The sequence below is a fragment of the Capricornis sumatraensis genome, chromosome 8, assembly GCF_032405125.1.
Source record: "Capricornis sumatraensis isolate serow.1 chromosome 8, serow.2, whole genome shotgun sequence".
Lineage (NCBI taxonomy): Eukaryota > Metazoa > Chordata > Mammalia > Artiodactyla > Bovidae > Capricornis > Capricornis sumatraensis.
The window spans coordinates 106,030,076-106,083,049 of record NC_091076.1 but is presented as its reverse complement, the minus strand read 5'-3'; the positions used below and the strand labels follow the sequence as shown (position 1 = coordinate 106,083,049).

At 57.1% G+C, this 52,974-nt stretch overlaps 3 protein-coding genes across 6 annotated transcripts; all 3 read right to left on the bottom strand.

Annotated features, from left to right (window-relative positions):
* Positions 1-728: 728 nt before the first annotated feature.
* GRIN2C (glutamate ionotropic receptor NMDA type subunit 2C) lies at positions 729-16,813 on the bottom strand. Its single transcript, XM_068978290.1, has 13 exons — positions 16,792-16,813; positions 10,978-11,391; positions 8,302-8,900; positions 7,853-7,967; positions 6,664-6,875; positions 6,351-6,516; positions 5,924-6,077; positions 5,493-5,618; positions 4,907-5,136; positions 4,377-4,537; positions 3,702-3,889; positions 2,410-2,642; positions 729-1,829 (listed from the first exon to the last, which is right to left on the bottom strand). Exons 2-13 carry the CDS (start codon positions 11,374-11,376, stop codon positions 729-731), a joined length of 3,684 nt encoding a protein of 1,227 aa, XP_068834391.1. The 5' UTR covers positions 11,377-11,391; positions 16,792-16,813.
* Positions 16,814-17,857: 1,044 nt separating this feature from the next.
* FDXR (ferredoxin reductase) lies at positions 17,858-28,884 on the bottom strand. 4 transcript variants are annotated; one of them, XM_068977027.1, is made up of 12 exons: positions 28,762-28,884; positions 27,878-27,975; positions 23,458-23,553; positions 23,137-23,259; positions 22,887-23,000; positions 22,478-22,579; positions 20,331-20,456; positions 20,020-20,104; positions 19,688-19,887; positions 19,433-19,604; positions 18,449-18,619; positions 17,858-18,314 (listed from the first exon to the last, which is right to left on the bottom strand). In XM_068977027.1, the coding sequence occupies exons 1-12, from the start codon at positions 28,838-28,840 to the stop codon at positions 18,184-18,186; spliced, it is 1,497 nt and encodes a 498-aa protein (XP_068833128.1). In that variant the 5' UTR covers positions 28,841-28,884; the 3' UTR covers positions 17,858-18,183. The 4 variants fall into 4 exon arrangements, with proteins under 4 accessions (XP_068833128.1, XP_068833127.1, XP_068833129.1 ...); XM_068977026.1 differs by having other exon boundaries at positions 20,331-20,438; XM_068977028.1 differs by having other exon boundaries at positions 20,331-20,438; positions 23,137-23,235.
* A 6,318-nt stretch (positions 28,885-35,202) lies between these two features.
* On the bottom strand, positions 35,203-50,427 carry FADS6 (fatty acid desaturase 6). The gene is made up of 6 exons (XM_068978548.1): positions 50,263-50,427; positions 49,447-49,613; positions 38,752-38,932; positions 37,811-37,998; positions 36,402-36,581; positions 35,203-35,613 (listed from the first exon to the last, which is right to left on the bottom strand). The coding sequence occupies exons 1-6, from the start codon at positions 50,423-50,425 to the stop codon at positions 35,464-35,466; spliced, it is 1,029 nt and encodes a 342-aa protein (XP_068834649.1). The 5' UTR covers positions 50,426-50,427; the 3' UTR covers positions 35,203-35,463.
* Positions 50,428-52,974: the final 2,547 nt, after the last annotated feature.

The following is a 52,974-nucleotide window of genomic DNA, read 5'->3' as shown; positions in this document are numbered from 1 at the left end:
ACCCACAGCCCCCTGGCGTGAGCCCTTGTTTTCAAGGACACTGAAGGATGAAGCCATCCCTCAACCACCAGAGCCCCCTGCTGAGCACATTTGTCACTTCTGGCACCAGGGTGGGAGGGAGCTGACACTGAAAACCAAGTGGCTTCTGCCCAGAGTCTTCGGCTCAGCCTCACTTCCTGGGTACTCCCTCCAAGGGAGCTGCCCACCTGCTGTAGGCAGGCATCTCACCTGGGATACTCCCATGATACTTCTGTCACCTAAAGGCTGCCGTGTGCCCCACTCCAGGGATGCAGAATGAGGCAGTCAGGGCCAGTGGGTTGTAAAAGGTTGGTTTAATGTCCCAGCACTTGGAGAAAAGAAACTCCAGCCAGATGGAACAAGAAACACGAAAGCCCTCCCCCAACCCCAAGTTCCAGCTTACACGCCTCCCACAGCAAGCCCCCAGCAGCAAGGACCAGGGACCGGCTCACAGCAGGGGAGGGAGACCCCACTGCTCTTCCGCGTGACTCCAGGCCAGGTGGGAAGGGATTTGCATAAGAAGATAGCAGAAGCCCAACCCACAACAGGACTGCAGCCGCTGAGGTCACCGAGCTGACCATGAAGATATCATCTGTCACTCGGTTGGATTTCAAGACAGAAGCCAAGAAAGCCGGAGACCACCTGCCCGCTAACTGCTGGCAGCGCCAGGCAGAGGATCCAGCTGAACAGGAACCAGAGGAGCTGAGCCCTCACACTTCTGACTCCAAGCTGGAGATCCGCCTCCAGGTGCAAGGCCGTGGAAAGCCGTGGGTCCCACAGGCCGCCCTGCTGACTCCTTCCAGTTCCCCACTGTCGCTGTATTCTGGGCTCCGCCCCAGGGTCCTGTCCCTGTGCCCCGGAGGCCCCCAGGCCCCAGGGAGCCAGGCGCCGTGGGCGGCACAGGGTGGGAGGTGAGAGCAGACAAGCCCCCAGCAGAGCGGCAGGTGGGCGTGGGTGTGGAGGCAGGCGTGCTGTCTGTGCGGCCAGGCTGGAGGCCCGGCCCACAGCCCCTCCTGGCAGGCCTCGCGGTAAGAGGGCAGCCGCATGGACTGTGCCGGTATCAAGCGCCCGCAGGCCGGGCGGGCACACCGGGCGGGCCCGGAACTGGGCCGAGTGAAGGCTTCGGCCACCGAGCTGGGCAGAGACGCGTGGCGCGAGCGTGATCCCCGGGCCCAGGCCGCGCGCAGGAGGGCCTCCCGCCGAGCCAGCTGCTCCGGCCCGAGCAGCGGCAGGTCCTCGGGCTCTGGGGGCTCCGGGAAAAGCGGCAGGAAGGGGCGTCCGGACCGGTCGGCGCGAGGGAAGGAGCTGCAGTGGCCGCGCTCGGGCGACAGGGGACGCTCCGGGCGCGCACGCCGCTCGGAGGCCGAGAAGCGCCGTCCGCGGGGCCCGGGCCGCAGCGGCCACCGCGCCTCCCAGGCCCGCCGGCCCAACGGCCGGGAGACGTCGGGGAGGGCGGGCCGGGGCGTCGGGGGGCGGCCCGAGGGCTGTGCAGCCCTGCGCCCCAGCGCAGCGTGCCCCCCGCCCGGCGGCCTCCAGCCGGTGGGGCTCGGCTCGCGGGGAGGACCCGGGGTGGGCGGCCGCGGGCCGGGGCAGGCGGGCGGCGGGGGCGCCGGGCGGCCGCCGCCCCAGCTCTCGATGGTGCGCGTGGCGCGGTCCAGGGAGCTGCTCACCCCTGCCGTGGTCACCATGTCGCGCGCCGCCTGCAGCATCTTGAGCACGCTGGCCTGGGCCGAGCCGGCGGTGAGGTCGGGGCTGGGCGGGCGCGCGGGGCTGGCCAGGCTCTGCACGCCGCTGAAGCAGCTGTAGATGCCCTGGGCGGAGGGAGGGGACAGACTCGCCGTGAGCCGGGCCCTGCCCTCCCGGACCACCCCCACCCCGTGCGCCCCTCGCCCAGGCGGGATCCATCAACTCAGGCATCTCTCAGTCCCAAGAAGAAGCTAACATTTGTTGCAGCTGCTGCTGTTAAGTCCCTTCAGTCATGTCCTACTCTGTGCGACCCCACAGACGGCAGGCCACCAGGCTCCCCCGACCCTGGGATTCTCCAGGCAAGAACACTGGAGTGGGGTGCCACTGCCTTCTCCCTAACATTTGTTAGGCGCCTCTTATGTCCCACTGGGAGCATTTACAGAGGAGCTCTGAGGCGCCAAGTGATAAACTCCTTCTCCTAAACTCACACAGCGTGTAAATGGCAGTGAGGACTCGGACCCCGGTCAGCCTGGCTCCAGAGTCCTGCCCTGCCTGTTGAAGAAGGGCTCTGCTTCTCATCTGCTGCGCGATGCTGGCGGGCCATGCCACCTTCCAGACCTCAGTTTTTACATCTGTAAACAGGGCCAGGGGCCAGCTAGGTTGGTGCCCCTACAGCTGGGGCCTGGCTAGGGCGTGGGCACCCACCCTGCTGAAGGCCAGCAGGAAGTCCAGCCGGGACGTGTTGGGCACGGAGTGGCGCAGCTTCCAGTAGACCAGGTGCTCCCAGGCGAAGACCAGCAGGGCCAGCCCCATGGCCACAAGCAGCATGTAGAAGACCCCTGCCATGTTGTCAATGTCCAGCTTGCTGCTCATCACCTCGTTCTTCTCATTCTGGCAGATCCCCGAGAGCCACACGGTCTCCAGCTTCTGGGTCTCCCCTGGGGGCGGGGGGGTGCACACCTGGCTCAGGGAGGACCCTTCCAGCGCTCACCTATGCCTGCAGTGAGGAGGGGCCTGGGGCCAGGGTACCACCCACCTGTAGGACTACACAGGGATCCAGCCTTATGGGGAGGATGGGGGGAGGGGAGCAGAGTGGGAGCTAGGAGGGGCAATGACAGCCTCTGACACGCTCACCTCCCACATGCCCAGTAAAGGCTTGTTGACTGGGTAAATGTTATCAATCATTTATTCATCAAAGACTTATTGATCACCTGCATGCCAGGCATGGCACTGGGCACACAGAGACAGAAGACCTAGGCCCCCGGGGAGGCTGCAACCACCTTCACTGGTATCACTCACATTACTCTGCAGCACTGATGGAAAGCCAGTTTATCTAACAGGGACTCGAAATTCAAAGCTCTCTCTGGGTCTCGGAGCAACCCAGCTGGGCCACTCACGGGTGTGAGGTCTCGGTGCCAAGGCCAGCCTGGGCTGGGGCTCTGGGATTAGGCTGGCTCTTGGCACTACCCCCAGGTCCTCTCAAGATGGAAAAGGAGAGAATTCCCTGACTGTCCAGTGCTTAGGACTCCATGCTTCCACTGCAGGGGGCACAGGTTCAGTCCCTGGTCAGGGAACTAAGATCTCACATGTCCCAAGGTGCAGCCAAAATAAATTAATAAATAAAAGATAGCTGTTGTTAAAAAAAAAAAAAAGATGGAAATGGAGGGGAGAGGTCTTGGGAAAAAGTAAAGGAGTTCAGACACCCCACCCCACCCCCCGCTGTGTGGCCTGAGCTCCCTCCTTCAAGGACTCCCCAACTATTTCCTGCTCCCTCCTGGCCAACTCATCCCTCCCCAGTCTCCCTCCAGTGTTCCTAATGCCCCCACCCAACTATTGTGCCAACCTCCCACCCCCAGAGCCTCTCTCCCTGCCCACAGGCGCTGGGCACTCAGAGAACCGCAGTGGAGATGCTAACCAGCCACCAGGCAGCTGTCCCAGCCACGGGCTTTCTCACCCACGTGGGACCCACCCTGGCCCCCACCAGAGGCTGCACCCACCATCTCCCAGGAACTGTAGGAGCGCCAGGTCTATGGCCCGCTTCCAGTGGGAGTCCTTCTGCATGGCGATGCCATAGCCGGTGGTGGCAAAGACCTTGCCAGAGCCGATGGTGACCAGCTTGCAGCCCTCGTCCTTGCCCGCCATGTAGTTGAGGACAGCGGCGTCATAGATGAAAGCGTCCAGCTTCCTGGGGGACAGGCTGAGCCCTCAGGCCGGCAATCAAGCAAGATGCAGGGCACCGAAACGGGGGCCTGATGGGGATCTGGGCCATGAGAGCCCACAGGCCACCACCCAGGGGGGAGGGGATGGGCAGAGCCTTCTCCTCCCTGGGGTCCTGGATGCAAAGAAGCCCCCTCCCTGGGGCTTGGGAACCCCACCTCCCTCCTCTTCAGAGAGGCCAGGGGGGCTCTCTGCCCCCGGAGGACACGCCCTCTCTGCCCTCCGGGCCCCTAAAGACCCTAAGAAGGTCATAACCAACACTTGGGGGCAAGGCTGAACCCTGGTCAGTACCATAGCTGCACCCCTGGGCTCTGGTGGGTGTCCATTTTTGACTCACTCTGCCCCTCCCCAGGAGTCCTACCAGGCAACCCAGCCTCATCGTCCCCACCTTGGGTCTCTCAGGGAGACACATGGGTAGAGACAGTCAGAGGGTGGGTGCAGGACTGCAGACCCACCCCATCTTGAGGCTGGTCAGCGCGTCCTCCACCGAGCGCTGGTTGAACTTGACCATGTGGGTGTGCATGTCGCGGTAGTTGCTGCGGATGTTCCGCTCCGTGCTGCCGTTGGGCACTGTGCCAAAGCGGAAGGGCGGGTACTGATCCTGTGGCCGCTGGAACTGCAGGCAGAGGGCGGCTGTCGGCATTCCTAACCCTTCCTCTGACCTTCCAGGCGCCAACACCCCCAAACCAATCCCCGCAGCCTGGACTCGCACAGGAACGGCAGAACTGTCTTAAGAGACTGATTGCACCAGGCCTGTGTCTTACAAACGAGGACACAGAGGCCAGGACAAGGAAAGATGCACTCAAGACATACTACGTGGGCTTAAGCCATTTCACCCCTCCCCAGGCTCCCCGGCTTCTTCCTGCTCCCGCCTCCAGTTCAGATTCCACTGACTCCATCTGTCCTGTGTCCCACCCAAGGCCTGCCCCTGCCTGCCCACGGCATCCTCCACCCCGCCACCCTCCAACAGCAGGGACTCCAGAACCTTCTTATCGCTGAGTCCAGACACGGTGTCGATGTACTGCTCCTGGATCATGAAGGCGGCCAGGTTGGCGGTGTAGCTGGCGAGGAAGATGACGGCAAAGAAGGCCCACACCAGCACCATGATCTTGCTGGTGGTGCCCCGGGGGTTCTCAATGGGCACCGAGTTGTTGAAGACCAGAGCCCAGAGCAGCCACACGGACTTGCCGATGGTGAAGGACGGGCCCCCAGACCCTGGGGGCGAGAGGGCAGATGCTGGGGTTCCTCTTGCCTGGCACAGAGGGCATCAGGTCCAGCCCACCTGAGTCCACGGCTCCTGTCTCCACTAACCCCATCCCTGGCATTCCCCACCCCAGAGCACATCAACTCACTTTGCTTCTCCCTCTCATGGATCTGATGGGTCCCCTGCATGTTGTCTGAAGGCCATGAACCCCCACTAGGGGATATTCTCTGAAAGGCTCCCCCCCCACCTCACTGCCCCATCCTCTCACTCTCTAGCCTCCCCCACCCCCTCCACCCGAAGCCCTGAGCCCACCTCTCCGGGAAGCTCCAAGCCTGCTCCCTCCTCCCAGGCCCGAGTGGGAGCTTACTCTTGCCGCTGGTGAGGTTCTGGTTGTAGCTGACGGGGCTGAAGTACTCGAACACGAAGACAGTGATGGCCACGACCGTGAGGCACATGACGAACATCATAACCCACACGGCAGGGCTGTAGGGCTCTGGGAACAGAGGGAGGCAGCTCAAAGGAGGCCTGGGTGCAGGCAGGTGGGTCCACGTGGTCACCAGCCCCTTGGACGGAGCAGAGGGGTCTCTGACTCTCAGAGCAGTGGAGCCCCAGGGGAGACACCCCTCCTAGGGAGACCAGGCTCCCCAGCAAGCCTTGGTCTCCCCTCTCCATCTGCTCTGGGACAGGGTCCTATCACCCAGTGCTTGCCCTCCAAGGGCCCACCCGAGGCTCCACACATCCACTTGGGGGTCCCTCTGCACCATCCTCGCCGCCCCCCGCCCCGGCCCTGAGCCGCACCGAGGAAGGCCGATGGGGAGACAGTGCCGTTGCTACGGGCCACCATCACGCTGATGCCCGTCTCCACGAAGGGCACAGAGAAGTCCACAATCTCGGAGCGCTCCTCGTTGATGGTGAGGGAGCCGATGGCCATGTCCGCCCGCTTGTAGTACACCTGAGGGTCAGGCCCAGATGGGAGGAGGGGCTCCAGCTTCCCTCCTGGCCCCTCCACCCGAGTCTTCAGAGCTCCACCCCCGGAGTCATCACTGGTGTCAATGCGGTCCCTGTGGCAGCTCGGACACCCGTGGGAGCTGGGCCTGGGTCTCACCCCTGCGGAGCCCCAGCCAGGAGGAAACACCTAAGGGACCATCTGGGGGGGGCCGACGGATGTCAGGGCGGTGGGGGGGAGGCAGGCAGGTGGGCTCGGGCGGCCTGGGGGCGGGCCTACCTCCCCAATCATGCCGTTCCACACACCGCGCACCCTCTTGCCATGCTTGCCGTTGGTCACCAGGTACAGGTCGTAGGAGAACTTGACCACCTTGGCCAGCTTCTTGAGGATGTCGATGCAGAAACCCTTACAGCAAAGCTTAGTGTAGGGGGCCGCGTCACCGCCGCTGCCGCCAAGAAGACCACTGCGGTCAGAGCCAGCGGCTCTCTCAGCCTGGCGTGCAGACCCCGCCCCCACTCCCGAGCATAAGACACACACTCGCCCGCCGTCACTCAGCGCACATCGCCCCGCCCACCCCCGTGTTCTGGCGGACCTGAAGGTGTGGTTGCTCTGCCGGCGGCAGGGCACAGTGTTGGGCACGCAGCCGCCTGTGCCAGGGTCGGGGCTCTCCACGATGACAAAGGGTCGCTCCTCCAGCGTGGCCACTGTCAGGTGCCGGCTGTCCACCACGGGCTGCAGGGAGGCGCTGTAGCGAGGCCACACGGGGTACTTCATGTGCAGGACGCCGTGGTCCCAGCGCCCCACCTGCAGAGGGTGACCGGCCTCAGCCTGGGACCTTCAGCCTTACTACGCCCATCCTGTAGGTACGGCTTCTGTGGGGCGGGGGGGGGCATGCCAGGACCAAGAATCCCACCACCACTCCTAGGATCACATGGGACAGGCCAGAGCAGGGCCTGGGGCAAGAGAGTTTGGAGAACAGGAGAGTCAGGGCAAAGGGCTGGGCATGCCCAGAAGGGAAGACCTCCCTGCAGCCTCCGCGGCCTCTGTTCCCCACACTCTCCAATCCAGCTTCCACACTGCTGCTGGCCCAGGGAGTCTTCCTAAAGCCCAGACCTGAGCCTGTCTCTCCACACTCATTCCCAGGACCCTCACACAAAGTCCTTAGCCCAGCACTCAATACCCTTCACACTTAGGTTCAACTTCTCTCCATCACCCCAACCTTCTCCCCCAGTCTCCACACCCCTGAACACATCAATTAAAAATGCTCCACATCCTTCTTCCCCTTGGTCTATACAAGACTAGCATCCCTTCTGGGTGGGCTCCTACTCAACCGTCTATAGCCCAGACCAAATGTCCCAACTTCTGAGAAGACTTCTCCAATTTCCTCCTTTGAAGGCAGAATCAATATCTGCCCCTCCTCTCTACTCCCATAATGCTTTGCAAACCTTCTTTCATAAGCAAAGATCTCCCCAAAGTCTATTTGTTTCCATCCATTTAGCCAACACAGCTGTAAGTTACTCCTCCAAGGGCAGGACTGTGCAATAAGAGTGCTTAATAAGTTTTATAGTGGCGGGAGGCCGGGGTGGTGTGGGAGCCCAGAGCAGAGGTGCCTCACCCACCCTGGGGGACCTGGAAGGCTTCTCAGTGGAGATGTTTCAGCTGAGACCTGAAGGATGAGGGGCCGGATAAGGGGCAGATGGGACTCTCTGCTCAGCTGTGGGGCAAGGAGGGGGGACACAATGAAAGGATACCGAGGGCCCCTGGGCTCACCCCCTTCTCACCATCTCCCAAAGGCGGTGCCGGTTGAGGGCAATCACCACCATGGTGGGCTGGACCAGGTACCCACCAGGGCTGAAGGAAAAGTCCCGGCCCTCCCAGGTGACATTCAGTAGGTGCCTGCGAGGAGGGGAGAAGCCAGTGTCCCCTGAGCCCTGCCTGCAGCCCAGCCCAGACCCGGATGCACCCTCCCCCGACTCCTGCCTCGACACCACCCCCAGCAGGCAGCATTTGTGTATTTCCTGCTCTGTCTCCTTACGCTGACCCCTGAGGTCCTCACCACACTCTCACACCCCGCTCTTTGCTCAGATGAAGAAACTAAGGCCCAGGGAGGTAAGGTCACTCGGCCCCAGGTCACGCAGCTAGTGGGAGGTGTCACAGGCAAGCCCAAACTCCCTGCCACCACGGGCCTTCAAGCACCCACCTCACCCCCATGCCCTGGGCAGATGCCTACCTGTAGAAGGCCTCCCGGGCAGGGCTGAGGGGCCCGGGGTGGGCGCGGCAGTCGGCAGCCGGGGCGGGCAGGGCACCGTGCTGGCGCCGGTAGCCATGGGCGCCCAGGGCCAGGATAGCCACGCCGTCTCGGACCTTCTGCCGCAGGCTGAGGCGCCAGCTCTCGGTGACGACGCTGATGAGGCCCACGGGGAAGGCGGCAGGGGGCGTGTCGGTGCTGCCCAGGGCCAGGCTGGGCACCAGCCACACGTGCCCGGGCCCCACCAGGCCAGCCTGCGCCGCCTCGGCGAAGAGCACCTCGGCCTCCTCGCGCGAGCAGTAGGCCACCAGCACCGGGGCGTCGAGCTGGCGCAGCAGGCGCTGGGTGTGCTGGCGCGCCCCGCCGGGGCCCAGCTCCAGCGTGAGCACCTCCAGCAGCCGCCAGCTCAGGTAGCTGGCGTCGGTGACGGCGCGCACGCCCTCAAGGAAGAGAGCGTGGCCGGGGTGCAGGCTGGTGATCACGGCGAAGGCGCTCCAATCATACTCCTCCAGCACCTTGAACAGCACCTGCAGCTGCTGCTCCAGGGACACGCCCAGCTGCAGGAAGGCGGAGCCCGACTCCTGCGGGGCGGGGGCGGGGGCCTGAGCGGGGGCGTGGCCGGCCTGCCCCGCCCCTTGGTTAACACCACCCCGCGTCTCGGCACCGGAAGATGCTGGGCGTCCCGGGGGCCTCTGTTCCTGCTATGCCCTTCATCCCTCCCCCCGGTCCCGCGCGTGGTTCCCAGCCCCTGCTGCCCATGAAAATCCCCTGGAGATCATTTTTTAAACCTTGCTGCCTGATCAAGTCTGGACCGCAGACTGGCAGCAGCAGCGTCACCTGGGCGCTTGTAGGAAATGTAAATTCTCTGGGGCAATGCACATCTGCTAGGTCAAATTCTCCAAGGATGGCGCCCAGGGATCTGTATTTCAACAAACGCTTCAATGACTCTTGAGCCCACCAGTCCCGGCCAGCTGAATGGGCCTCTCAGAAACGGTACACTGGGCGTCTGTATTTTTCTACAGCACTGTGCGAGTGGAGAGTCATCCGTGCTGAGAGATAACGTCAAGCCCAGAGGCAACTGGGAAAGCGCCATCCTCTACGGAGCCCTGGCGATGAGAAAGCTCCTCCTCTCCCCTGAGTCGGCCACCACAAAGCACCCAGGACCTGCCAAATCTAGCCTGGACTAGGGCAGTCCTCTCCAAGCTGTGAGCTCCCTGCTGCCACTCCACCCCACCACGACTTCACCACACTGCGACTGTCCCAGTCTTTTAAAAAAGCAACTCCATGAAAACCCTATAAGACAAGCAAACCAGTTCCTTCAACAAACAAATTTACAAGGAAAAGAGAGAGAGATGGGAGAGAAGACTTGAGTGGAGACGCGAAAGTGGCACCAACCAATCGCCACGCAGGACCCTAGTTTGGCTCCTGCTTCAAGTCAACAGATTTTACCATACACGTTTATGAGACAATGAGGGAAGATTTGAACACTGCCTGGATGTGTTTTGCTGTTAAGGGATTTTTATTGTTTTTTAGATGGGATGATGTATGGTGGTTTTATTTTTTCGTAAAGTCCTATCGTCTAGAGTTGTGTACTGAGGTATTTATGGATGAGATAAATATTGCATCTGGGTTTTGCTTCAAAATAATACAGAAGAAGGGAAAGTGAGTGGGGGAAAGGATAAGGCATGGTCGGCCTGGGTGGGACAGGGGTTACCTGGGATCATTAAACTCTTCTATGTTTATGTATGCTCAAAACTCCCCATAATAAAAACATAAGCATAAAAGACGGCAAATAGATCAGTCTCTCCCCTCAACACCTTCAGCTCCTCGCTTTCTTAGGGTGAAACCCAAATGTCTTCCCATGTGGTCGGGACCTCACCTCCCTCCCCAGGCTTCTCTCGTTCCTTAAACACTCTGCTCCTTCTCACCTCTGAGCAGCTGCACTACTGTGAACTGCCTGGAACTGTTCCCTTGGCCTAGGACTCTCACTCCCACTCCACCCCCCCCTCCACACACACTACTTGTCAACCCTCCTCATCCTCCAGGGCTCAGTTTAGGTGTCACTTCTTAAGAGACCTTCTTCTCTGACCAGCCCCAGACTCAGAAGGGGCCCTATTGAACTCCCATGTGGCATCCCGTGTTTGTTCTTCCAGACGCTGATCCCAGCTGCGACTGCAGGTGAATGTGTGTTTAGAACTCTCTCCCCCCAAGACAGACAGCGAGGGCTTGCCTCCCCCAGGTCTCAGACAGTGAGACCCCACAAGTTCTAGCCTGCAGGCCAGCTACTTCAGATCCCATCCCCAGCCTGGTACTTCAAGCTGGGGTCTGGAGCCTGACCAAGGAAGGTCAGAAAAACAGGCAGAAGGCGAGCCAGGGCTGTCTCAGAACCAGAGGTGGGTTTTCCACCTGCCTACCCCTCATCTAGTCACAAATGTGAAAGCAGCTCAGAAAGTTTATCTTCCAGAACATAGAATCATCATTCCCACAGCCTTTCCCTCCCTCACCCATGTCTCTCTCAGTCCCAACATCCTTGCTGGGCCCACCCAATCCCACCTTCCCAGGACCCAAGCATCTCCCTGGCCCAGACTCAGCCCACACTCCCAGCCCCAGCCTGGCTCCAAGCTCAAAGGATGGGAAGACATGACTTTGAACGGGCACCTTGGGAGTGAGGACCACAGCAGAGCCCCCACTGATGCTGAGGATTGGCACATGGGTCTGGGAGGAGATGAAGTCCAGGATTTGGGCCACGGCCTCAGTGCCCACGTTGTCCTCAAAGACGATGCCATGGACCCGGGCAGCCCCCAGGAGCCCGCAGATCTGGGTGAAGAGACTGCTGGGGTTGGTGTTGTTGACACCCACGGTCAGCGGCTGGATCTCCAGGGGTAAGTCCAGGAAGCTCTGGGGGGTGAGGCGGGTACGGGCCTGGGCCTGCGGGGACCCCGAGCTGCCAAACACCACGGCCACCGTCACAGTCTGCTCTCCCTGCCCAGGGCCCAGCCCTGCCCAGGCCCCGAGGAGTGAGGTAAGCAGCAGGGCCGGGCCCAGGGCCACCCCCATGTCCACTGGAGAGTCCTGCGGAGAGAGCAGGGTAGGCACAGGCAGGGAGACGGAGGCGTGGAGAAAAAAACAAGAAGGACAGAGAGGAGGCGAAAGCCAGAGTCAGAGGGACAGACATCCAGAGGACGAAAGAGAAGAGGGAGGAGCCTCCCTCCACATAGAGAGGCGGACAGACACAGACAGACACAGAGAAAAAGGCAGAGAGGTTAGCTGAGGGTTCACGTGCAGCCTGGAGACGGGTCTGGGCAGAATGTGGCCTGGAGAGGTATTCATGACTTCCCTTCTGCTGTTGAACAGCATCCTTGGCTAGAAAGGCCAGACCTTTGAAACTTATCTATCTGGGGTCTGCCCCAGGGAGGTACACATCAAATGCTAATCTGGTACCAAGTGCATGGGTTTGAGTCAAGGAGACCTGAGTTCAAGTCCCAGTTCTGCCACTCACTGACTGTGTGATCTTGGGGAAGTTGCTTGGCCTCTCTGAGCCATGATTTCTTGCCAGCAATAATCACAGGACTACTTCACAGCAGTGAGAGGGCTACCCACTGTTATCAGCATCCTTATTTTCTAGGTGACAGCTCCATAGCCAGGTGACGGAAGGCAGCTCTTGAAACACACACACACACATTCTGCATCCTAAGTTGAATCTAACATCCCTGAGGACCCTGCTCTGTGTAACCCTGCCTGACACAAAACCCCCTCCTCCTGGGCTCTAGACATCCCTACCCTTCCTTCCGTGGCCTCAATTAGTAGCAGCTCTTCCGCAGCAGGAGTGTGACCCCACTCAGTTTTTCAGGGCTTGGGGTCACCTGCAATCCCAATGGTATCCCACATGTGAGTTGCCTCCCTGGGCCGTCGCTGGTGTGAGGGGTTTTTTAAACCTACCCCAAGGGCCTGATGTATATCCTCATGAAACAAGCATCACTGATTTGGGTTGGGACCAACAGCCACACTGGTGAGTGGTGCCCAGCGAGGCAGCTCTCCCTCCCAGCTGGCTGTCAGCCACAGCTTTGCCACCCTTTCCATTTCCATCACTTCCCCGATGAAACTTCTGAACGGGAGAGGGCCAAAGGGTGACCGGGCTGGGCCAGGCTTCATTTCAGAATGAGAAGACAGGATTTTTGGCAGGGGAGGGAATACTGTACTTGCTTTTGTGCCCTTGAAATCTCCCCCTGTGTACGGTTTCCCAGTACACTGAGAATGTCAGCCCAGAGGGACTTCCCTTGTGGTCCAGTAGCTAAGATTCCACGCTCCCAACGTAGGGGCCCCGCGTTCGATCCCTGGTCGGGGAACTAGATCCCACATGCCACGACTAGGAGTTCGCATGCAGCAACTAAAGATCCTGAATGCTGCAACAAAGATCAAAGACCCCAAGTGTCACAACTAAGACCCAGCACAGCCGAATAAATAAATAAAATGAATGTCAGTGTGATTCTAGGGTAGGGACATAAGCCCACCGTGTTCACTGCTACCTTCAATCAGAGGTTTCTAACCACACCAGCAAAGGACACTGTCACGCTCCTTTCTTCTCCTGCAAGCTCTCTGTGCTCAGCTGCCCATCCCTGGGAAGCCTGAAGCCTCCCCTACTTCTGCCTCCCAGCTCTGAGTTCCGGGCCTGTGCTGTCAAATATAGCAGGCACCAGTCATGTGCAATTATCAGGCCCTTAAATGAGGCTCATCCCCACGGAGGTATGCCGTAGGTGTAAAATACACACGGGATAACAAAAACTCCTTATTATAAAAAGAAAATATCTCGTTAATATCTTTATATTGATCACACGTTGAAGGAATATTTTAGATACATTGATTCAGACACAATATAGTGTTAGAATTCATTTCATTTCTTTTTCCTTTTTTCTAATGTGCCTACATGTGGCTCTCATTTTGGTTCCTTCCAGCCACGTGACTGTAGATGAAGGACCCAGGTCCTCCGTCTGCTCCGAGGGGGTACCGCCCCCAGAGACTCTCTCAGATGGGAAGGTGTCCTCCAGGGCTGGAACTGGCGAGGAGAGGAAGCTGGGGCAGGTCTTGCCTCTCCCCAGGAGTGACCACACAATGCCTGTGCATGGAGGGACCGCAGTCAAGGCAGTCCCCAAGCTTCAAAGAGCAATGGGAAAGGCTTCCCAGTTGGCACAGTGGTCAAGAATGTGCCTGCCAGTGCAGGAGACACGAGAGACATGGGTTTGATCTCTGGGTCAGGAAGATCCCCTGGAGGAGGAAATGACAACTCACTCCAGTATTCTTGCCTAGAGAATCCCATGGCCAGAGGAGCCCGGTGGGCTACAGTCCATGGGGTCGCAAAGAGCCAGACACAACTGAGCAACTGAGCTCACATGCATGGCTGATTCCCTTCGGAGTACAGCAGAAACTAACACAACATGGTAAAGCAATTTTCTCCTAATTAAAAATAAATTTAAGAAACATTTTTTTTAAAAAGAGCAATGGGCAGATTCCAAGAGTCTCAGGCTCCACAGTCTCACCACCACAGAGCATCCAGCCTCCCCAGCAAGTCAGGAAGGTCAGACCTGAGCCCCAGCCTGACCCCATCTCCCACGTGTCTCCCCCTGGCCTCCCACCTCTCTACCTCCCATCCAGCCACACCCTACGGCCCCCCTGGCCAAAAAAGTCCTCTGGCCGCTGCACCCCTCCTCAGACAGCACAGCTGCTCCCTGGTGCCGACACATGAAGCCCGGACACCCTGGTCCCACGGACAGAGCCCAACACACCCTGACCAGCCTCCCCTCCGTGGGCCTCCTCCTCCCTTCAGTCTGGGCGCCAGACGGCCCCCAGTGCCCTCACTTCCAGGCTTGCTCCCTCCGGCTGCAAAGGCCTCTTCCCTTTGCCTCTCTTGTCTACACGACCAACTCCAGAACTTTCAGAGCCCCAGGTAAATTTCTCTTCCACAGAGCCCCTGCCTCAGTACCTCGCAGCTGCGGACGCACAGGTGGGGACACAGAGAGTCTGGGTCTGGTCCCAAGCCAGCTGCCCTTCCTCACCACCACCTCCGGTTGGGGAGCTCCGGCTATGATTCTGGGACGGCTCCTGTCACTACACCCTGTGGCAGCAACGTGCCCACTTCAGGATGCCCCCACCTCGGGCGCTGGACTGTTGCCTTCCAGACCTCTGCCCACGCACTTGCGGGTCCACACCTTTTCGCAAAGGGGCTGTTAATATTTAATGAACACTCGGACCCCACAAAAAAGCCCGGGGGAGGGAGGCAATGGTCGGTCTTCTGAGACTCTCAGCATCACCTTGAACGGCGGGAACACCTCCGCCTGCTTAGAGCTCTTCTCTCTCTTCCTCTGCTCCCCCAGTCCCAGGCAGGCTCCCCGCACACAGACGTGCACACACTCTGCCACGCCAGACAGCTGAGGGCCGTCCCCACCCCAGGCCGGGAGCCTGGGTCCCCGGAGTCAGCCCCACCCACCAACCGCGCCGCTTCCCGGAGGAGCCTAGGGACCCCAGCTGCGCGGCGTCTGGATTCGCGCCCACCGGGTGAGCGACCTCGGCTTTGCCGTCGGGTTTCCCTGCCTCCCTTCTGCCGAGTGCCAGAGGAGAACCCGGACGCCAGGGGAGAAGACCACCCCTCCCCCTTGCCCCCACTGTCGCGGACACCGAGGTCTCCCTCCGGCAAGACTAACTCCCCCCACCCCCTACCCTCGCCGCTGATTCCACTCGGACCCCCAGGGGAATCTCTTACACTCGGGCTGTGAAGTTCGGGGTATTTTTAGGCCAGCGATAAATAATTCATAGGGAACGTGGCATCAGGCTCCCCTCGCGGGAGAAGGGGGCGCGAGCGGCGAGAGCCACCGTCACCCGCGGCTCAAGGACACTTGCGATGCGGCGGCGGCGGCTCCGGACGCCGGGACCCGCGCCACGCCTCCTGGCGGCCAAACTGGGCACCACGCACCCCGCGCCCCCCGCCTCGCCGCTGCCCTCTGCGGACCTCCCCGGCTCCTAGGTCCTCATCCCCGCTGGCCCCAAGCTGGATCGTGCCCCAAGCCCCGCGGGTGGGGAGCGCCGAGCTCACCTGGCAAGTGGGGCCAGGCGAGCAGGTGTGGGCGCCGCCGTACCAGCTCAATCCTGCCCTAGGGCAGATTCGAGAGTCAGGTTCCATGTCTACTCGGCCCCTTTCACGTTAGTACTCGAATTCCTCGTACCGCGTTTAGGAACAGCTTGGAAGCTGACTGGCGCAGCCAGAAACTAGACGGGCTCTGAGACACAGCAGGCCATCCCCACCCCGCAAATTCCCTTCCTCAGTTTCGGGGATGAAGTCAGGGCGGTGCGCTTTGGAGGGCTGGGGACCAAGCCCGAAGTCCCTCTGGGGGAGCAGGGCTAGGACCAGTAGGGTGAGCGTCAGGGCCAGGCGGGAATTCCCCCTTCGCTCACCCGGCAGGACCTTTCCATAGCTCGTGGGATGCACCCTTGGGGATGGTCTGGCCGCTGGGTGACTTTACGTTCTCATGGCCCTGGCCCTGCCCGCCTAGGCCTAGGCGTGAACCACTTTCTGCAGCAGGAGGCTTGCGGCTCCCCTTCCCCGCCGTCGGGGATCCTGGTCGAAGCCGGGCGAAACCAGAGTAATGCGCTCGTGCGGCCGCCAAGGCCTAGCGGCACGGGGGCGCACGTGAGGTGGAGGGCTCTCGCCTCTCCCAGGTCTTCTTAGCCCAGCCTTCGTCTCCCAGCCTCGAGCCTGACTGGGTCCGCCAGGTGCGGGGCCAGCGTTTGGGGAGATCCCACCACCCCGTAAAGCCCACGCTGGTTCCCTGAGGTCAGAGGAGGGAGGCTGCACCGAAGGAAAAGCTGGAAGGGGAGGACCTGGCGGGGGGGCGGGGGTGGTGACGGGGCGGGACTGCGAGGGCAGATCCTCGGCCGACCTCCCGGGAGCAGGCGGCCGGCTGCTGGAGCCACCGACAGCCCCTTTGGTCCTCTCTGCTCCACGCCCTCTCCAGCCCCCTTCGCTCTGGCTCAGCTCAGCCACAGCTCCAGCTCCCCAAGCCCCGCCCGGCTTCCCGCAGCAACAGTTGCGGGGCTCCTAGCCCCGACTCCTGCGTCCCCGCAACGCCCCCCCCCCCCCCAGCGGTGCCGCGGCGCCTGGCGAAAACGGGGGCCGGAGTGCTCGGTGACCCGGGAGACGAACGTCTTGGGCGCCTCGCCCGCGTCCTTCCCTCGCGTCCGCCGCGCGCGCCTGGCCCCTCGGCCTCTCTCCCACACCTCGTCCCCGCCCGCCTGAGTCTGAACCCCCAGGCCGGGTGCCCCAGGTCCCGGACCCCCAGCTCCACCCCCCTCGGGCTCCGAACGCCCGCCAGACTCTCCCCGGTGCCCCGCGTCTGTCCCCGCCGTCCTTCCCCGCGAGGCGCCGGAGCCCAGCCCCGAGTTGGCGGCGAAGTTGGCGCCCCCCGCTCGCCGCCCACCACTCACCGGGGGGAAGGGGCGCTGCGCCCGCGCCGGCCGCCTCCCGCGCGGTGCGAGTCCCGGCGACTCCGCTCCGCGCGCTGGCGCGCTCTGTCCTAGCTTGGCGGGCGCCTGGGCAGGGGCGCCTGCGGGGCCGGTGCCCGTGGCGCGGCCTGCCGGGCTGGGGCCGGGCCCGCCCCCGCGCCCCTCCGGTGGCCCACTCGGCGCCGGGTTCCGTCCCGGGCTGGGCGGCGCGCCGCGCCTCCGGCTCCCAGGGCTCGCCAGCCGGCTGTGTCGGAGCACTGGCCGCCGCCGCCGCCGCCGCCACCCGCGCGGGCCCGCCCCACCGGGGCCCGCCGCCTCCGCCCCGCCCCGGCCGGCCCACCCCGCCGGCGTGTCCCTTCTCCCCGTGTCACCAGACCCCACGGACTCGGAGAAAACAGGCTGCCCGCAGCCCTGGGTTCGAGCCCCAGGCTCACTAGGTGTGTGACCTTGGGCTGGTTAATTTCGAGGATTCACCCCCAGTCTGTAAAGTGAGGCCGGCAGCTTGGGGGGCTGGTAAAAAGATGATGAACACGCTAGGGACACCGGGGTGCTATTTTTCAAAGACCTGTCTGTCTATCCAGCTGGAAAGCAACAAGGCGGGGAGGCGTTGGGAATGAGAGAGCGGGGGACCCGGGCCAGTCCGAGGGGCCACAGGGACACGCAGGCCAAGCGGCCCCCCGGCGCCCTGGCTCCCACTTTTTGTCTTGCACTTGGTTGTGCTGGAGACAAACCAGGGACGGGGACCCGACAGGAGGGCGAGCAGAGCAGGCAGGCTGGGGTCACAGAGTGCCTGCAGGGCGGGCAGAAGGCAGGCCGGCCACAGCAGAAGGGCCAAGCTGGGAAGACTGGTGGGCGCCAGGCGGGGCTGCCAAAACCCCCCACCGGCCCCCCTGGGGGCAGGGAGCTGGCTCTGCAGCGCCACCTGGCGACTGGAGAGGAGCTGCGGCCGGAAGGTGACCCTGGGCCTGGAAAGAAGTCGCGCACACGAACCAGTGACCCTAGGTGGCAGGTGCTTTATTTCCAGCATATTCCTGACCTGGGGACCTTCCACAGTCCAGCAGGAGAGAGACAGGAGGGAGGGAGGTCAGCTGTACCTGCCTCCATCCTTAACTAAGGTTATCTCCTTGCTGAAAGGTACCCACACTGGCAGGAGCGACCTTCTGGCTCAATAAAGTGCTCCCACACCCCTGGAGAAGAGGCAGCCAGGGCCGTATGCCAGGACAGGCAGACAACGCAGCTGGGGTGCAGAGTGCCACTCAAGCTGACCCCGATGCCTCTCTGCTGCCCAGCGCGCCTCCTCTTTTCTCCAAGCAGGGCTAGGGTCTGGGGTCACCCTCCTCTTCTCTCTGCACCAGGCTGGGCTGGGATCTGGGCTCAGTGCCCCAGCAGCCGCAGCATCTCCTGAGGATCCAGCAGCTTCTCTCTGGGCTTCCCCAAGGCCTGGCCCCGGGACACCTCCTCAGCATCCAGTTTCTCCCAGTCCGAGAAAGACACAGGCCAGACCCCTGCGGCAGAGGGAAGATGGCTCAGGGCTTCTACTTGCTCCCTTGCCCCAGTGGGGAGCAGCCCCCTTCCGGCCCAGGGACCTCCCCCAGACGCCCGTGCCCCCAACTCCTGGGAGCTCACACAGGGCCCAGACCTCGGCTGTCCAGCAGGGCCTTGATGGCTGCAGAGCCCGGCCTGGGGCCAGACGGCAGGTGCCCGGCCCTCAGGTCCTGCAGCAGAATCTGGCCGGTGAGGAAGCTGTCAGTCATGGTGGTGGTGATGACACCCGTGGGTCCCCGCTTCACCCAGCCGCTGCAGTAGAGGCCTGGGGGTGTGGGGTTGACAGAGGGCGAAGGAATGGGGAGTGGCCTGGGCACCCTGGCAAGCCTGAGCCCCAGAACACACATGCCGGGAGGATGGCCCCCAGCACCCGTCAGCGGGGCCCACTCATCTGCCGCCACTGCCCTCAGTTCCTCCCCAAACACACCCAGGTGTTCTCACCATGCACCGCCCCCCATCTTACACCTTAGGGTCCCTGCATCTTGGCGCTCCCTGTAGGAGCTGGGTCCTGTCACCTTGCTTCAGCAGGCTCTCAGTAAACACTGACTGAATGAATTAATAACTAGATAGGTATGTGATTTTTTGGGCTTCCCTGGTGGCTCAGACATTAAAGAATCCACCTGCAATGCAGGAGACCTGGGTTTGATCCCTGGGTTAAGACGATCCCCTGGAGGAGGGCATGGTAACCCACTCCAGCATTCTTGCCCAGAGAATCCCCGTGGACAGAGGAGCCTGGTGGGCTACAGTCCATGGGGTCACAAAGGGTGGGACAGGACTGAGCAACTGAGCATAGCACACATACTCAACCAGGCTGGTAACTTGCAGAGGACAAGGATTAAGCTGCTGCTTAATCTCTAGTCTCAGCCCTGGCCTAGCCCAGAGCCCGATTTAATAACCAGACATACGAGTGGGCATCTCAGCTACACTGGGGACTTCTCGCAGGGCCAGGAGGTGGGTGGGGCTGAGTCACAGGCCTGACTCAGAACAGTTTCTCAATGCATATCACCTGATGAAGGAATGAATGTGAAACAGCCCTGAGAGACACCAGCCTCCCGGTGCCCCCGCCATGCCCTCTCACCTGGCACATCCACAACCCGGCCCTCCATATTGGGAATGACCCCAAGCTTGGGGTCAAAGGGCACACTGGGGTCGATGGGGCGGCTCTTATACCCAACGCTGCTCAGCACCAGCCCACAGGGGAGGTCCTCCACGTCCCCAGTGGGCACTGCCCGGGTGGCCTCTCCAATGCCCTGTGGGGAAAGTGTGGGAAACACCAGGCTGGGGGGTAGGGAGACTTGAGAACGGGGGTGTCTTTGGGGAACAGGAGACTCACCTCCAGTCTGGTGACTGCCAGGCGGATGCCTGCCACCCGCCACCCATCTGGCGAGGGCAGGACCTGCTGCGGGCTTCGGAAGAAGCGGAGGCCCCAGGCGCGGGAGGCTGATGCCCGGCGGGCAGCCTCTTCCACTCCTGGCTTCTCCGTGGCTGTTCGAAGCAGCAGTTCCATCAGCCGCTTCCTTGGGCGAGCAGCCTCTGTCAGCAACGCAGGACATCTCAGGGCAGTGTCTGGGTTCCAGCCCTCTCCCCACATGCCCTCCCCCTAGCCCTCTCTGACCTAGACCATCCCCTCCTAGGGAGCTGGAGAGCCAGGAAAGGGCCCCTCACCCTTGATTCTGTCCTGGAGACACAAGAAATCCACAGGATCCAACATGGGCCGAGTTCCTGGTAACTGAATCATCTCCCGAAGCTCCTTGGGGGTGGGGGTGGGGAGCGGGCGAGAGGGTAAGGTCCAGAGAGATGTCCACTCCTGAGCCCACCCCAGAACCCAGCCCAGGGGAAACACCACCGCCGCCCACCACCACGGAAGGCACTGGGCCCCAGGGGGCCCTGCCTGGCTCCCCCTCGTCCACCCCAGGCAGCTCTGCCCTGCCACGCCTCCCAAGGGACCCTGGCCCCTGGCCCTCAGACCCCAGCACCTTTATGGTGAAGGCCACTTGTAGGGGTCCACGTCGGCCCACGATCCACACCGTCTTCACCCGACTCTGTCTCAGGGCTCCCAGGGCAGCCTCAGTGATGTCCGTTTTCTGGCACAAAAGGAGGACCTTAAAGTCACTGGAAACTGACAGCGGAAGCGGACTCTCCGTTTGCTGGTGTCCAGAGCCTGGGCAATGAGAAGGCTGGCAGCCTGAAATGGCAACACTGTGCCCTCTGGTGGCCAGACAGAGCACTGCCGCCAATTCTGCAAATGGTTCCAACTGGCAGCAAACCCATCCCATCCCTTCATGGCAAACAGATGGGGAAACAACGGAAACAGTGACAGGCTTTATCTTCTTGGGCTCCAAAATCACTGCAGATGGTGACTGCAGTCATGAAATTAAAAGATGCTTGCTCCTTGGAAGAAAAGCTACGATAAACCTAGACAGCATATTAAAAAGCAGAGACATTACTTTGCCAACAAAGGTCGGTTTAGTCAAAGCTATGGTTTTTCCAGTAGTCATATATGGATGTGAGAGTTAGACTATAAAGAAAGCTGAGCGTGGAAGAATTGATGCTTTTGAACTGTGGTGTAGGAGAAGACTCTTGAGAGTCCTTGGACTACAAGGAGATCGAACCAGTCTGTCCTAAAGGAAATCAGTCCTGAATAGTCACTGGAAGGACTGATGCTGAAGCTGAAACTCCAATACTTTGGCCACCTGATGTGAAGAACTGACTCCTTGGAAAAGACCCTGATGCAGGGAAAGATTGAAGGCAGGAGGAGAAGGGGACGACAGAGGATGAGATGGTTGGATGGCATCATCAGCTAGATGGACAAGAGTTTGAGCAAGCTCTGGGAGCTGGTGATGGACAGGGAAGCCTGGCGTGCTGCAGTCCATGAGGTCGCAAAGAGTTGGACACAACTGAGTAACTGAACTGAACTGAGTAGCAAACCAGGCTGACTATCTTCATTCAACAAGTGTTTACCAAGTGTGCAAGGGGCTAGCAGGCAGTGTCAATGGTGAACAAAAGAGATGTGGTGCCGGCCGCACAGAGCTTCTGACCTGGGCGGGGAGAGGCTTATCAAATATTCATTAATAGTGTAACACTGCAGTGGTGACATACTTTGAAACAAAAAGTAGCCGAATCCCCCGAAGGAGGGGAGGTAGACCTACTCAGGATGGTCCTGGAAGGTTTCCTGGAGGAAGGAACAACTGAACCAGGAACTAAAGGATGAATACAGGTGAGTTTCCCTGGTGGTTCGGCAATAAAGAATCCGCCTGCTGATGCAGGAGATATGGGCTCAATTCCTGATCCGGGAAGATCCCACGTGCTCTGGAGCAACTAAGCCCGTGCACCACAACTACTGAGCCTGCGCCCTAGAGCCCGGGAGCTGCGACCTCTGAAGCCCACGCGCCCTACAGCCTGTGCTCTGAGACAAGAGAAGCCGCCGTGATGAGACCCTCGCACCACGACCAGAGAGCAGCCCCTGCTCAGTGCAGCTGGAGAAACGCCTGCACAGCAACAAAGACCCAACACAGCCAAAAATAAACTAACTGAAATTATTTTTAAAAATTAACTAAAGATGAATCCACCTGCAATGTGCGAGGCCTGGGTTTGATCCCTGGGTCTGGAAGATCCCCTGGAGAAGGGAAAGGCTACCCACTCCAGTGTTCTAGCCTAGGAGAATTCCATGGACTATCCAACCGCAATGAGTCAGACATGACTGAGCAACTTTCACTTCCCCTGGAGGAGGGCATGGCAACCCACTCCAGTTATTCTTGCCTGGAGAATCCCATGGACAGAGCTGCCTAGTGGGCTACAGTCGTTGGGTCGCAAAGGGTTGGACACAATTTAGCGATGTAGCATGCATGCGCACACATAGGAGGTGTGTTGAGAGGGTTGTGAGCAGGGGCAGTGGTGTGTGTACACTGAAAACTTTTCCTTTTAAAAAGCCTACGTAGCTACAGAAAGTGATGAGGAAATAGCATGAGATAAAGCTGCTGTTTAGAAGGCCTCTGCCCGGCATGTGGGGAAGCAGGCGCTGAGTTCAGCCTGGAGGGACGAGGCCCAAACCCTGAAGGCAGGGGCCTCCTCTCCTTGGTGTAACCCCCCACTCCCACCCCTGCAGCCCGACCTACCCACTCACCTCCAGGTGGTCGGGTGGGGTCAGCAGGATCCGGGCCACGTCCAGAGCCACGTTCCCCTGCCCCAGAATCACGGCGGTGTCACAGCTCAGGTCTGGGGCCAGCTGAGGGGCAGAGGTCGGGATGAGGCTCACCCAGCCTGGGCCTCAGTCAGGCTGACCTCAGCCTCATGCCCCATCCCCAGTCATAGTCTCAGGCTCCTCCGTGCTCAGAGCTTCAACCCAGGTCCCGCCCCCACCACCCATCACCCCCTCTTCCCAGAAGCCTCCCTCCTTGGCCAGCCTGATGCCTCACGTCTCATCTCACCGGCCACCTCCCAGGCCTGTGGCTGCCCCTTCCCCCAGCTATGGGAGCCAAGAGCTGGCTGAGGAGTGGGCAGGAAGAGGCCGGGGGAGGGCTCCCAAAACTCACCTCCCGGTTCTCAGGAAGCCCATTGTACCAGCCCACGAAGGCCCGGGCCGAGAACACGCCAGGCAGCTCCTCACCAGGGATATCCAGGGCCTGATGGTCCTCTGCCCCATAGCTCTGAGGACAGACCCAGAGGCCTCAGTGGCAGCTAAGGGACTGGGCAGCCCAGCGCCCAGGCTCCCACTGGCCTCCTTCCAGCTCCTTCTCCATAGCATTCCCCCAGCCACCACCCCCGCCACCCGCCTGCACTCACCAGCACCACAGCGTGGTAGGCGTCCCGCAGTTCCTGCACGGTCACATCCCTGCCCACCTCCACGTTGCCGTAGAAGGCACAGCGGTCAGAGCGGGCCGTCTGGGTAAAGGTGTTGATGACATTCTGCCAGGCCCAGCGGGGGAGGGGTTAGAGGGTGGGGCAGCGCCAGGGTCCACGGCAATGCCACCCTCACCCCACAGTGTCTGGGGTGTCACTCCCTCCAGAGAGCCTGGGGTCATCCCATGAAGTCCGGGAGCCTCCCTCCTCCCCACATCTTGACCAAAGTCTCTCAACCCTCGCTCTGAGCTCAGAGATACCCACCTTGACCTCGGGGTGGTCGGGCGCCACGCCAAAGCGCACCAGGCCAAAGGGCACCAGCTGTTTCTCGTAGATATCCACGTGGGCCCGGGAGTGGTGCTGGGGGAGAGGGCAGCGGCTGGTGGGGCCAAGTGTCTTGCGTGCTAAGTCACTTTAGCCGTGGCTGACTCTGCAACCCTGTGGACCGTAGCCCACCAGGCTCCTCTGTCCATGGGATTCTTCAGGCAAGAATACTGGAGTGGGTTGCCGTTTCCTCCTCCAGGGGATCTTCCCGACCCAAGGATGGAACCCACATCGCCTGCATTTCCTGCATGGGTAGGCCTCCTGGGAAGCCCTGGTGGGGTTGAAGCAGAGGCTAAGTCTGCCCTTCCCAAAGCAAAGCAGGACAGCCCCGCTCAGTGGGCTGAGGACACAGGAGAGAGAAAGGCCCATCTGTCCTCACCTGCCTAGAGAGCCAGACTAGAGGGTTGGGCAGACCAGAGCCAGGGCAGCCAAGGCCTGACTTCAAGGACCACCAGCCCACTGAGACGGCGAGACCACTAGCCAGCTGAGAAAGGCGGCAGCTTTCCCTCCACCGGAGCTGTATCAGGAGAGCTTCTCCATCTACTTGGGTCAGGTGTGACACACAGCCCTGTCCTAGAACCCTTTGACGCTTCTAGAAATGCCCAGCCTGTGGATGACCTGAGACCCACCCTTGGAAACTTATACCTGTGTGTGTGCTGAGTTGCTCAGTCGTGTCCAACTCTTTGCGACCCCATGGACTGTAGCCCACCAGGCTCTTCTGTCCATGGGAATTTTCCAGGCAAGAATACTGGAGTGGGTTGCCATTTCCTCCTCCAGGGGATCTTCCCGACCCAGGGATCGAACCGGTGTTCTCTTATGTCTCCTGCTGTGGCAGGCGGGTTCTTGACCACCAGCACCACCTGGGAAGCTCACTGCCTGTGTCCAAGTCCAGGCCCCCCCACTGCCCATCGTGCCTGCTGACTCTCCCCATCAGTGCCATCCACAGGTGGCACAAGAACCACCTCCCTCCTCGCCACTGACCTCACTGTGCCCTTGAAGAGCTGAAGTTTTGGAGTCAACAGCCACGGGAGCTGACCCAGCGCCACCACTATCTGACTCTGTGCCGCTGGAATGATTCTTAACTTCTCTGGACCAAGGAACATTCCTTCTGGCGTGATGCTCCAGATGCAATGAGCAAGGCCTGCACCCTCAGCCCCAGGCGAGACCCACTGCAAGTGTTCAATCAAAAGCTGGCATTACCATCACTGCAGTTGTGGTGGCTGTGTCTCACCGCCTGGCTCCCGAACCTTCCCTGGCTGCCCGGCCACAGGACAAAGTCCAAACTGCTTAGCCTGGAGGTCAATATCATACACTATGTGCCTTTCCATCTTATCTTTCCTTCTTTCCAGTTTGGAGCCTTCCCTCCAGGTCACAGGGCCCTCTCCAAGGCCACCTCCACAAGACTAAACCCGCTGGACCTGTTCACTCAGGTTCTCTCAGGACCGGACTCCTCTTCCAGGAAGCCCCTCCTTCCTAGCTCTCACATGAGCGCTAAGTCACTTCAGTCGACTCTTTGGGACCCCACCTGTAGCCCACCAGGCTCCTCTGTTCATGGGATTCTCCAGGCAAGAATACTGGAGTGGGTTGCCATTTCCTCCTCTAGGGGATCTTCCCGACCCGGGGATCAAACCCTCATCTCGTGTCTCCTGCACTGGCAGGCGGATTCTTTACCACTGGTGCCTTCTAGCTCTCCCCCATCCCTCCAATCCCTCTAGCTGTTCTTTCCCAGGTCCTCTTTGCTCTATTCCTTCTCTAACAAGAATATTCTCAGAGCTTCTTCCAATCTGAGGTCCCCTCCCCTTGCCCAGGACACTCCCTGGAGAGGTGTCATCATTCCCTCCTATGACCTCAAATTCCCGTGGATTTACTGATGACATTCTACTCTCCTCTGCCCAGCCCTCCTACCAAGCCTGAGATCCCTGGACAGCTCACCGGAGACACCTCACACGGATCCGGACAGAAGCCAGTCCCCTTCCCCCAAACCTCTCTCCCTCTGCTCCCGGGCTCCCTTCCACCCTGAGCCAGAAGCTGGGGCTCCTCTCTGACTCCCCTCGTCCGTGTCCAATCAGACCTCCATCCTCCCCACTGCCACCCCAGCGGCTCCTGCTGCTCTCCCGGCCACCAGCCCTGCCTCCCGCCCTGCAGGCAGAGAGCTCCAGATCAAAATCACGGTGCTTTCAACCCCCGCCCCCTCCCCTCCCAGCCTAAAACCCTTTGGTGAAGCCAACCACCTGTGGCAACTGCGCCCCCAGGACAAAGGGAGGCATGCTGTTTTCAAATGTTGATTCCTGGGCCCCAGTCAAGGCTTGATTAGGTGGAAAGGAGGCCCAGAAATGTGCCTTTTCACCAGTCCGCCAGGGGACTCTGATGGAGGGAGGGGGATGGACAGCACTGAGAGAAACTGCCGGAGTCCAGCCTGCTCAGGGGCTTCCAGGCCCCCAGCACCCGGGCCCACGCAAATCCTCCAGCCTCTGCTCTCGCCCTCCCACCTCCTGAACTCACCCACCCCCAAACCTGCATTCCCTTCCCCTGGGTGTCTGTCAGGTAGTTATCTGTGCCCCGGCCTCTCTGGGCTCCCCCCCCCAAACCCCTCCTTCTGTCCTTTAGACATCGATCAAGGACATCACCCCCTCTGGCTGGGCTAGGTGTCCCTCCTGCACACAGCGCCCCCTCGCCCATCGGAATCCTAGACTATCATGTAAACCCTCTTCTCCTCTACTCCACAACCCCCCACGTAAGCTGTCAGGTCCTTGAGCGTGGCAACCGTGTCTGTCCTGCTCATGCCCATGTTCCCAGGGCCAAGCCGTGCCTGGATCATGTTAGCGTCCAGTGCTTGATAACTGAACGGCCCAGCGTGGACCTTAAGGGCAGGCTCTGCCATCATACAGTCCACGCTCAGACCCCAGGCCTTCGCTGCTCAGTGGTGGGGCCTTGGGCAGCCTCGTTCGGCCTCAGCATTCTCACCTCTGAAGCAAGAGTCATGCCACCTGCTTCACAAGTTGTCTTGAGGCTGTGAGGACATGCTGTGTAGACAGTGCCTGACTCAGCTTAGTGTCACTGTCCCAAACATGCCTCGTGTTCCTGTCGCAGGACCATAGCTGGTAGTCTGAAGCTCCCAGTGGGCAGGGACCAGCTTGTAACTGGCCCCGGTGCCCACCCCCAGTACCTCCCATGGGGAAAGCAGGCACAGGGCAGAGCCTTTTTTCACACTAGGGGCACTGAGGATCCTGCCTGGAAGGCCCCCTCTCCCCAGATTTCAGGCTCTGCTCACACAGCTCCCCTTACACAAGCTGTGGAAGATCCCTGGTCTCCCTCCCAGTGCCCAGGTCTGTCATAACACATGGAAACTGACCTGTAATGAAGCCCCACATGTGGGAGACCCTCTCCAGAGCCTGGGAGCCTCCTTCAGTGCAACTCAGACACACCTTCTCCAGGAAGCACTTTCCTACTGACCCCCACCTAACCAGGCTCTTACTGGTCACTTCACTGCAATTAGCTCTTCTATCTGTGCTGCTTGGAAGGTGAGCTTAGGTCACTTTCTAGCAGGGGGACCAACTCATCCTGGCCTCCCCAAGACCCTCCCAGCTTTAAGATTGAAAGCTTCACACCCTAGACAAACTGGGAAGGTTGATCACCCTACTTTTTGAGTAGAGTGTGTAATTAATATAGTCATCCTTTCTCTCGTCTCTCCACAGCAAGGTCATTGTCCTATGTCTCAGTCAGCTGAACTCGCACGCACCCCTCTCCCATTCCCGACTTCCGCCCCACCAAGGCCTGCCGATGTTTCAAGGGTAACCAGCAACCTTGGGGCCCTGCCCGCCAAGGCTAGTACTATAAACCTTGAGACTCTGGCCATGGGGTGAGGGGAAGGGGTGGGATGGGGAGTGGAGAGCAGGCTAAAAAAACAGCATGGCATGGGGAGGGCTGGAACTATTGGCAAGGAGAGTGCAATGAGGCGCCTAAAGTTACAAAGGGCCTTGAGAAGAGGGGGTGGCCTCAAGAGGCAGGACATTGGGAACAGAGAGGAGAGAGAGGAGAAAGAAGGGAAGATGAGGGGCAGGAAAAAGATATCCTGCAGGTCTCGAGTAAGCTCCTTGGAGTACTTGGCCAGGAAAGCATAGCCAACTGTCTGCCACGAATCACCACCCAGGAGGCAAACACACTCTCTCCGAGCTGAGGACCTAGAATGGGGAGTCCCAGGTGACAAAGCATGTATGAAGTGTCCTGTCCAGATGGGCTGGGAGCCTCTTCCCCATCAGGAATCCAGGAGTGCTTTTAAAACCCAAAGGTGTGGGGCTTGCACTTAGGACTAGAGCAGCGGGTGAATCTTGAGAAAAGGAACCAGGGGGAAGTGGCTTACCTTTAGCAGGTGCTGGGCCGTGTAAAAGCCAGCTGGGCCACTGCCGACCACACAGATCTGGGGGGTCTGCTCCTGTGTGGAGAAGTGCTGGCCGAAGTCTAGGGTGGGGGGATGGGGGCGGAAGGTCAGAACAAGACTCCCTCACCTGTGCCAAATCCCAACTTAAATGTCGAAGAGAAGACGGAGTTTTCCAGGCTTCACCCTCATATGCATCCTCCTTCTCTTTTTCCTCGAAGCTTCGACATTTGCCAGGGTCCCTTATTCCATCTGAATCCCCAAAGGTTGTGTGTCCATCCAGAGCCCCCATCTCACCCACATCCAGAGCCCGCTTTAGAGGGCCTACTCAACACTCCCCATCACCCCTGAAGTGGTGCTCTGGACTGCTCAGCACTGCTTAATTTTTCTTACTGGGTTTTCCCGACCCACTCAGCTAGAATACCACATCTTCCAACAGACCCAGTATCACCCAATCTCGTCCCTGTGGATCTCCCCACAATGCCCCGTTTTACCTCTTCTAACTCCTCTCCTTCCACAGAGCCCTCTATCACCCATATAGACTCCTGCTTCAGACTCCCCTCCTGCCCCACAGACCTCCTTATCCCCCTCATTCACTCCTTCTCATGCCTGTGGACATCATGGTCTCCCCTTCGCACCTTTGTTGACCCCTGTCTCACCCCAGCAGTCTCACACCTTGGCGCACAGGCTGTCATCTGCCCCTGGACACCGCCCCCACTCCGTCTACATGAGTGCACCCCTCCAGTCTCAGCACTGGTCCCCTCCCTCTCCCCTCTCCAGCCCTGCCCCGGCTCGGCTCCCACTTCTCACGGGATCGTTCGCAGGCCTTCCCGAACTCCCACCCAGCCCTAGAGGGGCTCTGCTCCTACTCTGGATGCTCCTGGAAGGAGGCAGCCGAGTCCGAGTCCAAGACGACCAGGGCCACCAGCGCCAACAGCGCGGAGCCATGCCTGGGAAGAGGAACCAGCCCGGGGGCCAAACTGCCGGCTGCCCCGCACTCCCGCGCCGGGCCCGGCCCCGCCCCGCCCCGGCCCCGCCCCGGCCCCGCCCCGGCCTTTCCCTGGCCCCGCCCCGCCCCGCCCCGCCCTTCCCTGGCCCCGCCCACAGTCACGGCCCCGCCCCAGCCCGTCCTCTGGCCCTCCGCCCACAGGTTCGACCCCGCCCCCAAGCCCGCCTCCAATGCTTCAGGACCGAAAGGCGCGGTGGCTCTATCCCCACCGCCCCACAGGGGAAGGCCCGCCCCCGCAACCCACCCCCTTTCTCTGAAGGCTCGCCCCCCAGGACTTCCGGGCAGTAAGTGACGCAATAAACTTCTCCCCCGTCTTCACCTTTTCTCCAATTATCTGGAGCCTAGACTTGGAGGAGAGCAAATCCCCATTGCTGTTTCAACCCTCCTGAAAGATCGAGCCAATTAGAAAGGAGCTTAGTTTACTTACCTGCTTCCTCTAAAGGCTCTCGTCGCTCGCTGATGACTCAAGGCGCCGTTCCCCTTTGAGGGCCTATCCCGGCTCGTTTCGGTCCCAGCCAATCACAAGCCGGGTTCAAGCGCACCTCCCCTCCCATTGGGTAATAAGGATGAAGTCCGGAAGTCTGGGAAAAGGGTCTTCCCGCGGCACTTTCTCCGGCGCGTGGTACCTGGTCCGACCCCTCGGTGATCTTGTTGCGTAACCGTCCTCCCCTTTACAAAGATGAGGGACCAGCAGGAGAGTCTTGCCCTCTGTACTAAGGACAGAGCCAGGTTTCCCACCCTCGTCCAACAAGCTGGGATAGACGGAGGCGAATTTTGCACCGGCCCCGAGTGCAGAATTTAAGAGGGCGCCAAAACCCTCAGAAATCGAGGTAATAATATTGTAATGCAATGTTTTAAAAGATGAAAATTAAGGCAAAAAATTCATAATGAACAAGATGTATTTTTAAATACAGCCCTAGTGACATCTGACCCAATACTTGTGATGCCGCCTTTTCCCACCCCCTGCCCCTAGGGCCCTCCTGTCAGGCACATCCTTGAAGAAGCCTTCCCTGACCCGTCGTCTCCCAAGCCCGGTTAGCGCCCGTTTTTATCCCCTTAACACTCCAGCTCCTCATTACTTATTAAACTGCTTTATCATTCTTAAGTTATCTTTTTATTTGACGTCGTCAGCTGAAAGAATAATGCACAATGTACACGTTGTGAGTTCAGTTTTATTCTGGCACCTTCCTGAGGACTGTTGCCCAGGAAGCCAGCCTCTCCGATTCCTCGGAGACACTGCTTCAGAGAGGTAAGGGAGGAGCCAAGATATTTATAAACTATTTTTTTCCCGCTGGAAATAACATATAATCAAGCAAAAAAGATTACTGTTAACCACAAAGAACACACATCTTGAGTTAATGATTTTAGTGCTTTTCCATGTATGGGAAGATGCAAGAATCTGGGGTCACTGGAATTTTTCGTTAGCTATATAACTTAACTATCTAGGGGCCAGTATATCATATTTATCATTTGCTGACAATAAAGTTGAGAAAGACAGTCATCGTTTATGTCCTAGCTAGAGAGCAATGACATGCTAAAATGTGACCTACCTCCTTGTCTGCTTTTTTGCTTCATTGTTGAAATCCTTTCTCACTTGATGTGATCATACGAGAAAGAACAAGTACATACACTATTTACCCAAAGTGCTGTTAGGGAAGCCCAGCAAAGAGAACACAAGGGAAAAGTAGACTCCTTACTTCCACTTTGTCTCTGATAACCTTGATATGGGATATAATCTCACATCCAGTTTACCCTCTGAAATTTCTTGACTTGTAATTTTTTTTTTAACATCTTTAACTGCCCTTTTCTAAACAACAGGTCTCATCTAGGGTACTACAGCAATTTTCCTTTCTCAGTGCTTCCAGAATAGACTATCTAAGACTCATTTGGTTGTGGTGCTTTAAATCATAATTGCTCCTCAACTTCCACAGGGGCTGCGTGCCTCACTTGAGGTCTCCTGGTGGGTGGTAGGATCTGGATCTCGTTTGCTGTTTGAATTCCATACTACACAGCAGATCCCTGGGTTAACTCAAATTGTACATCATAAATATTCTGTGTAGATAGGCTGTTACTGGAGAAGGCGATGGCACCCCACTCCAGTACTCTTGCCTGGAAAATCCCATGGATGGAGGAGCCTGGTAGGCTGCAGTCCATGGGGTTGCTAAGAGTCAGACACGACTGAGCGACTTCACTTTCACTTTTCACTTTCATGCATTGGAGAAGGAAATGGCAACCCACTCCAGTATTCTTGTCTGGAGAATCCCAGGGACGGCAGAGCCTGGTGGGCTGCCATCTATGGGGTCACACAGAGTCGGACACGACTGAAGCGACTTAGCAGTAGCAGCAGCAGCAGCAGTATGTCCAAAGCACAGGGCTTCCCAGGTGGATCAGTGGTACAGAATCCACCTGCCAGTACAGGAGACATGGGTTCAAACCCTGGGTCAGGAAGATCTGCTGGAGCAGGAAAAGGCCAACCCATTTCAGTATTCTTGCCTGGGTGATCCCATGGACAGTGGAGCCTGGAGGGCTGCAGTCCATGGGGTCCCAACAGAGGCAGACATGATTTAGGGACTAAAACAGCAACATACAAAGCACAGAACACTTCCTGTTTTTCCGCATGGTGAATTCCCCTTGGGAACATTGTTGCTGAGTGACTGCGGTAGCTAACAGCTTGATCCTTGTAGAACTGGAATGGCAGACTTTTTTTTTTTCTTTACAAAGTATGATGAACAGAAAACTGCACAAACCGTAAGTGTACTGGTTGATGAATCATCACAAGATGTAACCATGACTTAGATCACGAAGTAGAACTTGGCCAGCACTTGCAGGAGCTCCTTTTGCCCCTTCTAGACACTTCCCTTCCCTTCCACTTACTTCCCTTCCCTTTCACTTACTTCCCTTCACTGACAAGTAAGTACTGCTCTGATTTCTAATAAAGTGAAGTCACTCAGTCGTGTCTGACTCTTTGCAACCCCATGGACTGTAGCCTACCAGGCTTCTCCATCCCTGGGATTCTCCAACCAGGAATAGTGGAGTGGGTTGCCATTTCCTTCTCCAGGAGATCTTCCCAACCCAGGGATCGAACCTGGGTCTCCCGTATTGCAGGCAGACGCTTTACCGTCTGAGCCACCAGGGAAGGATTTCTAATAAGCCATTGTGTTTTGTACTCTGCCCATCAGTCCAGGAATAAGCAAGCTATAGTTTGTAGCACAAATTCCTCTCACCACCTGTCTTTGTATAACCCAGAAGTTCATGACTTACATTCTTAAATGGTTTTTCTAAAATTAGAGAATAATATTCTGTGACATGTGAAAATTACATAAAATTAAAAAAAAAAAAGAATTTAGGGACTTCCCTGGCAGTCCAGTGATTAGGACTCAGTGCTAAGACTGCCAGGACCTATGTTTGATACCTGGTATGGGAGCTAAGATCCCACAAGTCTCACAGCATGGCAAAAAACACAGAACACAGTGATGTTCATTTCTTTACATATTGCCTCTGGCTGTTTTTGCACTTTGATGGCACAGTTGAATAGTTGTGACAGAAACCATATCATCCACAAAGCCCCAAATATTTACCATCTAACATTTCACCAAAAAGGTTTCTCGATTCCTGCACTAGACAGTAAGCTCCAGGAGACTGGGGCCCAATCACACTCTTATCCCCAGAGTTTACACACTGCCAGGCACATAATGGATGTACATGTCTTAACATTCCATTTATTATCCTCTCACATGGGAGGAAGAGAAGGAGATTCAGGATAGACACCATATAAAGCCCTAGAGTGCTCTCTGCCCACAGGTGGTATCTCTGGTGGTTAAGAGCAGGAATTCTGGAGTTGGACACACCAGGTTTGAATCTTTCTTCCTCCACATACAAGCTATATGACGTTGATAAGTTTAATCTCTCTAAGGCTTATCTTCACAATATGAGGGGGAAATAGTACCGATTTCCTGTAAAGATTAAAGTTAGATAGCATAAGGACTTCTCTGGTGGTCCGGTGGCTAAGACTCCGAGCTCCCAATGCAGGGGCCAGGGTTTGAGACCTGGTCAGGGAACTAGATCCCATATGCTGCAACTAAGACCCAGAAAAGTCTAATAAGTAATTTTTAAGTTAAGATAGTATAGGTTAAAAATGTGCCATAAGTTCTGAATTGATGTTAGCTAACATCATCATAAATATTATCCCCTCCAGTATGTCTCTGTAAATTAGACATTAGGTCTCTGCAGAGCCCTTAAAGGCCTTCATTCATTCCTGTCACCTCCCCTCATTTCTCAAGGCCCAGTCAATCCCAGTCACAATCCCAGAGTAACAGAAAATCAAGCCTCAAAGTGATAGAGTGTTCTTGGGGGCCTGCTGGGTAGCCAGGTCTGGTACCAGGGCCTCCAACTTCAGCCCATTCCTCACTCAGACCCAGATCAGTAATAGTGAGTCACTGGTTATATTAGGATGGTTTTAATCATTAGCCAGGAGTGTGCAAGGGGGCCTTTTCCGATGTTGCACTTTTCATGTGGAGAATTAGCAGTTTGATTAATCACATTCCCAGACCTTAAGGCCATTTCTGAGTCGCCAATGCATTTCAAAAGAGCACCAATAACATAGCAGAGCAGGAGGTGGGGGAGGCTGCCAAGCCTGCTCCCTCCAAGAGGGCTGCTTGGATCCGAAACTGCTCTGTCAGTCAGCCTCCCAGCAGGAACCAGATGGTGTGCTCAGAGGGGCTGATTGAAGAGAGTTTAATGAAGGAACTTTGTGCAGAGGTGTGGCAGGATGAAGGATGTGGTGAAGTGCCCCCCAGCGTGGTGGGGGGGGATGATCAACAGCTGGAAGCCACTTTCACCCTAGGCCCTGAAGGAGCAAAAAGAAGGAGCTGTTCCAGAAGTAGCAAGAGCTGCAGCAGGAGGAGAGGGCACTGGCCAGGAGCTGTGGGCTTCCAGAGAGAAGGGCAGGGTAGAGGAGAGGGGAATGGACCTGGCCAGGCAAGTGGGAGCTACTCAGCAGAGCCGCCTAAGGCCACACCAGAGACGGGTGCTCTCACGGGACCAGGCTCAGAGAACACCTTCGCCTGCCCCTCTCCCCTCCACCCACCCCACGTGCTGGCATTCAGCCTCCCCTTTATCAGGGTCAGCATGGCCTTCACCTTGTCCAAGGACTTCACTGAAAAACAAGGCGATCATGCACTCAGGAGAGACTTGCGTGTCCTCAACCAGAGAGGGTTTTTGCCGCTCGCCCCCCCAACCAGGAGACATTTGGCAATGACTGGAGACGTTTTTGATTGTCACAACTTGGCAAGCTAGTGGACAGAAGCTAGAGAGGTGACTAAACATCCTACAATGCACAACAGAGGCCCCCCAACGACAAAGAATTATCTGGCCAAAACGTCACAGTGCCAAAATGAGAAACCCTGTTTTAAACTAACTGCTCTGGCCTTGTGTCAGAGGTCCAGCCTCCTTTTCTGACCCTCCCTCAGCCTCCAGCCGGGCCCTGCCTCCCACTTTCTCATCCAGCCTCCAGGCAGCGCTGCTCCCAGCTCTCTATCCAGGCCATCGGCTTTGGGCTGGATCTCAGTGGCATCCCCAGTACCCAGCCTCTTCCTCCAGCTGGCATTGGTCACTCCCTTACATCTCCGCCTCACTCCCAGGCTGCAGACATTCCTTTCACAGCTAAGCGTGGCCCTTGACTCCTGGCTCTTGTGTCTGAATCCCCATCCTTCTCCCCCTCCTTCCTCTCCTCTCCAAGGCCATCTGACCTCCAGTGCCTGTTCCCATAACCCCTCTCCAGCCTCAGCTACCCTCCCAGTCATTTTCTCCCTCTCCCAGTTGAGAATTCTTCCACCCCATGGGAACATCACAAACAAAGCCGACTTGGAGAGCTAGCCAAGGTCCTGCTCAAAGCCACTTACCCCCTTGCTACCCTCATCTGCCCTGAACCCTTCCCCACAAAACACACACTTTGAGCTCACAGATGCTGTGGGTCTCGGGAGCTGCTGAGCCCAGGGTCTTGCACAGGCTTCCTGGCTGAGATACTAGGAAAGTCTGCCGAAGGTAACCTCTCCCTGTGGTCCCTGGGGAGAGGGCTCCTTCGGGGCCGGAACCTCAAACGGCACAGGAAGGAGCAGTGGCCAAGTTCAGAGCTCCCGGGCACCAGGGAGGCCCTCGCCAGGGGGCAGGTGGACCCTTCTCTCTCCATGCCCCTCCTGGCCTGCCCCCAACCTAGGGCCTCCCCTTACCCCTGTCCTCTAGCCCTCCCGAGGCTCAGAGTGGAAGCAGGAAGGAATCCAGCTGTTTAGTCCTGAGATGAAGTTGGCTGAGGTCCAGACTGAGCAGACTGCCCAGCCACCTTTATTCCTCAAAACTTAAAAAAGCAAGCAGGGCAGGCGATCCCTGGAAGCCCCGGAGCGAGCTCCCCGCCTCACTGTCCACCTGCCTCCACACTCTGGTGGAGCGAAGCACAGCCCCTGGGCGGGAGTCAGCGCCCTCTCGGCCCCAGGGGTGGCCAGCAGAGGCAGGAGAGCCAGGGCTGGGCCCCAGGAAGGAGAGTGGGGTGGCTGGGCCGGCCCACCCCTCACTGCAGCCCCACCAGCTCTGTGATGGGAGGAGTCTGCACCATGAACTCCTCGTAGCGTTGGAGAAACAGCCGGAACCGAGCCAGGTAGGAGTCCTCGTTGTATGGCAGCTGCTTCTCGTGGAGGAACTGGGACACCACGGGCTTCACCTGCCAGAAGGTGGGCGGGAGGAGAGGCTGCAGATAGAGGCATCCTCATGGGGACCCTTCCTCTCCCCAGCCCCCAACTCCTGTCTGCTTTGTCGCATGATGCTGGGGAGGAGCTGAGGGGCTGGGAGAACTCCCACATTTCCAGCAGGAAAGGGAAAGGGAGTTTTATCCCCAGCATTCTTCTCCGGGGATCCTGACTATCTGACAGTCCTCTTTAGCATAAGTGGACAAACGCCATCTCTCCCTTTCACCAAGCACATACAGGTGCCTGACATTTCAGGTCCATTTCTCCATCATCTTCAAAACCTGTCAACATAAGCGCTGCTTGAAAGTGTTAGTTGCTCAGTTGTGTCTGACTCTTTGCAACTCCTTGTACTGCAGCCCGCCAGGCTCCGCTGTCCATGGAATTCTCCAAACAAGAATACTGGAGTGAGTAGCCATTCCCTTCTCCAGGGGATCTTCCCAACCCAGGGATTGAACCCGGGTCTTCTGCATTGCAGGCAGGTTCTTTACTGTCTGAGCCACCAGGGAAGCCCAAGCACGGCTTAGTCCCATTTTACAGATGAGGAAGCTGAGGCTCAGAGACACTCAGTTAACTTGTACAGAGTCACTCTGCTTGGTCAGAAACCCAAGTGTTTCTGATCAAAAGCCACACTGCTGCTTGTTCCCTGAGCGGCCCCTTCCTGAGAAATTCTGGCCAGGTCAGTTGGTCAGAGGGCTCTGAAGGGGACTCCCCCTCCACCCTCAGGCAGCTCCCTCATCCAAGCCCCTCCAGCCCCACCCTCTACCTTCAGGCACATGTTGTCGGAGAGCCTGGGGAAGAGGTGGTGTTCCACGTGGCAGCTGATGAGAGAGTGGCCGAACGCCCAGTCCAGCACGGGCAGCCGGGGCAGGTTAAGCACCCCCAGGCTCATCATGTGGATCCGTCGGGGCTTCTTGTCGGGGGAGAACATGGGCAGCCCGATGTGCTGTGACAGACACAAGGGTCAGGCCCTGCGGCCGGGCTGGGCAGACCCATGTGTCCCCACCCCGCCCCGGCATCCTCAGCTGGCACCTGGGGGCCCCGTGGGTCCTTGTGTGTGTCTCATGTCCTGCTCCGGCAGGACCCAGAAGAGGCACAAGGAGGCTGAGGTTCTGTGTCCTGTGCTGAGCCTCGCCCATCCCTGGACCAGTCCCCATGTCAGCGCAATGAATGGGAGTCTGGGTGCCCCTCTGGCCCTGTGGTCCTCTAAGTCCACGACTGCCCCCCACTGTCCCTCACATCCCTGTGCCTTCGCTTCATCCTGAAGAAACCCTTCTCTGCTCTCCTTTCAACAATCAAAATCCTGCTCATGGTTCAAGAAACGCCTCCTCTGCCAGGTGTTGTCCTCAGTCTAGAAGATGAGGAAGTGAGTGGGAACTTCCAGTCTCACCGGACAAGCGGAGGGAACACAACCGTGGGATTAAGTCGTTAATGGCCAGGTGGTAAGTGCTAGGTTGGGATCCTCACTGGTCCAGGGAGCAGGGAGGTGACCGTCCCCACTGAAGTGGCCCCAGAAGTGAGCGCTAAGCTGCCAGCCTCCCACAAAGACCTCCCATCTCCAGCATCTTACCTAGACACATGCCCGCTGGGACCTCGGTGATGGCCCTTGGTTCACTTCCCTCGGGCTCATCACAGTAAGAGCCCCGAGGCTAGGAGCTGGGGTCCTATTCATTTGTGTCCCTAAGGAGCTTAATAAGTAAACTTTGCACATGTGTGTGCAAGGTCGCTTCTGTCATGTCTGACTCTTTGCACCCCTGTGGACTGTAGCCCACCAGGTGCCTCTGTCCATGGGATTCTCCAGGCAAGAGTACTGGGACAGATTGCCATGCCCTCCTCCAGGGGATCTTCCCAACCCAGGGACCAAGCCCGGGTCTCTTACGTCTCCTGCATTGGCAGGCAGGCTCTTTACCATTCATGCCACCTCTGCGCAGAAGCTGCTTAATAACTCTCATCCATGCTCGACTGGCAGCCAGTGTTGAAGGGAAGTAAACTCCTTACCTGAGACCAAAACTCTCCGTGATGACCCACAGGGAGAAGGGCAGAGGGTAAGACTAGGGAGTACTTCACCTGGTGGCCTCTCTCTCCCTAGAATCTAGAGTCCAGCCTTTGGCCAGGCACCCCGGAGGGTGGTCCCCATGCCCACGTCCCCTGTGTGCAGGGTAGGGGAGGCCTCACCTGGAAGATGTTGACGTGGAGATAAGGGTGGGCCAGCAGGGACCTGGTGATGAGCATGCAGGCCAGGGCCGAGCCGGGGCTCTGGAAGCCAGACACATTCAGGAGCAGCCAGTATTGAGCATAAAGGCCCAGGGAGATGAGGCCCAGTGTCCGCAGGGCCGTCCTGAGCTCCACCTCTCTCAGCCGCTCTGCCAGAGGGGGCGAGAGGTTGGGGGAGGGGGGGTTGGCAAGGTTCTGATACAACAGAAGCAGGCTCCCTGGTGGCTGAGTGGTGCAAACTCGGGTGACCAAGGTAGTTACAGCCCTGAAGAGTAGGTTCATTCGCTTTTCTTTCCCCCTTTGGCTGCACTGTGTGGCTTACAGGATCTTAGTTCCCCGACCAGGGATCAAACCCAGGCCCCAGCAGTGAAAGTGCCAAGTCCTAACCACTGGACCACCAAGGAATTCCCTTTTTTTTTTTTTCTTTCGCCCATTTTTAGAATAGAAAACAGAGCATTAAGCAACCTGAGGTCAGTCTGATATTAATAGTAAGTGGTGGCATGGGGTTTGAGCCCTTAGCCCCTGCTCCTTCTACCGTACAATATTGCTCCTACGAGACTAAACATAACGTACAACAGAGTATGAGGCCTTTACAGAGCACTTTTACATCTACGACCTCATTATGCTTTCCCACCATCCTTGAGGAGCAGGGAAGAACCTGAAGTTCAGAGACGTTAAGTTATCTGCCTGCAGTCATTACCCGCCAGTAAGCGGCAGAGTCAGACTGGGCCCCAGCTCCAAAGTTCTTTCCACCCTGCTTGGCTGTCTCAGAAGGTTTCTGTCTGGTCTCAACTCAGGGCTCATCGCTTCCTTCATGAAGCCTCCACGAAGCCAGGAGAGGGAGGAAGGGAAGGGGGGTGGGGGGACCAGGTCTTTGCAGGGCATGGCCCTGGCTTACTCACCCACAGCCACCAGCGGGGTTATGATGGGGATCAAGAGAGGAGCCAGGAACATGTAGACGTAGCGGTTGAGGCAAGGCAGCCTCCACGTGCTTGAGTCCCCCAGGCCCAGCACGTTGGTGTAGCCATGGTGCATCTTCACGTGTCCGTACTTGGCATACTCCGCAGTGAAGGACGTGCATACCTGGAGGAGGGAGCCGGAAGCGGGGTGGGGTCCACATCGCAGGCGAGCAAAGCTGGCCCCTTGGAGCCTCGAAAAGACCCTCCTTCCTCAGACTCTGCCTTTCCAAGGCCTTCCTGCCTTCCACCCCCAGCTCATCAGCCTTGACCATCAGCTCTCAGGGACCTAGGGCAGCAACCCCATCCTGGGACTTCTCTGGTGGTTCGGTGGTTAAGAATCTGCCTGCCAGTGCAGGGGTGGCAGGTTCAATCCCTGGTTGGGGAACTAAGAGCCCGCAGGCCTGGAGGCAGCTAAGCCCAGTGTGCCACAACTACTGAGTCTGCACATTCAAGAGTCCCGCAGCACAACTAGAGGAGCTCACGCGGTGCAGTGAAGAGCCAGTGAGCCGCAGAGAGAGATCCTGCGGTCGGGTGCCGCAGCTGAGACCTGATGCGCGTGTGTGTGCGCGCGTCGGCGCCCTACGTCGATTCATTGGTCCATACCGACTCTTTGCGACCCCATGGACTATAGCCCGCCAGGCTCCTCTGCCCATGGGGTACTCCAGGCAAGAATACTGGAGTGGGTCGCCATGCCCTCCTCCAGGGTTAGGGTTAGATGAAACCCTCATCTCTTGCCTCCTGCACTGGCAGGCAGGTTCTTTCCCATTAGCGCCACTTGGGAAGCCCCTAAGAACCGACGCAACCAAATAAATAATCATAAAAAAAAAAAAAGCAGCTCTATCCACTCAGTATGATGCTGCAAAGCATTTGGGGGCGGGAGGCAAGCAAGTCTGAGAGGGCTGCTGGAGGACTGGACGCATTGAAGGCAAAGCTCCAGGCATCTGATGGCAATTATTTCGTGAGTGTTCACCGTGGAAACATCTGTACTTTCATGACACTGCTTTGCATCCTGAGCCCACCACAGTGAGGGGAGTCTAGGGAGGAAGAAACGCCATCTTCTGAACGGTCCCTGAGGGTGGCACCCAGGGTGAGGGTGCCCCAGTGGTGGCCAAGAGTTAACTTCCTAGGGGTGACTCTTTAGCATGACCCCACATGAGAGTCTCTGAAGCTGGTAGGAGCAGCAGCAGCAGCAGCTACCTGAATCCCAGAAGAGCAGTCATTCTGAATATGAAAGAGGCGCCAAAGTGTTTCTCATGCAGATATATGCAAATTAACACACCCAACCTCAGTCTCTTCCAATATTTTATCCAAAAGCCAGAAGACTTTGCTCATTTTATTGAAGATGCTGCCTGCCTATATCCTGGAGGGTGTGAAGGGCGACCCAATGCCAGTCACCGTGAGCGCCACAAAGAGCAGAGCAGGGGACTTCCCCGGTGGTCCAGTGGTTAAGGCTGCGGGCTCCCGGGGCAGGGGCCTTGGATGCAGTCCTCGGTCAGGGATCCCTAAATGCTGCACGGCACGGTCAAATAAAAAAATAAAAAATAAATTTTAAAAAAGTAAAATATAATCAATTATTTAAAAAAAAAAAAAAAAGGACCAGTTGGTTCACAAAGGAGCTGTTGCCAGGATCTGCCAGGGCCTCCTCAGAGGCCAGCCCGCCTCTGCCCAAGGCTTGCAAGTGTATTTTGAGCCTCACGGTTCTGTAGCTGGAAAAAAGTAACTGGGCTTTTGTTGTTGGTTTTTTGTTTGTTTTTAATTTAATTATTAATTACTTCTCGGCCGCTCAAGGACTTTCTCGAGGGTGGCTTCTCTTGTCCCTGAGCGCAGGCTCTAGGGTGTGCAGGCTTCGGCGGTGGTGACACACGGGCTTAGCTGACCCTGGGCATATGGGGTCTTCCCGGACCAGGGGTCGAACCTGCGTCCCCTGCACTGGCACCAAAAGGGAAGTCCGTGACTGCCTTTAACTGCTGTTTTTAACTGTTTTCCTTCCTCATACTTCTGCTCCAAAGGCCGAGCCTGCCTGCATTGCTTTTTGCTTCAAGAAATGTTAGCTGCACTCAGCAATCTGCTCTTCCTTCTGGCATCTCTGCTTAGACTAGCAGCTGATCATGCTTTGAGCCAGAAACAGCCTGGGGCCTGAACCCTACCAAGCTTGACCTCAGGGACCTGTGGGGCCAGATTCTCAGCCACATGCCCAGACCAGAGAATTGGGGGCAGGGCCCACCATGTAACACCTGGTTTGTGACTCAGCACAAGCTTCTGGAATATGTGTCACCTGCCTTTTTGCAAGAATAAGAACAGATCTGAGAGGACTTCCCTGGTGGTCCAGGGCTGAGACTTCACCTCCTAATGAGGGGGTTCGGGTTCGGGTTCCATCCCTGGTTGGGAGCTAAGACCCCCACCGCTTCCCAACAGAGGCAGAATTGTAACAAATTCAATAAAGACTTTTAAAATGGTCCGCATTAAAAAAGAAAAGAAACCCAGATCTGAGGCTATTTCTATACACTGGAATTCTCCCTCCCATCTAGATGTTCTTTCCAGAATGAGAGGGAACATGGTGGGCTTGGGAGGAGGAGAGAGACTGGACACAGGGTTCGGCATGTATTACGTGCACCCATCAAAGGACAGGGGGACAGGGCCACGCATTACAGACGGTCCTGCTGCAAAGGATTATTTACAGGCCTTGCCCAAGACGATCTCCCATCCAGATCCAGAGAAAGTTCCAGAAGCTTCCTGATATCACTACCTTCTACGACTCTCAGGCAGATTTAAGAACCTAGATCTCTTAGCCGCACTCAGGCCCCTCAAGTGGCCAAAGTGAGTGTGGGGTAGACGTCAGTATAATTCCTCTCAACATCTCCTCTCAGCTACAGTTGGGGGACCCACCACACTCTGCAGCCCCCGACTGGCAACTGCCGGAGCCCACGTGCCTAAAGCCGGTGCTCCCCAGCAAGAGAAGCCACCGAAGTGAGGAGCCCAAGCACCTTAACGAAGAGGTGCTCACCATGACTAGAGAAAGCCCAAGAGCAACAGCGAAGACCCAGGGCAGCCAAAAGCAAATAAATAAAAATTAAAATAAATCGGGGTCCCTCCTCCCCTGATCTCTCATTCATTTAGTTGTTTATTCATTAAGCATTCTCAGACCTCCACCAGCAGCCAAAGGTAGTTCTCTAACTTGGTACTTTTGTAAATAATTTATCTTTTGAGCAGGTAATATGTTTGCATAATTCAAAAAATATGCAGTGGGGTGGGGAAGTCTTCTTCCTACCCCACCCCTCAGTTGCCCCATTTTCCTCCTGGGAGGTGAGGGAGGTCCTCTATCTCTTTATGTGTCCTCTAATATTTTCCTCTTTTAATTTTTAAGCAAACAATATTTTGCAGGATTGAAAACCGTCATTACAAGATTAGGACACAGAGTGTCCTAACAGGTCACTTACTGGATCGGAAGGGGAGGGTCAGGATGAGGCAGGTGCCAGGCGGAGGCTGTAGGTGTGGCCAGTGAGAGAGGTGAGGACCAGAGGGCAGGGGCAGAAGGAGGGATCTGGAGGGAGGAGGAGGAGGAGGCAATCAAGACAGGAGCCAAGTCTCCAGCTCAAAGCCTGGCGGCGGGGGTGGGGTGGGGGTGGGGTGGGGACAGGAGAAGAGGGCCACAGGGTGGGCGGGGTGAGGAGGAGGGGCTGAGGGTTGTCCCAGAGGCAGCATCCCTCAGGCAGGAGGGACTGTGGGCTGGAGTCTTCCCCGCTTTAAGTTTGTCACATCAAGTATAGGACACCTGGGGACTTACTTGGTGGTCCCATGGCTAAGACTTCATGATCCCAGCACAGGGGGCCTGGGTTCCATCCCTGGTTAGGGAATTAGATCCCATATGTCTCAACTAAAGATCTCACATGCTGCAACTAAGACCCAGCACAGCCAAATAATGTTGTTTTTTTTTTTTTTAAAGTATAGGACATAGAAACAGAAATAGCAACCCACTCCAGTATTCTTGCCTGAAGAACTTTATGGAGCCTGGTGTGCTATAGTCCATGGGGTCACAAAAAGTCGAACCAGCAACCACCTTCCCACTTCTGGGCCCAGCCAGCCTGTCCTGACAGCGTCTCCTCCAGATGCTCTCACCAGGGGTTCTCAGCTTTGCCACTATTGCCTCTGGGGACTGGGGGCTTCCCTGGTGGCTCAGGTAAAGAATCTGCCTGCAATATGGGAGACCTGGCTTAGATCCCTGGGAAGGGAAGATTCCCCTGGAGGAAGGCATGGCAACCCACTCCAGTATTCCTGTCTGGAGAAGCCCATGGACAGAGGAGCCTGTCAGGCTACAGTCCATGGGGTTGCAAAGAGTCAGACACCACTGAGGGACTAACACTTTCATACATTTATGTTCCATATCCTGTGCATAGTAGACTGTCTACCAGCAACCTTGCCCCCTATCTGCTAGATGCCAGGACCAACACATACACACTTGCACGCATGTGCAGACACACAGACACACCCTAGTCATCACAGCCCAAAACACTGGCAGACACCGGACCATGTCCCTGCCACACTCTCTCCTCTCTGTGTTCCCCCGGCCTTCACACAGCTGCCTTCACAATCTGCCTGTCCGGGCCCTGGGCTACATTGTGCAGCAGCTGAGCAGCCGGGGGCAAGTGACCTAACCTGCCAGACCAGTGTTTCCTCATCCACAAAGTAAGGGTGATAATAGGTTTGACCTCACAAGGAGGCGTGATTATTAACTGACATCAACTACACAGTAAGCACCCAGTAATGGTCAGTGGGTATAATGAAGACTTCTATTATTTTGATGTCATTCGTGTGTGCCTGTTTACCCACTGGACTCTGACCCCTTGGGGAACTGAAAAAGGGTTCTGCTCACCATTGTGTCCCCAGCACCCAGCAGAGGGCTGGGCCAGGAGCGAAAGCTCAGTGATTTTGAGCTGCTCAACCAGCACCCATGTGGAGCCTCAACTGACCGACACTGTTTCAGCCCCTAGATCTCCCCAGCAAACCCAGCTTCCCTCCAAGTCTCCCCTCCCTGCTGGGCAGCCACAAGCCCCCTGGAGCAGCCCCACCCTTTTCTCCAAGACCCCTCACCACCATACCCACCCAAGGACACTCACCAGGCTCAGGGCCACCACGCACAGATGACCACCTGACCCTGCTCCAGCATCCTCAGCTTCTGGGGGCCCATGTGCAAGCCCACGGGGCCAAGCTTTCAGAGACCCAGCGGTGTGGGAACTGCCACACGACCCCTTGCAAGTACATTTTACAAATCTGCACACATGTTACAATCGCACAGACACACACACACCAAAGTCAGCGTCCTGGTGTGCTGGATCGCTGTCCAGTCGCTCAGTCGTGTCTGACTCTCTGAGACCCCACAGACTTGCAGCCTGCCAGGCTCCTCTGTCCATGGGCTTTCCCAGGCAAGAACACTGGTGTGGGTTGCCATTTCCTTCTCCAGGGGACCTTCCTCCCTCAGGGATCGAACCCACGTCTCCTGCATTGGCAGCTGAATTCTTCACCACTGAGCCACCAGGGTGGCTCAAATGTGGTATCAAATGTTGAATGACAAATACATGTAACTACTGAGGAGACTAGGTAAAGGGTCCACTGGACCGCTTTGTCCTCTCTGATCTGTTTTTGCAGTGTCTTGTGAATCTCTATTTCAAAAGCACAAAAGTTTTTTTTTTAGAAGAAGTATGTTTTGTACTACAGATCTGAGCTTGCCTGCTAAATTTTTTTTTTTAATTAAAAAATTTAAAAATCACAGTGGAGCATGCTCAGAGGACCACCCCTCAGGGTTCAGGTGGGGCCAAACAGAAACAAGGTGAGAGACAGCCCAGAAGATAAAGGGCCACAGTGAACTGGTAGGAAGAGAATCGTAATCGTTCGAGCATTGTAATCAGGCTCCCCAGGTTCTGGGCTCAGGCTTGGTTTCCACCACCACCACAGGGGATTGGAAAGAAGGTGACAGTATTCCCCCGGGTGACAACCCTCCCCCTGGGCAGATCCGGCCTGGGCTCTCCGTGGACCAGCTGTGACGCCACCCCCATAGCACAAAGCCGACTTTAAAAGGAAAGTTGGAAGTTGAGACACAATGGAGCTTAGTAACTGGCATGGCCTGTTCCCTCCCACTTAGGGGAACATCTTGACTGTGAGTGACTGGCAAGGGAGTCCCTAAAGCCTTCCTGATTGCAGGAGTTAATCTTCTCCAACTGAAGACAGAGTTGCCATATGATCCTGCGACCCACTCCTGGGTATGGATCTGGAGAAAACTATAATTTGAAAAGATACATGCATCCCTGTGTTCATTACAGCACTATTTATAATAGCCAAGACATGGAAACAGACTAAATGCCTATCGACACATGAATGAATAAAGCAGATGTGGTATATACATATATATATAATATGATAATATATACTATATGGAATATAATGTGATTATAAGATGTGAAATATATATATGGAATATTAATCATAAAAAAAGAATGAAATAATACCACTTGCAGCAACATGGATGGACCTAGAGATTATCATATTAAGTAAGTTAGAATGAGAAGGACAAACACTGTATGAAAGATATCACTTATATGTGATCAATTTATCTACAAAACAGAAACAGACTCACAGACACAGGGGACAGACTCACAGACACGGGGAGCAGACTTGGGGTTGCCAAGGGGGATAGGAGTAGGGGAGTGACTGGGAGTCTGGGGTCAGCAGATGCAAACTATTACAGAGAATGGGTGAATACCCTGTGATAAGCCATAATGGAAAATAATACGAAAAAGAATGTGTGTATATATGTGTGTGTGTGTGTGTAACTGAATCACCTTGCTGTATAGTAGAAATTAACACAACATTGTAAATCAACTATAAATTAAAAAATAAACTTTTCCAAGCTTCAGTACTGGAACGATGGGGGCCTGCCCACCCCAGCCTGCCCCTCCATTCCTGTGGCCCTTGACAGGCAGTACCCAAGAAGATAACTGAAGTCCTCATGACATAAGCCAGGATAGGGAGCAGGCAGGTGAGGGTAATCTGTGGGCAAGGGAAAGGGTCAGAGGTGCACTGAATGGAATGGAACATCGTGGTGTAGACGGGAAGTGGGTGTTCGGAGGGAAGTCAGTCCTGGCGTGAGTGGGGTATATGATTTTGGATACCTTAGCAGAGAAGCAATAGCAACCTGGATGTCAGCTGCCCGCGCCATCCTGGCTGCCCTCCCCTCAGATCCAACGGGTCAGAAAGGGTGACTTCTCTCACCCCCAGCTCGTGCCAGCAGATTGTGAAAGAGGCCTGGCAAAAGCTGGATGCACCAGGAAAGCCAGTGACACTCCAGTTGACACCTGAGGCTGTGACTAGGGTACTAGATTCTTCTATAGTGACGCTGCCTCCTGAGGGTCATGGTTTGGAAAGAGCGCAGGCAGTTGACAAGCGGAGGATGAAAGAGACACAACGGGACGTGAAAGATGGGGGAGCCGGGGATCCAGGAGGGTCCCAGGTAGTCTGCTGAGATCCTACTTGGCAAGAGCTGGTCCTCTGTGTGATGCAAAGGATAGGTATGGTTCAGGGCTCAGCAAACAGCCCCCTCAATACACACACACACACCACACACAGATCCACTGAGCTTTGTATAAGCTGGTCAACCTTTCAGTTAAAAATAAACAACGCTGGGCTTCCCTAGTGGGCTCAATGGTAAAGAATCCGCCTGCCAATACAGGCGACACGGGTTCGATCCCTGGTCCAAGAAGATCCCACATGCTGTGGTACTGCTCAGCCCGTGTGCCACAGCTAATGAGCAGAGGCTCCAGAGACTGGGAGCCGCAATTTCTGAAGCCCTCACGCGCGAGAGCTCTGTTGCTCTGCAACAGGAGAAGCCACCGCAAGGAGAAGCCAGCGCACGGCAACTGGAGAGTAACCCCAGCTCGCCACTACTAGAGAAAAGCCCTGCAGCAACAAAGATCCAGCGCAGACAAAAGTGTTAAAAAAAAAAAAAAAGCAAACAGAAAACTAAAGCATTTGAAGAAGTTAAAAAAAAAAAAAAGCTAACAAACAAAACACGTAACAAAAACCACTAACCTTTTCCTTGCAACTGACTGTGTGTTCCCTCCAGAGGAAAAAAAAAAGGTGATGGGTGTGGTGGAGCTTGTTACTTGGAAGCAGGCATTGAAGAGTCAGGCCTAGGCCCTAATGAAGACCTAGGGTGTCTCGTTTAATATTCACACTGGTTTCACAATGGAAGTAACATTATTATTCTCATTTATTACATGGAGAAACCAACACTTAGATGCTAAATTAAGTAACTTGTCCAAGGTCACAGAGTCAGTGTGTCCAAGGTGGCCCCGACACTGTCCGCTGCCTGGTTGACAAAAGGAAAGAATCCACTAGCCCCACCCATGCCAGTGGCCAAGGACGTGGAGCCGACGGCTCCTTCCCACTGGGAGCTGAATCTTCCCTGAGGTTGGCCAGAGTCAGGGCCATGCCTTGAGGCATGGGGGGTGGAAAAGCAGAGGCCTCCCACTCAGGTTGCCCTCAAGAAATTTGCAGTCTGCCTGCAGCATACCAGCCGTCACAGCTGGGGATGGAAGCCAAGCCTTCCCCACTATGTGGGGCTCACCTGCCTCCAGGCTGTGACCCTCCGGCAGCCTGCTCTTCGCTGGACCTTGTCCCCGTGTCCCCTGCAGGGTCATCGTCTACAAACATTGAGCTCAGCCCTGTGCCAGGGACTAAAGAGGCAAAGATGAGGCCACTGCCCTGGGTCCCAGGGGACGAGACGAGGTGTGGCCACCAGGCTGCCGGGTTCCCTCCGGGTGGGTCCCGTGCTGTGGTTCAGCTGGAGCCCTCCATCTGGGGAGCCTGGGAAGACTCCACCTTCTCAGCTGCCCCCAGGCCCCTGGGGCTCAGTGCAGCTTTGACAGAGCCCACGTGACAGCACAACATGCTTGGATCCTCCTCTGCTTGTGATTACAAACTTGGTGCAGAGGGCATCTGACCCTGGCTCCAGGGTTGGGTCTGTACCTTAGAGCTTGGCTGAGACCAACGCTCAGGGGTCACTGGGAAGAACAGTGTCTTGAAATGGACCCTGAGGACCCATTGGTTCCCCTTGTCCTTTTTAAAAAGTATATTTCTTTATTTTTCTTTATTTGGCTATGCTGGGTCTTCAGTGCAGCATGTGGGATCTAGATCGCGGATTGGGGATCAAACCCAGAAACCTGCATTGGGAAACCTGCCTCGGCGTCTTACCCACTGGACCGGAAGTCCCCCCCACTGGTCCTTTGCATTTTAGAAATGTGTGCAGGGATTTCCCTGATGGTCCAGTGGGTAAGACTTGACGCTCCAAATGCACCAGGTTCAGTCCCTAGCTGGGGAACTAGATCCCACATGCTGCAACTAAAGATCATGCAACGAAGATCAAAGATCCCGAGTGCCACAACTAAGACCTGATGCCAAATAGATAAGTACCTTAAAAAATAACAAATTAAGGAATCTCCCTCCCTGTAAGAAAAAAATAGAAACGTGCGCAGGTGGGAGAGGCGGGTTTGGGGACACTGAAGGCGATGGAGGGCGCTGGACAGACAGCACTTCCTCTCGTCTAACTCATGCACTATAAGTTTATAAAACGTCCTGTGTGCATGCATGTACAGTTATGTAAAGTTATATAACTTTATTAAAAGTTAGTAATTGAGGGACTTCCCTGGTGGTCCAGTGGTTAAGACTTTGAGCTTCCAAGCAAGGGGTGAGGGTTCCATCCCTGGTTGGAAAACTAAGATCCCACCTGCTTCGTGGTGCGGCCAATAAACAAATAAAAGCTCTTTTAAAAAAAGAAAAGTTAATAATTGAGTTAATTGGTCACAGTAACCAGTTCCTGGCACAAAAGGACTGTTTCTGGTACCAGCTTTCACATTTGTTCATAAGGGACCCAGGGTCCATGGTGGGGGTGGCACCTGGAGGGGAGGGAAGAGGGGGTGTCAGAGCATCAGAGACCTGAGACCGGTCCAGAAAAGGGGAACCAGGCCAGACACCTTTGCCTTCCTGACCGTACCCGCAGGCTGAGGCAGGCTGGGGAGATGGTGGGAGAAGCGGGGCAAGAATCAAGAGAGAGGAGGGGCCCTCCCCATACAGACCCAGGGAAGCAGGGGGCTTCTAGGAGGCTCCACTATCGCCAGGTGTCAGGAGGTGGGGGCTGTTATGGAACTGGGGTGCTGGGACGGACACCAGGCCCCTGCTCCCCCTGCCCTCTGTCCGTGGTTCACATCCCAAACCCCAACTGCAAAACCAGGAAGCCCGAAGGTTGCAGCCAGGACTGCCAGCCGCAGGAGTCCTGAGGGTAGGAAGAAGGTCCACCCTCCCGAACCAGTGTTGCGAAGAAGAGAGCCACCCCCAGGAGAAACAGGTGCTCCGGCTGTGTCTCCGGCCTCAGTTGAGCACTGATCATTCCTCATGCAGCCCTCTACCCTCTCAAGGGCTTGGGGTTGTGCACACACGCAGACACACACAGACTGTAGTGCAGGCAGGCGACACGCTTGGGCCCACGTGCCAACAGCTGCAGCTGCTGGCCCTCGAGGGCTCACAGGGCTGTGCACGCTTAGATTCTCACATCAAGGCCTCGCAGCAGCTCCCACCCCGTCCCAGGCTCACCTCCACAAAGAAAAGCGTCCAGACCTTGCTCCAGCCTCTGGACTCGGTGAGGGCGCCGTGAGTGGCCAGGTGGCTGCCCTTGACGGTCAGCGTGTAGTGGCACACCCCCAGGATGGTGATGCCCAGGGCAAAGACCAGGGGCCTGTCAGAGCGCAGGCACAGGAACCCTGCGGGGGGCGGGGGGCGGGGGAGAGAGGGTTGGCTGCAAGCGGAGGAGCCTTAAGGGCAGCGGGTCTTTCTCTGATTCTTGGAGATCTGAGCCCAAACGCCCCAGCCTGCACCCCTGGAAGCCCGGGCCAAAGAGGGCCCAGCCCTGGGGACTGCCACGGACAGCGATGTGGCAGGTTCCATGCAGGCCAGAGTAGGATGGGTTGGCTCTCCCTAAAGGCTCTGAGACAAGACAGAGCGCCACTGACTCACCGAGGAGAGGCCGGGAATCTTGATTCTGCGCCCCTGCCAGAGGGAACACGCCCCTCGCCCCCTCCCCGGGCACCCCATGGAGCACCCTCCCCCTCCCCAGGCCATCTCATCCCCCCACCTCGCCCCTTTCCCCCAGCCCACCCCTCCACCCCCCCACCCCCCCTACCCCACCCCTGCCGCTTCTCCCTGTCTCGGCTCAACTTTCTCCTCCACTGCCCTTGATCCATCGGGGCATCTCCGGGTACACAAGTCAGCACTCCCCAACCAGACTTTCCGGGCTGACCCTCTGTCCTGGTGTCCCAGGCACGCGCCATCTATCCCACCCCGCCGCCCGTCCCCGACACCCTCCCCCACCGCCCAGCGGGCCCCGCAGCCCCCAGTCCCCGTGTCCCTCACCGGGTGGCAAAGCGAAGAGGCTGAGCGCGAGGATGGCGCAGTCCACGCCGTGGCGCTCCCACCACGAGCTCGCCCTCACTACCTCCTGCACCCGCGCCTCCAGCTCGCCCAGCAGCGCCTCGGCCCCGGCGCTCTCCCGGGGCGCGCCCCCCGCCGGCTCCATGGGCTCCGCGCTCGGGCCGGGCACCCGCCGAGGACTCGCAGGATCGGGAGCGTCTGCGGCGCCGGGCGGCCGAGGCGCCGAGCGCGGGCGGGGCGGAGTCACGCGGCGGCTGGGGACACCCGCCCCCAGTATCAGGGTGCGCGCCCAGAGCGACTCGGCCGGTCCGGGGCCACCCTCCTGGCGGGCGGGACCAGAACGGGCGCAGGAGGAGCGCACGGATGCGCGGGGGTGGGGAGGCCACCTGGAGCCAGAAGCAAATCGCCGCGGAGGGGGCGGGGGCTCGGACGGGATGGGGGCGCGAGGACCCCCGTAGAGACCCTCCTCTCCCAGGACTTTCCCTGACCGCCTGACCTCAAATAACTCCTTTATATGATCCCGGCGCCGCACCTTGCTTGGGTTTGTGGGACCTTTTTTTAATCCCTGAACTTAAGCATTTTTCCCAGTAGCACTTAGCAGCCGCTCCACACCCGACACGGACATTCGTCCCCTGTCTCCACCCACAGAGGGGACGCTGGTACCGGCAGGCCTCACTTTGCCGCTTTTTTCCAGTCTTATCTTCAGGACCTGAAACAGTGTCGGGAAAGATGTGTGAATTCATGGGACAGAAAGTTCAAGGCCTCGTTCAAGCCTCTGAGTGGTGGTGGTGGTGGGGTGCTCCCCTCTGAATCCGGCTTTAGCAGCCGCACGTGGGCAGCTGTCTCTCTAGCCCAGTGGATTTGGGATTGAAAAGGGACTGCTGTAGAGAAAACGCATTCAGGTGGGGTCCCTCTGCGGTACCGCTCACTCAGGGGTGCCCGGGGCTGAAGGCCACTGCAAAGGGCCCTGGAGACCGGAGCAGCAAGCGTCCTGGCCCTTCCCATCCGCCCAGGCCCTGACCCGGCGCTGCGGGAGTCTGGCCTTGGCCCTGGGAGCAAAGCCGCTGTGTTGTGCAAACATTCTCCTCCACTTCTGAGGGTCCTTTCTCTTTTTTCATATGGTTTTTTCATATGGTTTCATATAGAGGTCCCTTTAAAACGAGGCCTGGGGTGGTGGGGGGGGGGGGCGGGCAGGAGCCCTTTGGAGGAGGGAGGAGAAGGGGGAGAGGAAGGCGGGGAGGAGGCTGGGAGGAAACGGAAGAGAAACCAGAAACAGAGTCCGGAACGCTTAGGACTTGCATTCCTTTATCTTCTTTGGTGTTTTCCTTCATGATTTCTTGCGCGTTTATCCGTTCAATTTTTTTTAAAAAAAATATATAGGCAAGATTTTCTTTACCAGGTCAGCAATTCTAAAGAGTCTGTAATTTAACAGGCCAACACACACACGCCCGAGCAAGCACACCTGGCTCCTTACAGTTTACCACCGCTTCTGCGCACTTAACAGGCTTTGTGTGACCCCCACAACTCCCAGAGGATGATGCCATCCCCATTTAACTGATGGAGGCCCAGATCTGCCCACAGCCCCCCCATAGTTACCAAACAGCAAAACTAGAACTCAAATCCAGGACATCTCCTCCAGGCCCAATCATCTTTTGCTTTTATCAGACATTCTTAAGACAGAAGCATGGGGTGGTGATGGGGGAGTGACCTTCCCACTCTCTATTCCACCTTCAGGTTCCTCTTTCTCAGATACTCTGACATTTTCAGGGATGGGGATACCTATACTTTTAAAAAGCATAGTTGCTATTAAGGTGCAATATTATCATTCTATAAGGGCAGAATCCCACTGCTTGTGAACTTTCTGGTACCAAGAAGCCACTCGTCCAGCCTCGTCCACCCTTTGGACAGCTAAGTGGTACTGTGTTGAACAGGAGGAGAGGCAGATGTGTATTGAAGGAGCTCAGAGGAGCAAAGAATCCCTGTGGTCTCCTCGGAGAGAGGCAGCCTTAATTGAGAACCGACTTAAAGCAAGACGGTATGCTACAGGTGGAGATGGCTGGGGTAGGGGCTGGGGGTTGGGAGAGATGGGGGAATAACAAAATCCAAAAGACTTGAATAGACAGCTCACCAAAGAAAAGGTACACACGACCAATAAGCACAGGAAAAGATGCGCTACATCATTCGTCTTGAGGGAAATGCACCTTAAAATCCCAGTAAGAGAGCCCTTCAGATCCAGAGCATAGCTAAAATTAAAATAGCCGGGCACTGCTAATCCTTGGCAAGGGGATGTGAAATCACAGACCTCTCATTTGTTGTTGATGAGAGTACAGAGTGGTGCAAACCCTTTGGAAAACAGTTTGACGGTTTCTTGTAAGGTAAATATATACACTTACCCTGCTGCTGCGAAGTCACTTCAGTCGTGTCCGATTCTGTGCCACCCCATAGACGGCAGCCCACCAGGCTCCGCTGTCCCTGGGATTCTCCAAGCAAGAACACTGGAGTGGGTTGCCATTTCCTTCTCCAATGCATGAAAGTGAAAAGTGAAATTGAAGTCGCTCAGTCGCATCTGACTCTTAGCGAGCCCATGGACTGCAGCCTACCAGGCTCCTCCGCCCATGGGATTTTCCAGGCAAAAGTGCTGGAGTGGGGTTCCCTTGCCTTCTCCAGCACTTACCCTGCAGTGCGTGCGAAGTT

What these genes read in the sequence shown, in the direction of transcription:
- GRIN2C (XM_068978290.1), bottom strand. Translation starts at nt 11,376, where the DNA reads ATGGGGGTGGCCCTGGGCCCGGCCCTGCTGCTTACCTCACTCCTCGGG. An exon ending in GGAACGGCATGATTGGGGAG is followed by an intron (nt 6,078 to 6,350) that starts GTAGGCCCGCCC and finishes CCTGACCCTCAG; the next exon opens with GTGTACTACAAGCGGGCGGA. An exon ending in TCCTGCTGGCCTTCAGCAGG is followed by an intron (nt 1,830 to 2,409) that starts GTGGGTGCCCAC and finishes CCCTCCGCCCAG; the next exon opens with GGCATCTACAGCTGCTTCAG.
- FDXR (XM_068977027.1), bottom strand. Translation starts at nt 28,840, where the DNA reads ATGGCTCCGCGCTGTTGGCGCTGGTGGCCCTGGTCGTCTTGGACTCGG. An exon ending in GGCTTCCTGAGAACCGGGAG is followed by an intron (nt 22,580 to 22,886) that starts GTGAGTTTTGGG and finishes TCTGCCCCTCAG; the next exon opens with CTGGCCCCAGACCTGAGCTG. An exon ending in CCCCACCCGACCACCTGGAG is followed by an intron (nt 20,457 to 22,477) that starts GTGAGTGGGTAG and finishes AGTGACTTTAAG; the next exon opens with GTCCTCCTTTTGTGCCAGAA.
- FADS6 (XM_068978548.1), bottom strand. Translation starts at nt 50,425, where the DNA reads ATGGAGCCGGCGGGGGGCGCGCCCCGGGAGAGCGCCGGGGCCGAGGCG. An exon ending in GGACGCTTTTCTTTGTGGAG is followed by an intron (nt 38,933 to 49,446) that starts GTGAGCCTGGGA and finishes TCCCTCCTCCAG; the next exon opens with GTATGCACGTCCTTCACTGC. An exon ending in TCCACGTCAACATCTTCCAG is followed by an intron (nt 36,582 to 37,810) that starts GTGAGGCCTCCC and finishes TGTCTGTCACAG; the next exon opens with CACATCGGGCTGCCCATGTT.